General features: G+C 44.6%; 1 protein-coding gene across 2 annotated transcripts; it reads left to right on the forward strand.

Annotated features, from left to right (window-relative positions):
* Positions 1 to 5,952: 5,952 nt before the first annotated feature.
* On the forward strand, positions 5,953 to 58,361 carry mbtps2 (membrane-bound transcription factor peptidase, site 2). 2 transcript variants are annotated; one of them, XM_083657691.1, is made up of 11 exons: positions 5,953 to 6,193; positions 15,483 to 15,631; positions 20,918 to 21,056; positions 26,157 to 26,260; positions 28,619 to 28,746; positions 41,734 to 41,852; positions 42,484 to 42,664; positions 48,379 to 48,485; positions 51,505 to 51,706; positions 53,816 to 53,891; positions 57,010 to 58,361. In XM_083657691.1, the coding sequence occupies exons 1-11, from the start codon at positions 6,119 to 6,121 to the stop codon at positions 57,230 to 57,232; spliced, it is 1,503 nt and encodes a 500-aa protein (XP_083513817.1). In that variant the 5' UTR covers positions 5,953 to 6,118; the 3' UTR covers positions 57,233 to 58,361. The 2 variants fall into 2 exon arrangements, with proteins under 2 accessions (XP_083513817.1, XP_083513818.1); XM_083657692.1 differs by lacking the exon at positions 15,483 to 15,631.
* Positions 58,362 to 63,999: the final 5,638 nt, after the last annotated feature.

Below are 63,999 nucleotides of genomic sequence, written 5' to 3' on the forward strand. Positions count from 1 at the left end.
AATATGGCGGCCCATCAAACCCCATCAAACACACTACGGTGACATTTCTGGACAGCTTTTGAACAGTGGACACCCCCGTGTCCAAGATGTCGCCACAAACCATATGTGCACACGCTCAGGGAGACCTCCTCTATGACATCCCACCCTCCGCTAAGGCCATTAGGAGTAAAAACAAATATGGCGGCCCATCAAACCCCATCAAACACACTACGGTGACATTTCTGGACAGCTTTTGAACAGTGGACACCCCCGTGTCCAAGATGTCGCCACAAACCATATGTGCACGCGCTCAGGGAGACCTCCTCTATGACATCCCACCCTCCGCTAAGGCCATTAGGAGTAAAAACAAATATGGCGGCCCATCAAACCCCATCAAACACACTACGGTGACATTTCTGGACAGCTTTTGAACAGTGGACACCCCCGTGTCCAAGATGTCGCCACAAACCATATGTGCACGCGCTCAGGGAGACCTCCTCTATGACATCCCACCCTCCGCTAAGGCCATTAGGTATATCCTCAATGTGCCCACAAAGGTCTGTAATTCTTTACAGATTCTGGCAAATAAAAAGACAAATTGTACAATGACATTTTTTCCATAGTGTTTAAAATTGTTTGACAAAATATACAATCAGTTTTTCATATATTTTTAACTGTTATAATATCCTTGCATAGTAAGAACATGAATGTGACAAGGATTAACCAGGAATGAGGAAAAAAAACAATTGTTTCACTGATGTCACAATGTCTATGACATGCAAAGTTGAGCAATTGTGCGCTGAGTGATGTCACCTTGAGCAATTGCGATGTCATCAGTGAGAGATGTCATCAGTGATGTGAATGCGAATCCGCACAGCGGGCAAGCACGCTCTGCGGGCGAGCCTAACCCTAACCCCTTCTAGTACTAGAAATCTGTGCGTGGAGACTAGAGAGGATGTGTCATGGGTGCACTTTTTTGGGGTGTATTTTAGCTTTGCACGCTCAGTTTCTCTGGCTGAAGTCAGAGATGTCACTTCAGCAATTGTGATGTCATCAGTGATGTCACTCAAGCAAATGTGTGCTGTGGGCCGCCTTATTAGTGTCAATAGGATACTATTATGCTATTAGTTTTTCCAATAGACATTTACTTTGCCCTACACTGTTCAATCCTCCACACTGGATCTTGGAGGTATGCATGCATAGAGGCTTGCATATTGTGGCAGATCAATTAGCATACATTTTCTTTTGAACATTGTCACATCAAATATCTGTTTCCTGCCCCGCAAAACCCTTTTCAGACCAACTACATTTTCAACATTAATCAATGTACTGTGTGATATATCATACTCTCTTCCAAGAGCAAAGCATTTCCTGTTACCATGTTGCTCTACTACAACGTAATAGTATACAGTGATTATGTGTCCATTCAGCAACAAAACAGTGAAGCTGTTCCTTTTCACTACTCTTGTGAACTCCTGTGAGTAATACAGTTCTCCGCTGACTAGAAGTCTACTGAATATTTTCACAACTGTATCCGCGGTGACTGGAAGTTGCTCATGACCAGTGTCTCTTCACTACTAAGTTTTCGTGAATAATGCAAACCAAGGGTAATAACCTGATCGCCTACTCTTTCAAACTGCTTCAGTCTTTTTTGACCAGTTAAGTTTTTATACAGTTGGATGCATTCAGGCACAGCATTTCTCAGTGCATCATTCCTCAAAAGAGGCAATACTTGCCGATATGTGAATTCTTTCATTATCTGTAAAGGAACACATTGAGTGCCATGAAACATTTTTAGTATTTCTCCATTAAATGACTCAAATATATAAAAAAAAACTCGTAACGGGACAAGCCTTTTACAAGTCTTTTATTGTCACACGAACACCACAACACATGCATGCGGCCACAACACACTCATGCTGACGGTGGCCGGTGAAAAGTGTCCTCTGCATTTAACCCATCCAGGCATGTCCTTTCCTCCGGGGGGCAGGCCAGGAGCAGTGGTCGCTTTCTCGTACAGCGCCCGGGGACCAACTTCGGGTGTTGTCGTCACTGGTCGGATGACGATGACGATCTGATCTTCTGCATGTTTTTAGTGGGGGGGTTATATACGGAGGAACCCCCTGGGGGAGCACGGGGAGAACATGCAAACTCCACACAGAGAGAAAGGCCCTTACGACAAGATACCCCACCTGGGCAGTAGGCACTGAAGATATGGGGGGGAACACAACCACAGCGCCCACAGTGTCCCAGGCGAGAATCGAACTCAGGACCTTCTGACTGTGAGGCGACAGCTCTACCACTGAGCCACCGTGCACCCAGAATGAGCCCACAAAGGTCCCCAATTCTTTACAGATTCTGGCAAATGGAGACATAAATGTACATTAAATGACACATTTTGCTTTCCATACAGTGTTTCGAATTGTTTGACAAAATCTACTACGAGTTTTTCACATCTTTTTAAGTCCTCTGTTGTAATAACATCCTTGCACAGTAAGAACATAAATGTGACAAGGACTAACCAGTGCTGGTAAAAGGCCTGGGGCAGAATTCCTTTTAGCACAAAGATACTATAAAACAGTAACCAGTTCTGCCATTCACTAGCCTTCCAAAACCTCCTTTGCTGAAGAGATCGGGGGACTCTTGTCACATTGCAGGGAGGCTTAATTAGTAAGAGTTGTTCATCAAGCTCAGTCACTCTAGTCCCAAGTAATATGGCTTCTCATGGTTTTCACTGTCCAGCCACATGCTTGCCATTTGCCTAACCACACCAAGATGTATATTATGCATATGGTCAGGAGGCATGCCAGATACAATGTCAAAGTGTGGAAATGTGGGCCCTTTAACACCCCTCACAGATTTTGTGGTACACAGAGCCTCCCTTGCATCATTTATGGTTGAAGCATGGTCCCTTTTTGGAACGTCTTTGTATGGGTATGCCCTAACAGTACCATTACCCTTTTGAACTTGTTCACCAGGATGTAAACAGAGGCTGCACCCATATAGACCATTAAACTGGGTCATGTTTTGAAGTATGGGCCTGGCTACTGAATCACACATCATAACAGCTGCCACAACTCGACATTGTTCCAAAATGCTGTTTCTTTTTAACTTAAAGCCCACAGTCGACAACTTCTGACACTCTAGAGTGAATGGCTTTAAAAATGTATTAACATTTGGCGTTTTATTGCCAAACCACAAGCCAAAAAGTAAAACATTTTCTTTCCGCACAGGGTAAGGAAGCTCATTTACAATCCCTTGTAATGGTCAAATACCATACAGCGATGATTTGAAAACAGGCACTCCGTCACAGTTGAGTGTTAAGGAGTATCCATGAGGACAATCAAGCGGGCCTCCATTTTTGTTCAGATTATGGTACATTTTACCACTGCATACATCATCATACATTTCAGAATTACACGTGCCATCTCCTGGCTTGAGACAATGTGCAATATCTTCCCTTTGAAGAAGATGTTCTAACTGTGTTTGGATTGGCAAGTATATGAAGAAGTTTCCATTCTTCAGTGAGCTCTTTTTATCCCACGTTGTGTTGCATACAACACATTGCCCTTCACTTTCCTGGTCACCGATGTAATACTCACAGTTTGGACAGTATATGTGACATTGTAGGTGACCTTGTACTGGCTTAAGCTCTTTTAAGAACAGATGCTTTGAGGTTGACAGTGTGTTTTCTGGACAGTGAATATTAATCAAATCTAGAAGATCAGAGAGGGCCATGCCTGTGAGTCTGTGTCTCAAAACAAATGAAAGTATAAGTAAAAAATTCTGAGCTTGGGTTAGTCGTGAACCAGTGTAAAGTGGGTCTTCATTTCCCAGAGCAAACTTTTCATGACCGACTTCTCCCAAATGTGATTCCTCATTTACTGACTCATCAGGACTGTCATATACAAGGGGAAGTTGTTCTCCACTGCCAATAATGGATTCAGAGTCAGAGTCCGTAAAAGACTGCCTTGGTTCTAACACACCGATGCCAACACTGTCATCAGGAACGAAGTTACCGGTATTTTGTGACTCTGATGCGGGGCTACAATTAGGTAGATCATTGAAGTGAAGTTCACTCTCTGTGGAAAGTTCATCCTCAAATATGAGTGGGGATGTTGGATATCTGGGTATAGAATCACCACAGTCAGCATCCAGGCTCTGTAATAGGGAGAAAATAAAAAGCAAATTCTGATCAGAAATATTATCATTATTATCATTAACCATCAAGTTGTTTTGTGAGAACAATGATCAACAAATTTTCAAATTAAGCAGTTTCACTTCATCGCACACATTCACACAAGAAAAGGCTTATAGGCTACTTTGTTTTTCATCTACACAAAATAAATACCAGCACATAGTCTACAAATCTGCACGTGACCAAATTTACCAAGATGCAACATTGTTGGTTCTTAAGACAAAACCTTAATAAACATAAAATGTACACTATACTTACAGCAACATGGGTGACATCAGGTCCGTCTTCAGAGCCATTGTCAGAGCCGTGGTGAGAGGAATTATGATTTAGGTTCTTATGTGTAAGAATAAAGTCTTGATTAACTTTTAAGTAGCTTGAGTGAAATAGTCACTGGAGCTGCAACCAGCAGACACAATCTGGACATGACAGTGTTGTACACAATTGAACATATTTATTTATTTAGTTAAACAACTATGAAGACACTTAAGGGGAAATGTAAAGTAAAAACATTTGAGTTTAAGGGCTTAGGCCAGTCAAGCAAAACAGTTAAAAGTTTAAAAGATAAACAAGTTGCATGAGTAAAACAGTTCAGTCAAGGTTAGGGTAACATAAAAAAAATCACACCCAGTTGTTAAGTTTTGTGGACCGGTTCTCACCATTTATTTTGAATGATGAACATCCAATCTGAAAATGATCCATCCAATCTGAAAAACTGACAAGGAGGGAAGTCTATGTTACCCATATTGGTGAGAGAGAGGATAATTGTCTCTCTATAATTCTTCCAACCTTCTTATCCCGCCAGGCTTTAATGCCGCCATTTTTTTTTTTACTCCTAATGGCCTTAGCGGAGGGTGGGATGTCATAGAGGAGGTCTCCCTGAGCGCGTGCACATATGGTTTGTGGCGACATCTTGGACACGGGGGTGTCCACTGTTCAAAAGCTGTCCAGAAATGTCACCGTAGTGTGTTTGATGGGGTTTGATGGGCCGCCATATTTGTTTTTACTCCTAATGGCCTTAGCGGAGGGTGGGATGTCATAGAGGAGGTCTCCCTGAGCGCGTGCACATATGGTTTGTGGCGACATCTTGGACACGGGGGTGTCCACTGTTCAAAAGCTGTCCAGAAATGTCACCGTAGTGTGTTTGATGGGGTTTGATGGGCCGCCATATTTGTTTTTACTCCTAATGGCCTTAGGGGAGGGTGGAATGTCATAGAGGAGGTCTCCCTGAGCGCGTGCACATATGGTTTGTGGCGACATCTTGGACACGGGGGTGTCCACTGTTCAAAAGCTGTCCAGAAATGTCACTGTAGTGTGTTTGGGTGGGTTTGATGGGCCGCCATATTTGTTTTTACTCCTAATGGCCTTAGCTGAGAGTGGGATGTCATAGAGGAGGTCTACCCGAGTGTGTGCATATGTTTGGCAAACTCCCACTCTGAACACAAACCTGTCCAGTGTCCAATTTGTAAAGGCTATGCACTCGAACAGCTTTTATCTATTAAGATACTGAGAAGAAAGTTCTCAATGTTATTGAAACAGTTATTGTCATACAGAAAACATCGTTTGTATTGTATAGCTTTATTTAAATGCTTAGTTTATTAGTTTAATGTGGAAAATAATCATTTTTCATTCGCCCCTGTCTGCTCTATAATTGTGCAGAATCGTTCTTTTACTTTGAAATTTTTTGAAAAATCTCACCGGAACTTCTTATATTTGCTCATAGAACGCAGCTACGCTTTCTGCCCGTTTTCTCACATACAGCAGCCCAAGAAAGCCTCTCTCCTGCTCTCTCCCCATTACATTTAATATAAACATTCAATATTTGATGTAACTTTAACGCTGAATATGTGTTAGATGTGGCTAGCTATGGGCTAAACGGGGCGATGGAGATAACGTTTGCTTTGCCTCCTGTTGTGGGTTTAGATCTAACGCTAGCTAGCTAACATGATCCCCGTTCCGCTAGTGGTGTGTGTGATGGCAGCCTGGTGTGCTGTCTATCTCACAGACACACTCCTCAAGGTAAGATTATTTTCGCATGTGTGGTGACAAATGAGCCCCGTTTGGAACTAGTGTCAAATGAGCTGTCTAGTTTAGGAGATAAGCACTGTTTGTTTCTGTGGTTAAACGACTGAATGGCTCGTGCTGTTGTTAGCCACAGTGGCTAAAGCTAGCGAGCCAGTTGTGGTAACGCTATATGCACAGGGTTAGTTTGCTCGATTTGTATCTAGTGTAAGTGTAATTTGTTAAACGGTGCATAACCACTAGCGTTAGCTATGTATTCAGGAAAGCATAGATTTGTCATTGGCCTAACGCTAGCTGCGTTTAGATTTCCTCAATCGTGATTTAGCTAATACGATCTGGTGTTTACATGCGACCAGAGCATGCACCGATATGCTAAATTGAACAGCTGTGCGACGCATTGACCTTATACCCTCAAGCAGCTCTTCTAAACACAGACAAAATTCCTTAGGGAATCTGTTTCGGGCATTAAACTCACCTTATTTCTGCACTTTGAAGTCACAGGTAGGGTCGCATGGGGCAACTTATTATATTATATCGGAAGCCTAGTTGCTCCAAAAAGTGAGCGGTTATTCTTTTAAAAGACAAAGTTTGGTTGCTGCAGGAACTCTAGTGTAGCGTCTTCCGACGGGTCAGGGTCAGACACAATTTTGTGACATGTCTTTTCTTATGACTGTAAAAGATTAGTTGGGCAGTTTGTTTTAAGCTGTAGATTGCATGTTTGTAATGGCACATTTAGCGCAAAAACCATTTCATTTGTTAGCGGTTAAGATTATTAACCTTTTAGCTCCCTAATGGCAAGAGTGGCACAAGGTTAAAGATTTTTGAACATGAGAAGTGGACTGTCTCCCAGAAGAGCATGTTGACAAAACTAAATTAAAAGATAGATTAATTAGATTAGACAAAATGTGACCTGCTGTCAAGTGATTTTATTAGAAAATACCGGTATTGAGTTGGGCTGTTTTGGGGTTTCGCAAGATTTGAGTAGCCTTGGCTTTCATTCAGTGTAAAGATTATTGTGAAATCAAAGCTAAATCTAGTTTTAAAGCTCATAGGTAGGGTGATAAGCGTCTACTTTTGTCATAGCCTACTTTGAGTCCTGCCATCCACAAAGCTTCAGTTTTTGCTTAGATCGTTCTAAACTAAGCTGGATCACGTACGGTAATGTAATCAGCCGACATCACAACAAATTTACGAAGAAAATAGTTAAAAAGAGCATCAAAGCCGTGGTATACAGCGCCTGCCCTGTTTAAACACCCTGGATGCTAGCACCCACATTTATTCTGATTGGCTTCCATGTATGTGTGTCTGTAAGAATAAATTCATACTGTCTGTCTGTCATTCATACCGGTAGCCTAAAGCGTGAATTTATGCCAGACATATGGACTGTCACACGGAAATGAGAGACACAGAATCCTGACGAGAAAACGTTTGGAGCTTTTAATAAAAGTAACAGGCTATAAAAGTTTCATAGCCTACGTTACTCCGTGCAGGTTTCTCGTCGCTGGAGTGTTGGAAAATCTCCACTTTGTCCGTGCGCATACAGTAGTAATCTCCTCTCTTCTCCTGCTGCAGCAGGCAGGAGTCTCCTTTATCTAAAGACAGAGGGTAGCCGCGACGCACAACTATAAAAGACTTTCCTTTATCCAAGAAATCCTGCACACTTGGCGGTCCGGAGGCTTCATAACATGCACTTATCTCAAATGAAGAGTACACACCTTGTTGCCACGAGTGTTGTCTCTCCTACCGGGGTCTGTTCGTTCTGAAATAGTCCATAGTTTACAAGTAGGTGGTCTGTCTGGCTCCCCTGACTCAGATGACGGAGCCATTTTCACTACATAGCCAGCTTCCGCTAGCGAGACAGCAGTACGACTCCCAGTCAGATTTCCAAGATAAACACCATTATAGACTTGTAGAATCACTGATGATGTCATAGGCACTGATGATGTCATAGTGATGTCATAAGAGCAAAATCATATGACATCACTGATGATGTCATAAGCACTGATGATGTCATAAGCTAGCATTGTGATGTCACTTGAGCAATTGTGGCATTGTTGTGATGTCATCAGTGAGTGATGTCATCATGATGCAAAGTTGGCAATTGTGCGCTGCGCATGCCAATAGGGCAGGCGAGGCCACGCAGCAGGGTGCCCAGCGCACGAGATGCCTAGTAAGTGTAAAGGGTTTATGGTTGTTGAGTGGGACAGCAGGAAATCTGCAGGAATAAAATTGAGACAGCAAAAAAAGATGAGATCCGGAAAACCACACTAACACAAGTTAAGACAGACAACAGATGCAAACTAGTCACCGACTCTAACTGTTTCCAAACTTTCCATTACAGTTTTTCGCAAAATAATTGCAATATTTCTACAAATTTGAAAAAGTACAATTGCGACTTGCAGGCGTTTCTATTGAAGTTGAGTTTGAAGTCCCGTCTCGTAAAATCTCTTCTAGCGAGACTCCACTTTAAGGAAGATGGACTCCAGAGCCTACTGCGTAACCTCCTTGGTGTTGGCACTGTGATTTCGGTTGCTGCTGCCGTGACTATTTTAAACAGAAGACGAAGGCAGCTCGGACTGTTAGGATGACGTCATCATTCCTACTTTGACGTCGTCACCCCGACTATGATGTCATCGATCACTGATGATGTCATGGTTCATAAGTGTCTTTCATGCCTTTCGCTAGTGATGTCATAGCACAGGTGATGTCATGTCTCTGATGATGTCACAAACGGTATGATGTCATAGCACAGGTGGTGTCATGCTCGGATCTATAAAGGCCTGTTCCGGCAGGCTCTGGCCAGTGATTCATAATCTAAACTAGGATCATACCAATCTCTGCAACGTCTGCAATCTGCATAATCTGCAACCAGCAACTTCTGCAATCTCTCTGCAACCGTTCCCAAAACCTCGAACAGTGCAGCCCCCAGCTATCAAGCTACCAAGTTCCACAACACCCCAGCTTCTCCAGACCTACCAAGTTTCCCGTGGTCGTCAACTACCCGCGAATAGATCCACACGTCTAACTCCGATCCTGACAGTATGAATCACACCAGCAACAACCAGCTGCTCAAGGCGCTTATGTATGTAATAGATAAAGTGCTTGGGATCTCACGCAAGGGGTCCACAAGACACCAGCCGGGCTAGCCAACCATCACCCCCAACCTCAGTCACCTGTCATTCTTCACCTCGTCAAAGTGGGCCAGAAACACTTCCCAGACAGTATCAATCACTCAGAAATGGATCTAGCGGGCAAATTTCTCACCCCAATCAAGGAGGAGGCCCCCAATCACTCTAAAGCGGATCCAGCGGACACACTTCCGCCAGTCAAGGAGGAGGCTCCCGAGACCCCAGTTTCCCCGCCGGCCACGTCAGGTGGTCCACCAGGCGACACCTCCCTGACAGCGCTGATTTCTGCCGTTTCTGAAATACAACGGGGGCAGGCGCTCTACGCGCACGTCCTTCGGGACGTGCTCGACGGCCAGACGAAGGCCGAAGATCGGCACGCCCTCCTGGCTGGCCAGGTGGCCCGTCTCGACGGCCTACGCCCCCAGGGCGTCATTCCGCAGTCCCCCCTGCTAGATGCTGCTGAGTATGGAGACGATTTCCAGGGGAGGCTCGCCGGTTTTCTGCGGGCCGAAGGCATGGCGGAGGAGGACCTCCGAAGAGTTTCCAGGGCGCCCACGCGCCCTGCTGCGCCCATGCCTGAACCCCACATTCCCTCGCCCACCAAGTACTCTGGGGACCCCAATTCTTGCCGTCAGTTCCTAACCCAGTGCCAGTTGGCGCTTAGCGCTCAGCCTATACGATATGCCGCAGAGGGGGCGAAGATAGCGTTCCTGGCCAACCTGTTGGAGGGTCCTCCGCTCAGGTTGTTCAATGCCCTCTTCGAGCAAGGCTCCCCACTTGCCTCATCTTTTGCTGCTTGCTCTGGCGAACTCCGGAGAGTTTATGATCTCCCGATGCAAGGCCAGCAGGCCGGTCAGCGCCTTACGAGGCTCCGTCAGGGAGGACTTTCAGTCCGTGAGTTTGTCAGCCAGTTTCGTAGCTTGGCAGTGGAGTCAGGTTGGAATGATAGCGCCCTGACCACGGCTTTTCAAAATGGGTTGAACAGTGAGGTTGGGAGGGAGATGGCTCTCCGGGGTGGGTCACTCCCCTTGGACGGGGCGATAGATTTGGCCATCGCTATTGCGGACCAAATCTCCCTGTGGCGAGCCAGCGCTCCACCTCAGTTTCCAGGGCCAGAGAGTCCCGGGTTGGTGAGAGCTGTGGAGGGGCTAAACAACCCCTTTGGGCAGAGTGCCCACGTGGGGCTGAAGGTCGATTTGGGACAGGCTGGGGTTATGAGTTTGGGCCAAGTTTGGGCCGAGGTCGAAAGGCTCAGGTCCATGATCACGGCCGGGGGAGCTCGGCCGGGCCAAGAGACGCCCAACCGCCCCGCAGACGCCATCCCTCACCCCGCCCCCTCCGCCACCGCGGCCCTTGCCGCTGCCCCCCCCTCTCGATCGGGCAGAGACCCCCTCTCCCCTGAGGAAAGACAACGCCGTATCCGCGACAACCTCTGCCGTTATTGTGGTTTCCCGGACCATGTGGTCGAGGACTGCCCCATCCGCTTGAGAGGACGCAGGACACCAAAAGACTAGGCTCAGTAGCCGTTGGGCAGATGCTACTGAGCCAGACCGACTGCGCCCCTCTGCCCGTATCGTCGTTTGATTGCACCCTCTCGTGGCGGGGCCGGCCACTTGCCCTCCCAGCCTTCGTCGACTCGGGGGCGGAGGGGTGCTTCTTGGACCGCGGTATTGTTACTCGACTGGGCGTGGGGACCGCCCCACTTTCCCCCGCCCTTGAGGCCATAACCCTCGGGGGCCAGCGCTTCGCCCAGATTACTGAAAGAACCATGCCAGTCGACCTTCGCTTTTCTGGGAACCATCGGGAGACAATTCACTTCCACGTGACGGACTGTCCTAACACTCCCGTGGTCCTCGGCCGCCCCTGGTTAAACCTGCACAAACCCTTCCTCCAATGGTCCCCAGGCAAGGGCAAGGTGGTCTCGTGGAGCCCCTATTGCCATGCCAATTGCCTGGTCGCCGTGCTCTCTCCGGCCTCCCCTGCACCGGTGTCTGCTGCGGCTCCCCCGGATCTGTCGTCCGTTCCCATGGTTTACCATGATTTGGCCCCGGTGTTCGGGAAGGAGCATACGCTGTCCCTCCCTCCCCACCGGCCGTTTGATTGCCCTGTTGACCTTAAGGCCGGGGCAACCTTTCCCCGGAGCCGGCTATACAACCTCTCCCGCCCTGAGCAGGAGTCCATGAGGACCTACATCCGTGATTCCTTGGCGGCGGGCATCATTAGGCCCTCGTCGTCCCCGATGGCCGCTGGGTTTTTCTTTGTGGGGAAGAAGGATGGGACCCTCAGACCATGTATCGATTTCCGAGGGCTGAACGACATCACGGTGAAGAACACATATCCCCTGCCACTCATTAGCTCTGCCTTCCCACCCCTTCATGGCTCCAAGATATTCTCCAAACTTGATCTAAGGAATGCCTACCACCTTGTCCGCATTAGGGAGGGGGACGAGTGGAAGACGGCCTTCAACACTTCCCTTGGCCATTTTGAGTACCTGGTTATGCCTTTCGGGCTTACTAACGCCCCCGCCGTCTTCCAGGCTCTCATAAATGACATTCTGAGGGATATGATCGGCCTCTTCGTTTTTGTCTACTTGGATGACATCCTCATCTTCTCTCAGGATTTTGACGACCATCAACAACATGTCCGCCTAGTGCTCCAACGGCTGTTGGAGAACAGCCTCTTCGTCAAGGCTGAGAAGTGTGAATTTCATGCTTCCACTGTGTCCTTCCTCGGATATGTGATTGCCGAAGGTGAGTTACGCATGGATCCCGCCAAGGTCGCGGCTGTGGCGGATTGGCCTGAACCCTCTACCTTGAAACAGCTTCAACGGTTCCTTGGGTTTGCCAATTTTTATCGACGATTTGTCCGCAACTACGGCAGTGTGGCTTCCCCTCTTACCGCCCTCACCTCCACCTCTACTCCGTTTCGGTGGACCCCCCTGGCCAAGACTGCTTTTAGCGAGCTCAAACGCCGTTTCTCTACAGCTCCCGTGCTCTCCCAACCTGACCCAGAACTGCAGTTCATCGTTGAGGTTGATGCCTCAGAGACTGGAATTTGGGCTGTTCTCTCTCAACGCTCCCCTGGGGATCATAAGGTCCATCCTTGCGCCTTTTTCTCGTGTAAGCTTTCACCCGCTGAAGCCAATTATAACGTCGGCGATCGTGAGCTGCTGGCAGTCAAGTCAGCTCTTGAGGAGTGGCGCCATTGGCTGGAGGGTTCCAAGCTCCCGTTCGTCGTGTGGACGGACCACAAGAACCTGGCCTACATCCAGGCCGCTAAGAGATTGAATTCTCGGCAGGCCAGGTGGACCCTGTTTTTCGGGAGGTTCAACTTCACCCTAACTTACCGACCGGGTTCTAAGAACGTCAAGCCAGACGCCCTGTCCCGCCAATTCTCTGCTGACATACGGGCTGAGCCCGAACCCGTGTTGCCTGCGGCCTGTTTTGTAGCCGCGGTAACGTGGGAGATTGAATCGCGTGTCCGTCTAGCCCAACAGGGACAGCCTGACCAAAAGGGAGTCCCGCCGGGACGTCTATTCGTTCCTGACTCCGCCCGTTCTGAGGTTCTTCTGTGGGGCCACTCGACGCGGCTTACTTGTCACCCCGGGGTTAGACGGACCCTTGCCTTCATCCGCAGGCGTTTCTGGTGGCCCGCCATGGAGGGGGATACTAGGGAGTTCGTCGCGGCTTGCCCGGTCTGTGCCCGAAACAAGACTTCGACTAAACCCTCGTCAGGCCTTCTCCGCCCCCTTCCTATACCTCGTCGCCCTTGGTCTCATATGGCCATGGACTTTATAACCGGACTCCCCCCATCCGATGGGAACACCGTCATCTTGACCGTCATTGACCGATTCTCTAAGTGGGCTCATTTTATTCCACTTCCTAAGCTCCCGTCCTCCAAGGAGACGGCGGACCTCTTGGTTTTACACGTGTACCGGGCACATGGCATTCCGTCTGACATTGTGTCCGATCGGGGGCCCCAGTTCATTTCTCAGGTTTGGAAGGCCTTCTGTACGGCTCTTGGCACGACTGTCAGCCTCTCGTCGGGTTATCACCCGCAGACTAATGGCCAAGCCGAGAGGGTCAACCAGGAGTTGGAGACCATGCTGCGTTGCACCACAGCTGCTGACCCCTCCCACTGGAGTGCCCAGTTGCCGTGGGTTGAGTACGCCCACAACACGCACCCCAACGCCTCTTCCGGCATGTCTCCCTTTGAATGCTGCTTCGGTTTTCAGCCGCCCTTGTTCCCCTCCCAGGAGGAGGAGGTTGCGGTGCCTTCCATGCAGACACATTTGCGCCGTTGCCGTCGCATGTGGAAGAGGGCTCGCGCATCGCTATTACGTTCCTCTGCCAAGACGCAAGTCCAGGCTAACCGCCGCCGCACACCGGCCCCTGCCTATGCAGCGGGTCAGAGAGTGTGGCTCTCGTCTCGGAACGTTCCCTTGAAGGTTGAGTCAAGGAAGCTTGCGCCCCGTTTTATCGGGCCCTTTGTTGTTGAGCGGGTTGTGAACCCTGCGGCTGTCCGCTTGGTTCTACCCGCTTCTCTCCGTCGCATCAACCATACTTTCCACGTATCCCGGGTCAAGCCGGTCCACTCTAGTCCCTTGTGCCCTCCTGCGGCGGCCCCCCCGCCACCTCGGTTAATCAACGACCACCCTGCCTACACGGTCCGGCGGCTGTTGGACAGGCGACGCAGGGGTCGTGGGTTTGAATACCTGGTGGATTGGGAGGGGTACGGCCCCGAGGAACGCAGTTGGGTTCCCCGCCGGTTCATCCTTGACGCTGCGCTCATTCGGGATTTCCTTGCGGCTGATCGGGCGCCGGGTGACGCCCGTTGAGGGGAGGGTACTGTTAGGATGACGTCACCATTCCTACTATGATGTCATCGATCACTGATGATGTCACGATCCACCTGTGACCCACCTGTGTCTCCACCAAGTGTCTCAATCATGCCTTCCGATGGCCTCGCTGGTGATGTCATAACACATGTGATGTCATAACACAGGTGATGTCATATTCGAGTCTATAAGGGCCTGCTCCTGCAGGCCTTGGCCAGTGATTGATAAATTCTCATCAAGGGTCATACCAATCATACCAATCATACCATCGCAATCTCTGCAACCGTTCCCAAAACCTCGAACAGTGCAGCCCCAACCATCAAGTTCCACAACACCCCAGCTTCATCAACTACCCGCGAATAGGTCCACATGTCTTCCGACGACGACCCTGACACGGACAAAACATAGAAAAAAACAAATCATCGATCCATGTTCCATTTTCATCCAGTAGATGGTGGCAGTGACCAAAATATTAGGCTGCCTGACCAAAATATTTACCCACAATCCCATGCGCCCACATAACATAAATCGCCCCTCATAAACAGCATTTAAATGTGTAATAATGGATATATGAGTCAGTAAAACCGTTTTTGTAATTGTTTTATTTTATTTTATTTGGTGAATGAATGACACCATGTTACAGACACAGACCCACCAGTCTTAGTATAAATTGGTTTCCATGATTTCCGTATTAGGTTCAACTGACCCCTTGCGGCTGGATGGATAGATGCAAGTTGGTCGACAGTACAGTCCCCTCCCCTACGTCACGTATGTATGGGTCACATAACGTGCAAATGCGGAAAATGTGTTTCCATTACGCTTTTGCGATATACTGCTATATCGACACGTCTGAAAAACCACCTCATGAGAGCGCAAAAACTTTTTGCGATATTTGGGAGGTTTTTCGAAATTTACGTGTTTCCATTACCCGATTTTTATTGCGATATTTAGATTTTGTGCATTTCTGAGGGTAATGGAAACACAGCTAGTGACAGTCACCTTTTTCATCCCAAAATAGGAGGATTGCTGAGTGGTTTTATGTCTGCCCTGTATGGAGGAGATGTACCAGTTTTTCTCGACTGGAACATGTCTTGCTTACTGCTCCGTTATGCTCTCTCTACCTACACATAAAACCCACAGCTGAATATGACAAAAGTAGTAGATGAGGCAGGTTGAAGGAAAGTAGGTCCATCAAAAAAATAGATAACTCTGTAAAAAAATAACTGTTCTGGAATGCATTGAACATCACAGATTATTAATGATGTCTTAACAGTGTATCTGAGGTTGGATATTCCCTTTAACGCCCATCTCTGTCTCGCAGTCGTCTGTGAAGTACCGAAACACCTACGAGTCATGGTTGGCGTCCCGGGGGCTGATGTTGTCCCCTTTCCACCTGAGATGGCAGACCACAATGTTCAACCGGCTGTTTGCCTACTGTGCCCGCATCAACCCACACGCCCTCTACCTGTGGTGAGACGCAAACTAGGGTTACTCTCTAATCATCTGAGCTGGGTTGGGTTCAGCCCAGACAACATGTAGCAAAACGTTTATTTAAATGGAAATGGCGGTGCTTTGAACACCCTGTTGTGTGATGCAAGTGTTGCACCTATCTGAGGATCCATTGTCCACACTGCCTCTTTAAACGGCAGGGTTTATATACACGTCACTGCTGATTCGGTAACACCTCTGACGCACCCACCAAACAGAGACAACGTACCTCAAAGCCTGTTGCACACCGTTTAGAAGAAACATGATGTTCAACCCGTAAACCATAGCACAAGGGTGCACACCGTTTTGGAGATCGAACACACCCCGGGTGTTGAATGCCTTAAACTCTCTCTCTAGTAGGGCTGTCACTTTTCATTCGAAATTCGAATGCAACTTCGAATGTGGGGGAGGGGTTCGTGTTCGATATGTAAATTGACTGTTCGATTTTTTTTTTTTTTTTTTATGAACCAAAATTAACCAACTGCTGCTTGTTGGTAATGTTAATCCCATGTCAGAAAAAGTCTCCAGATTTGTCGCGTTAGTCTCTTCTGAGAAAGATTGTCTCCAGGGTCTGAAAAGTTGTCTCGAGTTGGATGCAGCCAAGTTTGTGAGGCAGTGTTGTGACTGTGAGCGTCCAAGCTAACACGTCGGGCTGATGCCCGGTGGCCTGCAGTGGGTTGCACCAGCTGTGCGTAAGTTGAAACGTAAGCTAGTTTGAACGTAAAGTCTCACTAAGTCCGAGTTTACGCACTACTAAAAATATTTGGGTTGCACCAAGTGAAATAGTTACAACGTAGGCATAAGTTAGAACTTAAAATTTACACCTACATCTTACTAGGTGTAAAGTCCTCCGTAAAATAGCAGTTGGCACGGATTGCAACTTGGCACCGTGGCGCATCGTTGTTTTGCGTCCGCAACGCGCTCTCCGTGATAAATTACACCCTTTGATATTTATGACTCACGCTTTTGTTTCCCACAAGCTGCAGCACTGCATACAAATTAAAATAACCGCAACAATTTAGTGAGGCAGGATGGTGGTATAGCCTACAATACTGATGAAGAGCTCACAGATAAACGTTAACAGTAATATGAACCTAAACGAACGTTACTCAATAACGTTCTCATTTGATTAGTGTTGATGAAATATGAAAGCACTAATTTGCGGTGGGCAACATGTCCTGTTTTCACTCCACGTACTTAAACAACCGTAAATAAACACCGTTTCCACCGTGCTTTTCACTGATTGGTCACAGATACTGTACACGTCATTGTCTGCGACACTATTTTGGTTAGTATGGACTTTAGGGTCTACTTGTTAAGATGTACCTTACGTCTCCGTGGTGCAACCAAACAAAGACACAACTTTAGTGTCAAACTAACTAGTTTGAACGTAGCAGTTAGTGTGGACTTTACACCCTAACTTAAGGCAGAACTTACGTTCAGCTGGTGCAACAGGCTGCTGGACTGGAAAAAAAAAAAAAAAAAAAAAGATTTTTTTTTTTTAATTAACCAAAAAACTTTGAATATATTCAAACGAATTTCGGGCAATTAAAGTTCGAATTTTATTTTGGGAAAAAGTGACAGCCCTACTCTCTAGTAGAAGAGGCAGTCGTGCACATCCAACAAGATAAAGCAGGTCATAGGACATAAGACTAACCTTATCTGACCTTTAGAGCTGGGTATTGGTTAAAATTTCAAGAATCGATTCGATTCCGATTCACAAGGTTGCGAATCGATTAATTTCGATTCGATTCCGATTCGATCAATTTCAATATTGATTTGGTTAGTGATACCAAAACGTGTTTTTTGAGCTGTACCCTGAATTACATGACTGTCCAGTTATGTAACACAGGGGTTCCCAACCAGCCAAGTAGATACATGGGGAAAAAAAGTTTCAGACCTGTTGTCAATTTTATTGGTTTTAGTTACACATATATTTACTCACCAGGTGGTGACAAAGGGTAAATAACAGCCTTTTCATCTGTCAATAAAGACACTTTCACAATTAGGCACAGTGATTTGATTTCAGCCTATATAATTTCTAAAAGTAGATATTAATGATCAAACATTTCCATTCATGTAGCCTACAGTATTTATGTTTTTGTTTCAACTACAAACATAAATAAACGTCAACTTGAAACTATATTTCAACTACCACACACAGCATAATATTTTAGCCTGTTTATTAAAAAATAAAAATAAAAAAACGATCTCTGGACATATGAATCGCTAATCGAGGATTAAAATAAAAATCGATTAAATTAAATCGGAGAATCGATTTTTTGAACCCAGCCCTAGTGACCTTATGACCTAATGCTCTTCCTCAGACATAAGGTCAGACTTATGTCTGAAACAGTGACGTTTCAGGCTAATGCTCTTCCTCAGACATAAGACTGACCTTATGTGACCTTATGACCTAATGCTCTTCCTCAGACATAAGGTCAGACTTATGTCTGAAACAGTGACGTTTCAGGCTAATGCTCTTCCTCAGACATAAGACTGACCTTATGTGACCTTATGACCTAATGCTCTTCCTCAGACATAAGACTAACCTTATGTGACCTTATGACCTAATGCTCTTCCTCAGACATAAGGTCAGACTTATGTCTGAAACAGTGACGTTTCAGGCTAATGCTCTTCCTCAGACATAAGACTGACCTTATGTCTGAGGAAGAGCATTAGCTTGAAATGTCACTGTCTTGTGGATGGCTAATTAAAAGGTAAACGGGAGCTCAGTGTGCGGACCTTCTTTATTTCTTACTCTTAAACTCTCTCTCTCCAATTCTTAAAGAAATACGGCAATTTTGGGCGGGACTGTTATTCAACCTATCCATTAAGTCATGAGAACATGGACGCTAAAATCAACCCTGTGTCCCCCAGTTGATCGTTTGCTTCGGTCCTCCATGCTAACCCAGATTAGCATAATAGGTGACCATCATTGTCTGACCGTTAAGTAATAAAAAAAAAAAGGTTGTAATTGGTTTTTATTATATGGGCTGTAGATTCATACATTAAATAGCTGATGTAGCCAGGTTCATTCTTGGAACTACTTCAGCTGACTAATCACATATTCATCTACTGCAAAGTGATGTTTCATTCCCCATAAAACAGTGTTATTTTTGTATCAAATTGACTATAACTTTTACTGATATCTTACACAGAACTCAGACTTGCATGCCATTTATTCCATATTATTTAGCTTTAGAGTTGCCACAAGTTCACATTTTCTCACTTTTGAGATTACCGTATATATATATATACCGGTATATATATATATATATATATATATATATATATTTCCCCCCAGCCCCCCCCCCCCCAATTTTTTATCCCATTTGTATCCCCATTAGTAATAATAATAATAATACATTCAATTTATATAGCGCTTTTCTAAGTACTCAAAGTCGCTTTACACACAGAGTAAAATCATTTATACATTTGTAATAATGTAAGAAATAATAAGAAATAAGAGATGGGGTTAGCAGGTGAAGGCGAGTGTGAAGAGGTGGGTTTTGAGGGCCTGTTTGAAAGATGGTAGGGTGTTTGCTTGACGGATGTGGATGGGGAGAGTGTTCCAGAGGGAGGGTGCAGCGACTGAGAAGGCCCTGTCGCCCCAGGTCCGGAGCTTGGTCCTGGGGATCCTCAAGCAGTTTGTGTCTCCAGACCTGAGGCTGCGAGTGGGGGCGTGGCGGGGGAGGAGATCGGAGAGGTAGGGGGAGGTAGTGCTAATTTACCGTATATTAACTGCCTACTTGAGATTATATTGCCTACTTGAGATTATATTAACTGCCTACTTGAGTTTATGCTAAAGTCTTCATGGAGTGAATAATCTACTGGGGACACATGGAGGATTTTTGGTTGGCCAATGGGTATCCAGAGGGTAGGAGGTGTCCTTTAATATTTTACTATTTTATTTGTGTGGAATCACCCAGCACCCGTTGTAGGGATATCGGTATCGGGTGCCGATATGATGTAATTCACATATCGGATATCGGACTGTCGTCGCTGATCCACATTCCGATCCAGACTCCATTCATAGCCTGCACTGGACCATAAACCCACCGTAACATAACATGAAACAGTGCTAATAGTTAGTAGAAGTGAGTAGTAACATTAGCGCTTAGCTTACTCAGCAACATATCTTTCTTAGTTTTGGATATATTTTAGTTTCATACATATTTTGGGGGTTTCCCACTTTACCAAATGTGGTAAAGTGGCAGCGGCGTTTAATTGTCACTTATTTGTTGCAATGTTATAATTTTGAGTGGATCAATTGTTTTGTAAATATCTAATGACCTTTATTAATTGTTTAATTGAATATTTCTATGAGATAATTGATTACCAAACCAAAATACTAAATGATGTCACAGTAGGAGCCAGCTACTGTGTAAACGTGGAGGCTGCAGCTCCTTGGGAGAGTTGCTAAGAGCTCTCGTATCGGATCAGTATCGGTATCGACAGATATCCAAATTCAGATATCGGAATCGGATCGGAACTGAAAAAAAGTGGATCAGTGCATCTCTAACCCGTTGCCTTGTGTGGCTTCCTCCTGTGCTCCTTGTTTTTTCATGCATTTGCATAAATGTTTTGTTGTGTTTCATTTAGAAATCTATCTAATCTGGTTTATAGGTTCATACATTCGTATGTGATCAGTCAATTTTATTTGTATAGCACATTGCATACATAGGTAAGCTCAACATGCTTCACAAGACTAAAATAGTGACAACAAACCGATAAGGAATTGCAATACACATACACTGACACACACTACAGGGGACGCAGTGGTAGTAGCGCTGTTGCCTCACAGCAAGAAGGTCCTGGGTTCGAGTCCCGCCTGGGACACTGTGGGCACTGAGGGTGTGTCCCCACCCCCATGTCCTCAGTGCCTACTGCCCAGGTGGGTTTGTCAAAAGGGGCCGTTCTGTGTGGAGTTTGCATGTTGTCTCCGTGCTCCCCTGGGGTTTCCTCCAGATAGGAAGCCCCTGCTAAAAAAACATGCAATAATAATAATAATAATAATAATAATAATGAGGGATGGGTCATGCAAATGACTAGACACGAAAATAAATAAATAAATTCATTCAGATTCATTCATTCACTACAGCAGAACCACACAAAAGCACACACAAACTACACTACCAAAGGTCTGAGAAAAGAAGGAAGGTTTTAAGACTGCTTTTAAAAGAGGTAAAATGTGATATTATCTCTGTGATATTACTCATGGCGACCTTCCCAGGTTCAGCAGTGGTCTGGTGTTTGCCTCCTCAGGTTCAGCAGTGGTCTGGTGTTTGGGGTGGTGTCCATGGTGGGCTCGGTGGTGCTGCTGGTACGGACACTGCAGCAGACGCTGGCTCAGATGACCACAGACAACCCCCGCATGGTCGGCCAGCAGGCCCTGCAGGTGGTGGTAGGTACTACACTCTGGACCACACCTCACTCTCTTTAGAAGTAATACACTCCAGTGGAAGGAGGAGTTGAATGCACAGAGTGTAAAAAAAGATGGACGTGCTGTAAGTGAGTGGGACGTCATCCATTGGTTTGTGAACTCCTGTTTTGATGAGCATCATCATGCTCTATAGAGACGCTGCGGAGCACGACATCATTCAGAAACCACGCCCAAACCCCCCCCCCCCCCTCCAATCCTGGCGGTCTCCTATGTCGCGTGCATGGTTGCGTGTTGCACAAAAAGATCGTTATATACGGAGGATGAACACTCCAACTTACTTCCTTGACAGCTACCGGTAGATCCACATTTTTCTTCTCGTCAATTCTCAATGGCTTCCTTGTTTTGCTCAGGACTACAAAAAAGCTTTAACTGCCCACCACACAACATCTTTTAGCTATGTTTAATTCAAGGAAAATTACGCTGGTCTATGGGAGCGAACGGAGCGATTTCCCCCGTGATGGGCGTGGCCTATTTCATGCAATGTCTCTATTGGAGAAGACTTGAACTAGCGATTGAGAACATAAACTCATATTACTTCTTTTTGCAGCCAGATACTGTATAAACGAGTAGTATAGTTCATTAATGGGGAAATTAGAGACCAAAACTGTTTTTTTTGTACCAGGCTGTAAACATGTTTATTTCTCCTTTTGGAGCCAGCCTCAAGTGGCTATTCGAGGAACTGCAGTTTTTGGCACTCCCACATTTGGCACTTTTTCACAACCAGAACCAGAGCCTTTGGTTGAATACGGTAAAATAGATGAAGGATGCTTTATTTTAGGTTAACCTGATAGCGATGTGCCCAGGTGAAACTAACCCCATTTATGTGAATGTGCCTCTATTATGATTATGTGTGTTTGTATTTCTTTGGATGGTAGTGACCTTTTTGTACAAATAAGTATGGTGCCAAGGGATAAAATAAATCAAACACATTCTCTTTTCTGTCCGAACCCGACCGAGCCCGACACAGTAATAGCCGAGCCCGGCAGGCATTCAGCTGATTCTGTCCGACCTCGAATGCAGTCCAATTTCTTTATTTTCTCTACGCCAATTTTACCGGTGCGGAGCAGACATTCAGTCACAGTGATTAGACAATAAATTTGGCACCAATAAGGCACACTTACAAGGCTTTAGGAAATTAATAGATGCCACATTGGATACACTAATAGGCAATGTACACCAGACCAGATGTGTTATGGCTGCATTGCGGATCTGGTAAAACTGCCGGATCGACTCGCCCATGTTCATAGATGGGCAATACATGCGGTACGGAAAAATTACGCACCTGTTTTGTCAGATCCCGCATAGGGATGTCGAAAATCATAATTTTTATTGACCGACAACCGACCCTCATTAGCCGACAAGTGTCGGTTAACCGAGAAGATTAAAATGCGCTATTTTACTGTCTGTGCCCCATTAAACCATAACACAACAAATGCTTGATTTTTTTTTCATTAGAAAGCGTTTATTTTTACATCTACAAGCAGAAGAAAACACATTAACAAAACGAAAAGACAAGTTGAATCCTCCAGCCATCTAAACAAAAACATTCCTCCGATAGGCTATACTGCTTAGAGCTGCACGCTTTGCATATTAAGGACACGTCAATTGACACGCAGCCGCCCTGAAGTACTGTTTGAGGGGACGACAGCCCAGGCTGCAGGGCGCATCACTACAGTATCTTCTCTTTTAGCAATAGTCTCACTAATTCCACTGCTTTTGAGATCTGCAAAAAATAGTTTGCTTCTGTCTCACCCGTTCTCCCTCTCTCTTCACACGCGACGAGGGCTGTGCTCTCTGTGTCTTGCAGGGCTCCACAACATTATAAAAATGAGTCCGCACTCCGCACGCAGTCTCTTGTTGTGAAACAATTTATCCGAACTGCCATGTGTTGGACAGTAAAGACTTCGACCGCTTCATGTCTGCAGTTTTGTAACACGGTAAAAACTATGGTTTCTGAGTGCGAGCGTATGCATGCGTGTGCCTGATGAACATGCACTGCAGAGAGGGAGGGAGAGAGTTAGACCGAATGAGACAGTGAAGGAAAAGTAATGACAACAGCACACACGGAGTTAACAAAACTATAGAACATGTATGAGCTGATTGTTTCGCTGGGTGTGTTAATCATTCTGAAATGGTCACCAAGCACATCTGAGCTGTGTGCTCACAGGAGCAGCAGAGGGGCGGGGCAGTCAGTGCGCTCACTTCACTTCACTAACATGGAAATTGACCGTTTAACCGACATGCTTAACCGACCAAAGACGTTCTCGGCGGTTAACGGTTAACCGTCGACATCCCTATTCCCGCATCCGTCAGACAGATTACACGAGTGTGGGTCTGTTCGCAGCCGTACCGGATCCATACCGCATCTGTTCCGGAGGCGGTGTACATTAGCCCTAAATGAGGCAGTTCAATTGGCACCGCTGACTGCAATGAATGCACTTGCAAAGTAAGGGCCTGTGTCCAACTAGCGTCTTTTCATCAGCTCCGGAGTCTATTTTCAATTGTTTCCAATGGGAGGAGAGCGTATGCGAGCGCACACGGGCGTCTAGAGAAAGTGCGCTGCGTCCAGCGTCTATTTTCACAGCGCTCTGGTGTTTTTGTGCGCCCGACTCCCAGCGCTGAAATTATTTTAACTTTTCCGAAAGACGCTGGTGTTGGGTGCTCCTTTTCTGGCAACTAATCATATGAAAAAACTATCGCAACAGAGACAGAAAGACCATGGCGGGTGCAGCTAAAAGTCCAAACAGGGATAGGCTATATGCAGCATAAAGCATCGCATCAGACGCTCAGAAACACACACTCACACAAATCCAACGCCATCCTCCTCTGCATTGACAGCTAAATGGAATTTTGTCCATACTTCTGACTTCCCTACAGTGTTTTCCATAGTTTTCCTGATGCCAAGTTTTCTTTCACGTGTTTAGTCTCCATTTCCTGCTAGCTAGAGTGAATTTCCTGCTAGCTAGATTGACACTGAGAAAGTGGCGCGTCACTGTCAGCGATGCCTTCAGGTGCTGTCAGGAACGTAGTAAATAAACTCAGGCACTGATACAGCAAGATTTGAAACCTAAAACAACACATTACAGTGACTGAACAACGTAATCGAGCCTGGCCCGAACGTCACTTCAATCTTTTTGTCCGAACCCGGCCCGACAGGCTTGGGTCAGGTAGCCCACCTCTAGTGCACATGGGTCTCTGCATGAAAAGGTTCCCACCCGGGTTAGAAACGAATGAGGGCTCTGCGTAAAAAATGGCCCAATTATTCAGGGTGACTTTTTTTGCATTTGGCCTTGTTCAGATGTTATTCATTGACATTGATTCGTTGCCAAATAGACATATTAATGTGAGCCTCTTAACACAACATTTACAACCAAGAGGCCAACCTGAAGCAGCAGAAAATGTTGGCACCACACAGCCGGCAGTAGAAAGAAATTCCAACCGCACACAAACCGCTAAGTCAACAAAAGATGAAACAAACCAATATTGAAAAACTCTGCAGCATCCTCCGTGCTTCAGTTTCCCACAGTGGGAAAGAAGTTCAAACAAATATTAGTTGTAACAAATCAGTGTTTTTTTATTTATATTATTTCGTAATTCAGTAAAATTGCCCCAGAAAAGGAATAAAATGCACCTAAAATCAGATCAAAATTCCATCTTTCCCTAAAAAGATACATAGTTTTGTGTGTGTGTGGCTGCGCATCGTAGCTTCAGGTCGAGGTGACAGTAGGGCTGGGCGATATGGCCTGTAAAGAATATCGCGATGTTTTTCGGCTATATCGCGATACACGATATATATCTCGATATTTTTGAAATCTCTCATAAATGCTCAAATTAACCCTTCAGGGTTCATACACATTTTGACCAATGGATTTCCATGACTTTTCCATAAGTTCTTAACCTGTATTTTATGCACACCTGGGGTAAAAATAAGAAAGGGCAGATAGTGAGCAAAGATGGATGATTTAATATTCCATAGCTCTGACCTAAGCAAATCTGACATCACTGTGAACACAAACAACACTTCTGATATAATATGATTGTTTTAGTAAAGTGTATCACTCAATAGTCAATACAAAAAATAATGGCTTTTATAGAACCGAAAGCCTAGCTGCTTAGTCTGCAGATAAAACATAAAAAAATTAATTTAGACTTGACTTTTATGTAGGCTATGTGCGCATTCGTTCTCCTTATAGATCATGACTGCCCCACAGCTAGCTACGTTAGCTTGCATGTAACGTTAGCGTTAGTTGCTTTTGGAGACACAAACCCTGGACGTTTCATTTTGAGTAATGCATGAGGTTCTCTATGCTCTATGGTTTACGCCAGCTCTGGGAGTATGAAGTGCTTTAAATGCGGGGATTTGGGTCACAACAAGCTTGTGGAGCGCTGCCTGCTGAACTAGGTAGCCTAACCAGCTAGCTAACGTTAGCCACCACAACAGCTAACGTTAACGCCAAACAAATCCGCAACTCCTCCCCACGTTTGGTTTAGCGTAACGCCAGCTCAGACTTTCCCCTAATCTCAGAAACCTTGCGGGACATGTATTGCACATCGCAATAGTGGTTGTTTTGTTATAATTTGAACTGTCAACATCCACACTGGAGGCGGCCATGTTTCGCCTGCTTGGGTTGGTTGGTGCGGACGCGTGATTTCGAATCGCACATAGGTTAGGACGGGTGTGTCTGACGCGGTTTGACGCGTTTGACTATCCATGTGATTCCCCCTCCCTTCCCGAGTGTGACAGAGCTCTCCCTTGAGAGGGAGAGCTGGCAAGAGGAAACGTGAAGCGAGTCATGCCGGCGGCTTAAGTTATAAACAATGCGTGACAATTATACTCGAATGTTCGCGATATAGTCATTTCTACATCTCACGTGGCACAAGCCGCGATACATCGAGTATATTCCATATATCGCCCAGCCCTAGGTGACTGTGTGTGAGAGAGAATGCTTGTCTTGGGGTGAATTAGTGTGAGGGTGTGTGTGTGTGTGTGTTTATGTTGTGGGCCTCCCGGCCTGTGTCACTCATACTTGCCTGTGGTTCCTCTGCTGGATGTGTCTGTAGGTCCCTGGTGTCAATCTGCCAACCAGCCAGCTGGCCTACTTCTTCATCGCCCTGCTGCTCAGTGGAGTCATACACGAGCTGGGCCATGCTGTGGCAGCATTGAGGTAACACGCACGCGCACACACACACACACACACACACACACATACAGACACACACACACACACACACACACACACACACACACCAGGGTTTTTCCTGGCTTAGAATGGGCCTTTGGATGGTGACTACGCACAACAGTGCAGTGCATACATGTGACTTTTAGTTTAGGGTATAGTGAGGCAGGGTATCCGTGGGTTCTTGAAAAGTATGGAAAGTTGATAAATCAATTTAGGGAAAATTAAGGCCCTTAAAAAGTATTAAGCCATTTGATGAGGGATTACATTTTGTAGCTATTGTGCTGATGGTATTAAATGGGCATATGATATCATCTCTTATCGATCGCAGACCACTGAATTTAATCTAAATCATATTGTGGCAGACTTTGTGATATTACCAAATATCGTATCATTGTCCAAAGAATCTATATAATATCGTATTGTGATTAAACTTGTGATTGACACCCCTATTGCTGATGTGACGAAAGTGGCATTGAGGTCTTAAAATATATTGAATATTGCTAGCAGAGACTGGAAAAAGTAGCTTGTTATCCTACTTCACACAAGAGTTGTCAGGAACCTACTGTGTCTGCAGAGTGAGTCTATTGTGTTACCTCCGCCCACCCTGTGTCACCACAGACACCCAGTTCATAAATGCTGCAATACTGAAAATGCAAAGGCTTCATCAATGGACCACATGCTCAATCAACATTGTGTTAACTCAGTCTGCGATCGACAGTGACAACTTAATCTCCGCCAGAGGTTTTGAGAATAAGTCACTAGCCACCGCCAGGGTTTCTGATCATTTTCATTAATGTTCCAAGACCCACAGAATATTTTCTTCTATGACTACGTAAAGACTGAATATCCCACAAGAGAGAAGAGAGCCTCGACTTTCATAGGGAAAAAAGTTTGATTCTACCTTCATCCGTTCTTTAGTTATCAACACCTGAATGTAGGTCGTTTTCAACAAAAACACCACTCTGTGACCAGAAAGTGGAGGAAAACGCATTTTTGTAAATTAAGTCATCTTCACAGCTCCTGACTCGAATAAATGCCTTTGATGGTGGATACTGGCCAGTGTTATACTCAACTATGATCCCCATAATGATTTGGTTTCCCCTTCCGGTCAAACTCGCACGTGGTGGCACAGCTTTCACTGTAACACCGGTGTGAGAAAGAAGATTCACCCCGCTTTTGAGAGAGGCGAGCCGGGTCGCGCGTTTGTCTTGCGCGGGGGGGTCTGTGTACTGTATGTCAGGAGCAATCTACCGGCTGAAATTTACACGGTGTCAAGAGTTTAGGAACTTGATTACTAATTCCTGAGGACAAGTGGACGCCTGCAGCGTGGTGAAAAGAAAATCCTTCACGTTTGAGTGAGGAGCTGCCCCCCCCCCCCCCCCCCCCCCACTGTAATGGAGTGCGAACCCGTATCCATAAAAGCTGCTGGATCACGCTTTGAACAGTGCCATGGAGCTGTGTTATGGACCTTTTATGGATGGGAGATTGTTGCTTTTCTCTGCTTCCTGGTTTTGTTAGACAATCGTGGTCGATCCTGTACACCTTTAGACGTGCTGTACTATTTCACAAGGTGAGTAAGAGAGCCATCCATCACATGACGGTGAAAACACTTATTGCCGTCCAGAGACGTCAATGGCGGGAAAGCGTTGCCTGTTAAAAGACGTCGGTTGGCGGGGAATGAGTTAAAGCAGCTACGAGCAAGATTTTCTATTGTTATTAAACAGTCTAAATGTAATATTGATGCATCACATCTTACCTATAATAGCTGAGACCAAAGCCGTGTGAATCGGAGATTGCTCTCTTGATGATTATAGAGTCTGTGTCTGTCTTCCGGCGGGCCGGATAGACCAGGAAGTGAAACGAAACGGTTTACGGCAGCTGCCTGCCTTCAACCGTTTCGCTCTGCCTAGCAACAGACCATAAACAAGGAGAACGCCATGTTCGCTACATCCAGGGGCTTGCTACTCTCGCGAACATCTCTCGTTATATTCTAACAGTTTGTTTGGAAGTAATTTTGTTATTTTGTGGTTATGGCCGAAGTGGCTGCCGCAAACCATTTCATTTCACTTCCTGATCTGCCCCGGCCGCAGACAGACTAATCATCAAGACAACACTGGCCGATTCACTTGGGGTTCAAGCGAGACTACTCGGCGTTGGTCTCATCTACTATTAGAGGTAAGATGTGAGGCATCGATATTAAATTTAGACTGTTTAATAACAATCGAAAATCTTGCTCGAAGCTGCTTTAACAGACATGTATTTAGATGAAAATCTTATAACTTTAAGACTCTCAAGCCCTTACCAGATTCTGTTAGCATGCCCTGTGTGTTTCTGTTCCCCCAGGGAGCAAGTGCGAGTGAACGGCTTTGGGATGTTTGTGTTTGTGGTGTATCCCGGGGCGTTTGTTGACCTCTTCACCACACACCTCAACCTTATATCACCCGCTCAGCAGCTACGCATCTTCTGTGCTGGTAAGACTTTTGTCTGTGTCCATCTCTTGACCCGTGCTTGCTAGTGGTCAGGGGGAAAAATCGATATAGCATAGTATCGCGATATTTTGTGGGCAGTATGTCGTGTCGTATTGAATGCCAAGTATTGTGATATTTTATTATACAAAATGTCAAGTGCATGCAACATTTATGACAGGTTTTTATCACAGTGTTGGTCAGTCTGCCTGCTTGGCAATCCCATTTTGCTGCAATACAAATGATTGAAGTGAGATGAACAGACTAGAAACTTTATCTCATAGATGAAACAGATGTTGACAAAGTTTTTTTCTTTGGGGACATAATTTGCAGTTGGAAAAAGGTAATAAATCACAATATATCGCAATACTCAATATATCGCAATACATACTACCATATCGCAATACTATCGTATCGTGACTTAAGTATCGTGGGGCATCTGGTGATTCCCACCCCTAGTGCTTGCTGGAGGGCTGCACAGTTATGGTGTTGGTAATCACGATTATTCTACCAGATATTGTGGTCGCAGTTATTGTGATTATTACACGGCCTTGTTACTCAATTCTGATTGGCCAATGAACACATTCTGACATTTCTCTTTATGAATAAGAGACCACCGTTTCACCCCTCCACAGTCAAGTAAATTGTTTTCTTATTACGGTAATTGAATATTTGATTTGCCAAATGCCTCATTCATTCAGCCAAGGAATGGGCAGTTCTTTCCGGTGCATTCTTGGTAGGGGTGGGCGATATGGCAAAACTATCATATCATGATTTTTTCAGGCAGGATCACGATCCACGATCTTATCACAATTCTTTTTCATATTGGTTTTCAAGACTATTTTGCAAGTTACTGAACAGTACAAGTACATCCAAACTAATTTCAGGGTTCGTACGGTCATGAAAAACCTGGAAAAGTCCAAATTTAAATACAATTCCCAGGCCCTGGAAAAGTTATAGAAAAAGTTTGGGAAAAGTCATGGAAATTTGTTTCATGAATATTTTCTTTTTTTCTTTTTACAATAATTCGTGTTTGGGTTTCCCAAACTTTTTCATTTTGGGACCCAAAAGATAAATGTGGTCTCCCTGGGACCCGACCCATAGTTTGGGAAACACTAAGAAATAATAACGTTGACACAAGCAGCCACGCGCTCAATAACTGTTACCTGAAAACTAGTTTGGTGGTGGCCTGACACACTTTCCATAAACTCGGTGAGGGAGGCAGGCAGACTAGCCGCTTGGTTAATGGAGAAATAGGCTGCCTGCCTACATCATGTCATGGGCAACTGCAACAGACCAAGCCCTGGCCAAACAAAATGCAGGTTGTGTGTTGTGGCAAAACATTCAATATTTTGAACATGAGAGAGGCGGCGGCATTAACGAGCCCACGCACAAGGCAAACATAAAAGCGCTGCTGCTCGTCAAGGTAACGTTACTGCAACTCCCATCACTACTGGACTGGGTTTCTTACCACAGCGAGGGAACTGCTATCACCAATTAGCACGTCTCTCTCTCTTGTCAGCTACAGTACCAAGCAGGCAGTTATAACAATGCTGTAACGAAAAATGAAGTCTGAACTGCGGAGGCAAGGTTCACCGCTGACAGCGGGTAATTATTATTATTAAGTAACTCGTTCAAAGATGCCAGCCTGCTACGTTAAGTCAAACCAACTCCCCCTCTGTGTTGTGAAAGGGGGGGGGGACTTTGGAGTCGTCTTTCAGACATAGAAATGCAACTGATAGAATGTGCACTGCATGTAGCGCGATACTAATGATCTGTCTGGAAAGGCAGATCGTGGAGCCATTCTAATCGTTAACGATCTAAGATCGTCATATCGCCCACCCCTAATTCTTGGGATTCTTTTGGCCAGAAAAGCGTTGAGTAAGCAGCCTGAAGCTGGAGAAAGTGTTGGCACTGTGCAGTCAGCAGTAGAAGAAACTGCTGACCCAATACAAACCACTGCGTCAACACAAAATGAAACAGCCAATATACTAAAAACCCCAACTGACAGGGTGAAGGGGTGAAGAGGGGGTGAAGAAGGGGTAAAATGACACCATCCTCTTCTATAAGGTCTTTTTTATGCATTGCTTACGCCAACAAAATCCTATGTGCTATTTGCTCTACTCTCATTACTTTCCCACTTCGCACATACCGTTTTTAGCCGTCATCCCGGAAGTCATTGGCTCCAATTGTAAGCTAAAAACCTTGAAGCACAGCTCACAAAGACATAGTTTCAATTTTAGCAAGGGCATAGGCCGCACAGCTCCAGGTCTTAAGCAGCTCAATCGGTGCAGGTTGCAGGGAGATCACAGAAACAGAGGTAGGCAACAGCACTCGAATTAGAGTAAATCTTTAGTTTTTTTTACTAAGGGCAAAACAGACGCGTTTCAGCCTTAGGCCATCATCAGTGTACATCAGAACAGATGACAATGGGTTATATATATAGGTGTGGTCAAACAAATCACCTTGAAAAAAACATCAGCAGATGGAGTGCATCTGTGGAAGCTGCAATGCAGCCAATCACAGAGAAGGAGGTGAGGCCACAGCTCAAACAGGCAATCAACATCATTTACAAGAACTATCATAGTAGTGACAGCCCTTGTTAAATACATAGAAATACGAATTATAAACAATACAAAATAGAAAGTTAAATAGAAAGTTAAAAAGAGGTATTTTCGCCGATCAATGGGACAAATTTCTCAGAAGCAACCTAATAGCAATTCTTCATTAAGGCCTCTCTTCTAAAGCCACCTATTTCTGAAGAAAATGGTGAAAACGACATACCCAAACTAAAATGCTTACTGTGGCTGAACCGCTAGGCACTAGGGTTACAGACAACTACCTGCCCTTTTCTGAAAGGTAAGACTTTGAAGTTTCTGTTGCAAGTGTCAGAATGACTCTATGTGTTACTGACCCTGAGTAACACCAGCTCAAACACAGTGGTTGATTCTCGCCTAGAATAAAAAACACTTTTAGATTGTAAACAGTTACCTGTGGTTGTTGTATTTATGGCTAGAAACCCAATGGAGACATAGCCACAGGCCATACCACATCCCAACTCAAAGAAGATGAAAAAATACCAAAACATGAGTATTTGGCAGTGGTTTTTGTAGGGAGATACCTAGGCGGATTTCCAAAAAGCCATTATAAAAAGCCAAATAATCTGAAATGTTGTCTTTGTCTTTGTACAAAGACAGCTATAACTTCTGCTGTGTTGATCTGATCTGAAAAAGGAAGACATGGTTCGATGCGCAAGATTCAGCCGGTTAATTTGCTATGTAGCATCAACAGCATTGTTCAGAATTAACTACCTAATTAATCACATAAATGACAGATGAACAGCAAAAAATTAGAAACGTAACGCCGGGGTTACGGTGCCATGCAAGAGGTTTTAAGGCCTCTAGGGCTCTCAGTTTGTAATGTGTGGATGTAATAAGCTTCCCTTTGGAGTAACAGTTTATCTCTGTCACCACCTCTTCTGAGAGGCTGAATCATTTCAATACCTTGAAATTTAAGAGAGCTGACATCGTGTCCAACAGAGTTAAAGTGACGAGCGACTGGGGATTTTCCCTGTTCCTTATGCTGGACCTGTGTTCAGATATCCTGATTTTTAACTCTCTTTTAGTTTTCCCAATGTAAATGAGCCCACAGACACATCTTAAAAGGTAGACAACAAATTTAGTTCTACATGAAATTCTATTCTTGATGTAGAATTGTTTTCCAGTATGAGGATGTGAAAAAGTGTCTCTGATCATTGAATTACATTGGGCACAGTTTAAACATGGAAAATTACCTGCTGGAAGGTTACAATTAGAAAGAAAATGCTGTGGAGGAACATAACAATCAGCTCTGACCAAAGTATCTCTCAAGTTTTTGGCACGTTTATGTGCAAAGATTGGTGTGGCTTGGAAAGAATGAGCTATAAGGGGATCGCTGGATAAGATATGCCAGTGTTTCAAGACTACTTACTTAATGTCAAATGTTGTAGCCAGAATTGTTTTGGGGTCCCTTTTAGGGGGAGGCTTAAGAGTCAACAGGCTATTCCTTTCAACCTTTTTAACTTTATTTAAACAGGTCTCAACCACAAAATCACTATAGCCTCTTTTTTTTTAAGCGTTCACACGTTTCTGAGGCTTGCTCTTTAAAAGCCATATCTGAACTGCAGGTTCGTTTAGCTCTCAGTAGTTGGCTATATGGGAGACCCTTCTTTAGACTTGGAGGATGGTAGCTGCTATAATGTAAAAGAGTGTTCCTGTCGGTCGGTTTTCTATAAACTCTGGTGTTAAGGTGGTCTGTTTTTTCCACTAAGACATCTAGAAAAGAGACAGAATCATTGCTCTGCTCCAATGTGAATCTGATAGTTGGCATGCATGAGTTCAGGTATGTATTGAAGGCTTGCAAAGAAGACACACTGCCTGAGAATACACAAAAAATATCATCAATGTAACGAAACCAGCATTTTAGAAGAGAGGAATAAGGATAAACAAAGTCCTCCTCAAATTTTCCCATGAATAGATTGGCATAATTAGGGGAACAGGAACTGCCCATGCTCACTCCTTGGCACTGCAAGTAAAATGAGTCTTCAAATTTGAAGTAATTCTTACTAAGGACAAGTTGAGTCAATTCTACAAGGAACCCAGTAGGGGGTGTTTGCTCATCTCTTGACTCTAAACAATGGGTAAGTGCCACTAGGCCTTCAGCATGGTGGACATTAGTGTAGAGGCTCACAATGTCCATTGTACATAAGATGTCTGTCTCTTGTAGTTCCAACAATGAAGAGATTTTATTTAGAAAGTCAGTAGTGTCTTTCAAAAAAGAAGGGAGTTGAAAGACCAACTGTTTAATGTTGAGGTCTATATATTGGGAAATGGGTTCAGTTAAAGACTGATTACCAGCAACAATAGGACGGCCAGGTACAGGTTCAATACGTGATTTATGGATTTTAGAGAGAGTGTAGAACACTGGCCGTACTGGGTGTTGCTGAGACATGAAATCAAATTCATTTTGAGATATTAAATCATCATCCAAAGATTTAGAAACAAAACTATTAATCTCTTTGGCAAATTGAATAGTAGGGTCACAGCTTAAGGGTTTGTACTTTGTAGAAGTCACTATTGGAGAGTTGTCTCAGAATTTCAGTCCTGTAAGCTTCCTTACTTTGAACAACAACTGCCCCTCCTTTATCAGCTCTCCTAATAACAATAGAATCATCTTGGGACAGATCATACAGGGCCTGACGCTCATTTGAGGATAGATTGGAGAACCCTTTATTTTTATCAGCTTTAAAGAGGAATGACACTTCTTGGTAAACAAGCCTACAAAAAGTAGCAACAGATTAATTCGTGACAGGAGGTATAAAGGTACTCTTAGTTCTCAAATTAGTATTGGTAACAGGAGGAGGGGCTGACTGTGGCAGCCCCCACGTGACCTGCTCTCAGACAGACCCTGCTCACTAGTCGAGCAGGGTGAGCAGGTCACGTGGGGGCTGGGTTTACCCAGGCTAGCACAGGGGGACTTTTATCAAAAAATGCTTATAAAAGATATAGTAAAATAGTTTCAATTTTAAACATCGCTAACTGTTACCACAAAAAGTCAGGCTGTGTTGTAGTTTTTTCCAAATCAATTTCAAATTTCAAAGTTCTTCATTCCGCCGGGGACTATTGCCGGTGCTACAAAACTACTTTCCTGAGATCGCAGTGTTTTACAGCCGGCTTACTAAGTTGTTTGAGGAAAAAGTCGGCCGGCCCGGTGCATGGTGATGATGAAATATGCTGCCAGAGCAGCAGCATGGCTCTTTGACCTGTTCTTATTTATTTATTATTATTATCATTATCATTATCATTATCATTATTATTAGTATTATTATTATTATCATTATCAAATACCCTGGAGTTCTATAGCTGCTAGGACATTGCTTCATTGGGCATAGACTACATGGGGGGGGGGATCATTGCAGGTTTTGTCATTTTCATAGGATTTGTTGATGGTAAGCAATGCATTAAAAAACACCAGTGTTTGCCAGTGTGCAATACAGAAGTATTATTTCACAGTTCTGTAAAAAAAAATCCCCCTGAAAAGAACCAAAATACTGACAGAAATCAGATCAAGCGGGTAAAAAATGTCAGCTGAAAGCACTTCATTTCTTACATTGCCCTTCTGGAACATTATGCTCCTCGTCAACATATTTGCATCACCCAGGGTAATGCATTGGTGTTCAGGAGAACACGAGGGAATGTGTGTCAGGACGGCTTTGTGTTGACAGTCTTGCATCAGCCAGGGAAACGCTGCAGGATTCTACAGCAAACAAGTGGAGGTGAGGGCGACCGAGTGGTGGGAGAGACCGTCCCAAACCACAGGTCACAGACGGTCTCTCCAACCCCTCAAACAGCCAGTGTGTCAGTCACCTGTCAAGCAGCTTTTCCAAGTGACACTGAACGTCCTCCAGCTAACCCCACTGTCTGGCCAAACTGCAAAGACACTGAACATCCTCCAGCTAACCCCACTGTCTGGCCAAACTGCAAAGTGACTCTGAACGTCCTCCAGCTAACCCCACTGTCTGGCCAAACTGCAAAGTGACTCTGAACGTCCTCCAGCTAACCCCACTGTCTGGCCAAACTGCAAAAACACTGAACGTCCTCCAGCTAACCCCACTGTCTGGCCAAACTGCAAAGACACTGAACGTCCTCCAGCTAACCCCACTGTCTGGCCAAACTGCAAAGTGACTCTGAACGTCCTCCAGCTAACCCCACTGTCTGGCCAAACTGCAAAGACACTGAACGTCCTCCAGCTAACCCCACTGTCTGGCCAAACTGCAAAGATACTGAACGTCCTCCAGCTAACCCCACTGTCTGGCCAAACTGCAAAGTGACTCTGAACGTCCTCCAGCTAACCCCACTGTCTGGCCAAACTGCAAAGTGACTCTGAACGTCCTCCAGCTAACCCCACTGTCTGGCCAAACTGCAAAGACACTGAACGTCCTCCAGCTAACCCCACTGTCTGGCCAAACTGCAAAGTGACTCTGAACGTCCTCCAGCTAACCCCACTGTCTGGCCAAACTGCAAAGTGACTCTGAACGTCCTCCAGCTAACCCCACTGTCTGGCCAAACTGCAAAGTGACTCTGAACGTCCTCCAGCTAACCCCACTGTCTGGCCAAACTGCAAAGTGACTCTGAACGTCCTCCAGCTAACCCCACTGTCTGGCCAAACTGCAAAGACACTGAACGTCCTCCAGCTAACCCCACTGTCTGGCCAAACTGCAAAGTGACTCTGAACGTCCTCCAGCTAACCCCACTGTCTGGCCAAACTGCAAAGTGACTCTGAACGTCCTCCAGCTAACCCCACTGTCTGGCCAAACTGCAAAGTGACTCTGAACGTCCTCCAGCTAACCCCACTGTCTGGCCAAACTGCAAAGACACTGAACGTCCTCCAGCTAACCCCACTGTCTGGCCAAACTGCAAAGACACTGAACGTCCTCCAGCTAACCCCACTGTCTGGCCAAACTGCAAAGTGACTCTGAACGTCCTCCAGCTAACCCCACTGTCTGGCCAAACTGCAAAGTGACTCTGAACGTCCTCCAGCTAACCCCACTGTCTGGCCAAACTGCAAAGACACTGAACGTCCTCCAGCTAACCCCACTGTCTGGCCAAACTGCAAAGACACTGAACGTCCTCCAGCTAACCCCACTGTCTGGCCAAACTGCAAAGTGACTCTGAACGTCCTCCAGCTAACCCCACTGTCTGGCCAAACTGCAAAGACACTGAACGTCCTCCAGCTAACCCCACTGTCTGGCCAAACTGCAAAGTGACTCAAACCGTGAAATGAAATCATCTTTTTAGGAGCATCTAGAGGGCAGCAGAGAGTTATACTGCACACCCTTCTGTATTGTTGGTCAAGGAAGAATTCTTCTAGGCCTTTCCCCCTGTTTGATATGACAGAAAATGACACTGCTGGTATTAAACCGAGGAATCCAATCAGGCCATATGACAGAAGAGAGAGACAGAAGAGAGAGAGAGAAGAGAGAAGGAAGGAGGGAGAGAGAGAGAGATAGGGAAGTTATTCCCACTAGGGGAGTGGTGACATAATAGCATGCTGTGTTTATTTCTCTGTCTGGGTCTGTCCTCGTCTCACCACAGTGGAGCTGTCCTCCTTTGCAGGGGGTTCTGTCACATAACATGTTTATTATTTATTCCTGTAGAGTCTGGGTGATGTAACTGTAATGGTTTGTTTACTGTGTACAGTGGATGTCAGAAGTATACACACCCGTTCTCTTATTCATCGCCTTGAGCCCTGAAAGCAAACCCAATTAAATCTCTTTTTTTTCCCCTTTCAGTTTTTCACCCCATTTTGATAAAGTAACCAGCAAAGTTAAGCTATAAAGCATGCAGACCTAGCACTAAATTTCTTTGCTTTGCCTCTGAAAAGAGTGAGTGGGGACAATCAACAGATGTTCTTCTAATCATCATCATATAATAATAATAATATATAAAATTTAGTAAGTGTTTCTGTCTTTCTGTCTGTCAGTGATTTTGGTCTCACATTGTGAGATTTGTGATGATTTTGGTCAGTAATGATGTCACTGATGATGTCACAATGTCTATGACATCAATGATGTCACTTGAGCACTCAATGTTGTCATTGATGGTCACTCGAGCAATTGTGATGTCACTGATGATGTCATAGGTGAAGTCTATGCAATGTACTGCTTTTCTCTCACTACTGCTCACTCACTGACGTCATCAGTGATGCAAAGTTGAGCAATTGTGCGCTGAGTGATGTCACATCAGATGTGATCATTGATGGTCACTCGAGCAATTGTGATGTCATCAGTGATGCGAAGTTGAGCAATTGTGCATGCCAATAGGGCAGGCGAGGCCACACACCACCAGGCGAGCTGGGGGCAGCGACCGAGCTGCGTATGCGAACCCGTGCAGAGGGCGAGCTGCAGGGCGGCCTAGGAATCGTTTCTAGTCATTGTAAAATTGCAAATTCAGTTTAATACCTTGTTAAATTCCTTGTGTTCAACACCTTGTACTGCCATAAAGTGGATATTGGTGTACAAATGTATGCCAATGTATTCCAACCACTGATTCCAACTACGCATCTCGCGCGCTATGCGATCTTGGATTTGAACATAAAAAAAGGTCAAACATCAAAACGACATCAATTATGAATTATTTGACCCAAACAGTCACAAAAACTAGTACTTTGCAGGCAGCATTGTAGGCCAAACTATTGAAAAAGTAGTTTCCAACATAACCTACATAACATAGCCATTTTGGATTTAGGGCTCTCAAAAAAGTTGCCCGCATTTTTGCAAAAGGTCTTAATTTGTTTTTTAGCCTTTATAGATGACAAATCGCAAGGCGGCCGGCCCGGACGGCATCCCCGGGCGGGTCCTCAAGGCCTGCGCCCACCAGCTGGCAGGCGTATACACAGACATTTTCAACCAGTCTCTCTCCCTCCGACGAGTTCCCTCCTGCTTCAAAGCAGCGACAATCATCCCCATTCCCAAGCAGCAGAAAGTGACCAGCCTCAACGACTGGTGCCCAATAGCCCTCACGCCAATAGCCAGCAAGTGCTTTGAAAAGCTGGTCATATCAAAGATCCGCCCCACACTCCCCCCGGACCACGACCCGCTACAATTCGCATACCGCCCCAACAGGAGCACAGCGGATGCAGTAGCACACGTGCTCCACACTGCCCTGTCCCACCTGGAGGGGAAGGACACCTACGTAAGAATGCTGTTCGTGGACTACAGCTCAGCATTCAACACCATAGTACCCTCCAGGCTGGTATGCAAGCTCAAGGACCTGGGACTTAACACAGCAATGTTCGACTGGATCCTGGATTTCCTGACAGACCGCCGCCAGGTGGTGAGGGTGGGCAACCTCACCTCCTCCCCACTGACCATCAGCATAGGAGCGCCCCAGGGGTGCGTCTCCAGCCCCTTCTGGTACGACCTCTACACCCACGACTGCGTGGCGACTCAAACCTCTAACACCATCGTGAAGTTTGCAGACGACACAGCAGTCGTGGGGCTGATCTCGGGGAGCGACGAGACGGCCTACAGAGAGGAGGTGGGGGCCCTGGAACAATGGTGCCAGGACAACCACCTCTCTCTGAAGCGTGATTTCTAACCCCACATAGGATAAGCAATAACCACGCCCTGTGGCGCCGGGATTGGCCAGGAGCAACACTGGAGGGCACGCAGCTGAGCCCAGCGATTTCATGAACCAACTGAATAGCTCTTGAGAACGGACAGCGATTTTGAGAGCGGACATTGAAATGAATTATGGTCACCTACCTTCCTTAGCATAGTAATAATAATAATAAGCATAATAATTGTAATCTACACAATGTACACAATCTACAAAAACATGCAATAATATAAACCGTGTTGTGTTCATAGCTCATATAATATAATGTATCATATCGTTAATTTCAAGCTCAATTCTTACCCAGAGAAAAGGTACAGCACTGAAAATGTAACAAGCAATAGTTTTTTAAACATGTTTATTTTAAAAGATGAAAAACCCCAGGTGCTTTAGTCCCAAGCTTCAATGCTCCTGGCCAATCCCGGCGCCACAGGGCGTGGTTATTGCTTATCCTATGTGGGGTTAGAAATCACGCCTCTCTGAACGTCTCCAAGACCAAGGAGATCATTGTAGACTACAGGAGGGGAGGGAGGGGGGGGGGGGGGGGGGCGCACACCCCCCAATCACCATCAATGGCATAGTGGTGGAAAGAGTGGACAGCTTCAAGTACCTGGGAGTCAATATCCACCAGGACCTGACTTGGGCCGGCCACACCGCCACTGTCGTCAAAAAGGCCCAACAGCGAATACACGGACTCAAGCGCCTGAAGAAATTTGGGCTAAGGAAAGAAATCCTCAGGGACTTCTACAGAGGCACCATTGAAAGCCTGCTGACTGGCGGCTTCACCACCTGGTACGGGAACTGTACCACCATGGACCGCAGGGCGCTATGGAGAGTGAGACGCGCGGCCCAGCACGTAACAGAATGTGAGTTGCCAGATCTGCATGAACTGTATAAACAGCGGTGCCTCAGGAGGTCCCTGAAGATCATCAAAGACACAAACCATCCCCACAACAGCCTGTTCTCCCTGCTACCCTCAGGGAGAAGATACAGGGTTCCGAAAGCACGCACAAATCGCTTGAGGAACAGTTTCTTCCCGCAGGCCACGAGACTCCTTAACATACACAAATAGTGTAGTAGCCGCACTGTACCGTACTGTAGCTGCTACCATTACGTATGTCTAACGTTTAATTGTATGTTTAATAAGGAATATGCTATTTGCACCTGTATGTCAAATACGCCAAATTTAAAATGCCGAGTTTAATTGTATGTTTAATAAGGAATATGTTATTTGCACCTGTATGTCAAATACGCAGAATTTAAAATGTTTAAGCACGTCTAAAGTATGCACACGACATGTGCACCTATGTGCAGTGAATATGCCACTGTCTCTGACTTGTCTTATCACTATACTGCCTTATTGCTTGTTGTGTCTCTTGTTGTTTTTGCACTCATATGCCCTGTTATATTTGTACTATGTTGTAAACGGAGTCCACAGCACAAGAATTTCACACGTGATACTTGTACCATGGAGTGACAATAAAAATCTTGAATCTTGAATCTTGAATCTTGAATCCACTGAGGAACGAACCTACGCTCTCTGCTGTCACCGAATCCCCCAAAATGACCCAATTAATAATGTTTAGGAAGGAAGCGTTCCTGGACTCAAAAAGTTGTTTGTTTGAGGTGCTCTTTGGATAGGGATACCTATAGGCTGAAGAAATACAAAAAAACTCCAAGGCACTCTCATTTGAAAAGGTTTGTTTGTTTTTAAAGTCTAATATGACATTGCCATGAAAATTAAGTCATCTTAACCTTTTAAAATGAGAGTGCCTTGGAGCTTTTTGTGTTTCTTCATGACCCAATTAATGCACCTTTTGCATTGATATAACAGCAGAACGTTTATTTGGATACCAACTTAACAAATCTAGATTTAGGATTTAGTAAGAGTTCAAGCTTTATTTATGTCAGTCCACAGGTTTTCAATAGGGTTGAGGCCTTGGATCTGGAGGATACTGCCCTTTCTTTGGTTGATTTGTCTGTGTCCATCAGATCCTTTTTCACACAACACTTATATTAACTTGGGCCTTTTTTTTTGCAGATGGCAGCAAATGAGTTCCACAAAACATCTCAAAGCTATTGCTTCCCCCCTGAACTCTTGTCTAACCTCATAGCAAAGCTCATAGCTCATCAGCAGCTATGTGCTTTGGGTGACGGGGCTGTGTTGGATCTCTGCCAAAAATATCCTTTTGAAATTAATAGTGAAAAGTCCTGCCTTCATCAGACCGTGAGACGTTTCCCCCAGATGCTTTTGGCAGGTTGGCTATGTCTTCTTGCATAATTAAGACGGTACCGGATGCTATTTTTAGTGAGGAATGGCTTCCGCCGTGCCACCGTGCCCCACAGTCCAGAATTGTTCTATGCATGGAGTAGCTAGACTTCATGCGTATAACAAGACCATACATTTGCTGCTGCCAGGGTCATCCATCTTGGAGGGGCGACCTGATCTGACATACTTCCTCCTTGATTATGGTCTTTATGGTCTCGCAGGCTATATTTAAGATCGTTGAGTTTTTTTTATATCCCCCTCCAAATGTGAACCTTTTAACAATAATAAACCATCCTGCTTTGAATCAACCTAATATGAGTAACCCCCAATTATAACGGGTGTGCACACGACCACAACCAACTTTTCCACTTTTAACACATTGTCAGAAATAATATCCTTTTGGTTTTGTTTTGACTTGGATTTTGCTGGTTACATAATACCTACTATATCTGAATGAAAGTAAAAGATGTCTGATTTAATGTTTTTTTTTTTTCCCCAGACCTCAACTGGAACATTTGAAAGGGTGTCGTTTGAAGACGTTTGAATCCAGTTTCTATTTTCTCTCTCTAGGCGTGTGGCACAACTTTGTTCTGTGCGTGGCAGCGTTGACCTTACTCTTCCTGCTGCCTCTCTTCCTGTTTCCCATGTACTACACCGGTGTCGGGGCGCTCGTCACCGAGGTGGTGCAGGTAAGCAGTTTATGTGTGTGAGTCAACTCTCCAGGTGTGTATCTCACACTTTTTAGAAATCCATACTTTAAATGACATGTATGTCACCTGGTTAGGCACATAGAAAGTTATGTTCATACTTTAAATGACATGTATGTCACCTGGTTAGGCACATAGAAAATGATGTTCATACTTTAAATGACATGTATTTCACCTGGTTAGGCACATAGAAAGTTATGTTCCACACATAACGTCATTCTGACCAAGTAGTAGGGACACATTCATTCAATTCCGGACACAGATTTGACCTGTTGCAGACAGCCTGGGTGTCAAGCACCCTTGGTGTCAAGTACTTTTCAAGGCCGTCCGCTTATTTTCAGACCTGTTCCAGACACAGAGGTTGTCTCACTGTCTGGAACAAATATGACAGAAATCCAGAACAAATCCGACAGACACACTCTTATTAACAATTTATTTGTAGCTTCTTGATTCTGTATGGTTTCTTGTCACTTGCCTTTCAGCAGAAAACTTTGTAAAAAAAAACTGGAGACGACCTGAGCACAAGACTGCTTCTCTAATATAAGCTCTCTAGCCACATTCATCCTGTGTGTGTGTATGTGTGTGCGTGTGTGTGTGTGCGCGCACGGAGCAGGGCTCTCCGGCTGAGGGTCCTAGGGGTCTGTCAGTAGGGGACATAGTGACGGGCCTGGAGAACTGTCCTGTCAAAGGGGTGGAGGACTGGGCCAACTGCCTGTCTCACCTCTCCCACACCCCACAAACGGGATACTGCGTCCCTGTCGCCAGCCTGCAGCCCAGCTGGGCCCACGGACGAGGTGAGTGGGACGGCACCAGAGGCTCTCTGTCCGAGTGTTTTTAAAGAGTAACTAAACCCCAAACCTAAGTCTGTGTGAAGTCTGACAACATTGTTCCTGTGAAAAGCCAGATACTGAACTGGTCTTTGGTAGCAGGTGATGTCACCACCTGTTTTACTTCATAGAAGGTGACATCACCTGGCGGCTGGCACCAAAGACCAGCCAATAGCATATGGCCAGTTCAGTACCCTACTTAGATGTCAGTCTTCACCCAATCTGGGAATCCATCGGTTAGATTTTCTTTTTATATTTTTTCCAACGTCTGGGGGCAAGCAGGTTTCAATACCTGAATAACTGGAACCGGACCTTCAACTCGCCTGGCCACACCCCTTTTCGCTAATTTTACAGAGCGCTCGTGCTAGTATTAGGAGCACTATTATCCTCCTTGGGGATTGTTCTTTTGACTAAACCTATTCACCACGCAAACGATTTTTACAATATGGCTGCCATTTCCACACTGGAAATACTATTGTGGGGGCAACTTTGTCCAATATGAATGATGTTGCTATCAAACCATACATTTATTTGACCATAGATTTATTCCATGTACATTTACAAATGGCTGTCATTTTAAAAGATGGCTGCCATTTCAGCCATTTTTACCGTAAAATGTTCTGTAAATAAATCTCGCTTCTCTGTGGTCATAAATGTTGGTTTGATAGCAAGATCATTCATGTTGGACAATCTTACACAAAGTTGCCCCCAAAATAGTATTTCCGGGGGTGGAAATGGTGGCCATCGTGGAAAAATCTAGATTTTTGAGTGGTGAATAGGTTTTATCAAAACAGCAATCCCCATGGAGCATGTGAGCCAATTTTGGCGCTTCTTTCCAGATGTGAACGATTAATCTGCTCCACTATTACAATGAGTGAGCAGGCAGAGGTTCAGTGTCTCACTAAGAGATTCTTCAACGAGACAAATAGCTGTTACAGCCAGGACAGTCTGTGTAACCACTTGTCCACCCTGCCCTCATGGTGTTGTAAGGGCTAGTCAATTAAATTATTCACCTTCCACAATTTTTTCCTGACCAAAATTTGATTTTCCCCCCCCCCATAGAGACACTGCATGAAATAGGCCACGCCCGTCACGGGTGAAAAGCTCCATTCATTTCCACACACCAGCGTCATTTTTCTTGAATGAAACATAGCTAAAAGCTGTTGTGTGGTGAGCTGCGCAGACAACAAATGTAAAAAATCGCCAGATAAAGTTGTTTTGTACTCCTGAGCAAAACAAGGAAGCCATTGAGAATTGGCGAGAAGAAAAATGTGGATCTAGCTGTCAAGGAAGTAAGTTGGAGTGTTCATCTTCCGTATATACGATCTTTTTGTGCAACACGCAACCATGCACGCAACCATGCATAGGAGAACGCCAGGATTGGAGGGGGGGGTTTCTGTTTTCCCCCTGTCTTGGGCGTGGCTTCTGAATGATGACGCGTTACGCAGTGTCTCTATAGAAATACATCAGCCTACCCGATTCCAATGCTATTAAGTATGTAGAATCAGATACTGCGATGTGAGTGTGTTCATTTAAAACTTGCTCACAAACTTATACAGTGGGTCAAGCTTATAATTCCAAGAGCGTTTTGAACCGGTTTCAAAGTTTGAGAACAGACAGTTAGCTTGGGGGGGGGGGGGGTGACTATTATTGATTTATCCCCTAAAGACAAATTGCACCGCCATTTGGTGCTTGGCACGGATTTGATTTTGGGCACTGTGTGGAATAACCCCCTACTGAGTGAGAGTGACACCAGCTGCAGCTGTGTTCATCCAGGATTCTGTCATAAATCTTCCGCTTTGAGCAGATTACATTTGGGGAGATTGATGGCTCAGAGCACTCCTTGCTAGATCTAGAGTCTAGTCTACATTTAGGCCTATGTTTACATTTGAAGCATTTAGCTGACGTTCTTACTCAAGTAAGCGATTAAAGGTGAGTGAGCAGATGAGGGTTCAGGACGGCTCACCAGGATGTGGCTGTTGCAAGGATGGATCATACTCAATTTCATTTCAATTACACAGGGTTCCCACAGCTCTTTCAAATCCTTGAAAGTTTTTGAAAATATACACATTTAGACATGGGTCATTGAAAGTTCTTGAATTTATATATTTTGCGCAAGAATAGAAATTAAAGTTCTCTTTTTTTTAACTCAACGTTAGTGAATAGGCTACATTCCGCTGTCTGCATGTGGCTCCCGCCGTCTGTGCGTCCCTGTTTCACCCAAACTCTTTTTAATTGTTGTCTGTGAGCTTCTGTAAAGCCTGCTAGTTCTCATCTTCTTAATATAATTAGAGAAGTTTTTTTTAATTGGGTGATTGCCCTAATTACGTAATGGTGTGATGTCGTCAGTGATGATGTCATCAGTGATGTCAGTGATGATGTCATCAGTGATGTCATCCTTCCTGGTCCTGAGGTCCTGACGTTAGAGAAATCAACAGGATAATCTCAGTTGTATCATTAAGATTAGAGGTCTTGACGTAAGAAACATATCAGGAGTCAACAGGATAATCTCAGTTGTATCATTAAGATTAAAGGTCCTGACGTTAGAAACATATCAGGATTCAACAGGATAATCTCAGTTGTATCATTAAGATTAGAGGTCCTGACGTTAGAAATATATCAGGAGTCAACAGGATCATCTCTATAGGTCCTGATGTTAGAAATATATCAGGAGTCAACAGGATCATCTCTATAGGTCCTGACGTTAGAAATATATCAGGATTCAACAGGATCATCTCTATAGGTCCTGATGTTAGAAATATATCAGGAGTCAACAGGATCATCTCTATAGGTCCTGACGTTAGAAATATATCAGGAGTCAACAGGATCATCTCTATAGGTCCTGATGTTAGAAACATATCAGGAGTCAACAGGATCATCTCTATAGGTCCTGATGTTAGAAATATATCAGGAGTCAACAGGATCATCTCTATAGGTCCTGATGTTAGAAACATATCAGGAGTCAACAGGATCATCTCTATAGGTCCTGATGTTAGAAACATATCAGGAGTCAACAGGATCATCTCTATAGGTCCTGATGTTAGAAATATATCAGGAGTCAACAGGATCATCTCTATAGGTCCTGATGTTAGAAACATATCAGGAGTCAACAGGATCATCTCTATAGGTCCTGATGTTAGAAACATATCAGGAGTCAACAGGATCATCTCTATAGGTCCTGATGTTAGAAACATATCAGGAGTCAACAGGATCATCTCTATAGGTCCTGATGTTAGAAACATATCAGGAGTCAACAGGATCATCTCTATAGGTCCTGACATTAGAAATATATCAGGATTCAACAGGATCATCTCTATAGGTCCTGACGTTAGAAATATATGAGGAGTCAACAGGATCATCTCTATAGGTCCTGATGTTAGAAATATATCAGGAGTCAACAGGATCATCTCTATAGGTCCTGATGTTAGAAACATATCAGGATTCAACAGGATCATCTCTATAGGTCCTGACGTTAGAAATATATGAGGAGTCAACAGGATCATCTCTATAGGTCCTGACGTTAGAAATATATCAGGAGTCAACAGGATCATCTCTATAGGTCCTGATGTTAGAAACATATCAGGAGTCAACAGGATCATCTCTATAGGTCCTGATGTTAGAAACATATCAGGAGTCAACAGGATCATCTCTATAGGTCCTGATGTTAGAAACATATCAGGAGTCAACAGGATCATCTCTATAGGTCCTGACGTTAGAAATATATCAGGATTCAACAGGATCATCTCTATAGGTCCTGACGTTAGAAATATATGAGGAGTCAACAGGATCATCTCTATAGGTCCTGACGTTAGAAATATATCAGGAGTCAACAGGATCATCTCTATAGGTCCTGATGTTAGAAACATATCAGGATTCAACAGGATCATCTCTATAGGTCCTGACGTTAGAAATATATGAGGAGTCAACAGGATCATCTCTATAGGTCCTGACGTTAGAAATATATCAGGAGTCAACAGGATCATCTCTATAGGTCCTGACGTTAGAAATATATCAGGAGTCAACAGGATCATCTCTATAGGTCCTGATGTTAGAAACATATCAGGAGTCAACAGGATCATCTCTATAGGTTCTGATGTTAGAAATATATCAGGAGTCAACAGGATCATCTCTATAGGTCCTGATGTTAGAAATATATCAGGAGTCAACAGGATCATCTCTATAGGTCCTGACGTTAGAAATATATCAGGAGTCAACAGGATCATCTCTATAGGTCCTGATGTTAGAAATATATCAGGAGTCAACAGGATCATCTCTATAGGTCCTGACGTTAGAAATATATCAGGATTCAACAGGATCATCTCTATAGGTCCTGACGTTAGAAATATATCAGGAGTCAACAGGATCATCTCTATAGGTCCTGATGTTAGAAACATATCAGGAGTCAACAGGATCATCTCTATAGGTCCTGATGTTAGAAATATATCAGGAGTCAACAGGATCATCTCTATAGGTCCTGATGTTAGAAATATATCAGGAGTCAACAGGATCATCTCTATAGGTCCTGATGTTAGAAACATATCAGGAGTCAACAGGATCATCTCTATAGGTCCTGATGTTAGAAACATATCAGGAGTCAACAGGATCATCTCTATAGGTCCTGATGTTAGAAATATATCAGGATTCAACAGGATCATCTCTATAGGTCCTGATGTTAGAAATATATCAGGAGTCAACAGGATCATCTCTATAGGTCCTGATGTTAGAAACATATCAGGAGTCAACAGGATCATCTCTATAGGTCCTGATGTTAGAAACATATCAGGAGTCAACAGGATCATCTCTATAGGTCCTGATGTTAGAAACATATCAGGAGTCAACAGGATCATCTCTATAGGTCCTGATGTTAGAAACATATCAGGAGTCAACAGGATCATCTCTATAGGTCCTGACGTTAGAAATATATCAGGATTCAACAGGATCATCTCTATAGGTCCTGACGTTAGAAATATATCAGGAGTCAACAGGATCATCTCTATAGGTCCTGACGTTAGAAATATATCAGGAGTCAACAGGATCATCTCTATAGGTCCTGATGTTAGAAATATATCAGGAGTCAACAGGATCATCTCTATAGGTCCTGATGTTAGAAACATATCAGGAGTCAACAGGATCATCTCTATAGGTCCTGATGTTAGAAATATATCAGGAGTCAACAGGATCATCTCTATAGGTCCTGATGTTAGAAACATATCAGGAGTCAACAGGATCATCTCTATAGGTCCTGATGTTAGAAACATATCAGGAGTCAACAGGATCATCTCTATAGGTCCTGATGTTAGAAATATATCAGGATTCAACAGGATCATCTCTATAGGTCCTGATGTTAGAAATATATCAGGAGTCAACAGGATCATCTCTATAGGTCCTGATGTTAGAAACATATCAGGAGTCAACAGGATCATCTCTATAGGTCCTGATGTTAGAAACATATCAGGAGTCAACAGGATCATCTCAGTTGTATTGTTAAGTGTGTGACACCTCGTCCTTGCATATCATCTAGTGTGAGCATATTTATGAATGAGACAAAATAAATACGTAAATAAAAATGGTGACATCGGTCATTCTGTGTGTGGTGAGTTTTAGATTTTAAAAGACTTCCAGTGTCCCTAGCCTAACACAAATCTGATCAGTTCCTTCTCCCTCATGCCTTCTCTCTGTAGCTTTTAAGCGATTGGATGGAACCATGGACTGCTGCAGTAACAACAGCCTGACAGACCTCTGCTTCTCCTATATTAAACCACAAGACAGGAACAGCAAGGAGAGAGAGGTAACGCACACAGCACATACACACGCACGCACACGCAGACAGACACACACACACACACACACACACACACACACACAGACAGACAGACACACACACGCACACACACAGATTGGGGCTTTTTGTGACCGCCTTATCATGTGAGCATGGTTCCAAACCCATTTATAAAATCAAACTTCTTTATATTACTTCCTTTTATGTTTGCTTGTGTTTCTGTTTTTTCTGCTTTGCTTGTGGTAGTTCTATTCCCATTTTGCTTGTTATCATTCCTTGACTGCAGAATCACGTGGCATTTTATTTCCAGTCCTCCTTCCAGTTTGCTGCTCCCAGCAGTTGGAATGAGTTGCAAATGTTGTTGAAACTGGACAAATGTATCCCCCTCATCACTTTTAAGGACTCTATTGCTGAGTTGCTTAAGCCCCTTCTAAACATGCAGTGAAATCCAGATTATAACCAGCTGCTAGCCGGTCGGCCTGCATGTTTAGAAACAATTAGCCGGCTTATGCGCACTCCCGCGAGTGCGCATCATGACCATCTGAGCCCCTAGTATAGGATCTGCATTATTGGAAAACTGGCTGCTGTTTAACACCGGCAGCTCATGATCCAGATCATGAGCTGTTATGTCTGAGTGGGCGGGTGGTGACACTTTACAAACCATTAATGTCCCAGTGATCATTATTTTCATGAATGGACATAGTTACGTGGCTGGATTATTTGGAAGAGAGCCAAATTAGGTGAGTAAACAAGTAAAAATTGAATCTTTGTCCCCCATCTGCCAGTTTAAAAACAAGGAGATGATAGCCTACTACTATAGACTACTGCCACTCAAGTTACAGTTTACGCACCCAGGACTACATCACCTTCACCATCCCACCTGTCCGTACTGAGAGGGGGAAAAAACGTTCTCTTACTCTGCCCCTTTCACCTGGAACACGCTTCAACAGACACTGAAGCTGTCCAGCCTCATCCCACTGCCTAGCTTTAAGTTACTGCTGCGCAACCTTGAAATCACTGCCTCGCTGTGCTCCTGTTTTAACAATTGACCATCTCCTTTTTAACATCCCTTTTTTTTGTCTAATGTGTCTCTGTTAGCCATTTGGTTATTTTATTTATTGTCTGTACTGGTACTGTATACTGTTGTCATACTGTCTGTCAACTTTTATTACTGTAACTTTCTGTCTGGATGCTGCTTGAACAGGTCGCACTTGAAAATGAGATCCAGGTCTCAAGGTGATTCACCTGTATAAATAAAGTTTAAAAAATAAAAACATAAAATACTGCATAGGCTAAAGTACCCGCTAACGTTCACGTAGCCTATTAATTTATCGTTCGGGCAATCGCTTATATCAATGAATTAAACAAGCAAACTCACGGTTTCCTCAAGTGCTGCAAACGGCTTGAATGGTTTCTTTTCCTCCCGACCTGTCTGTCTTGTAGGCTATGTAAAAATGCAAGAGTTGCATCAGCCTATATCGAGACATAGGCCTATAGACTGTTTTCAGTGCGCAACCCCACAGCACTTCCTTTTTCTCAGCATTCGGCAAACTGCAGAAATATTCACTCGACATCGTTACTTTTGTTTTCGCTGCTCAGATGTATAGACGGTTTTCACGGAATGGTCAGTCCTGCACTTGAATGTTTTTTTTTCTTTTATGTCCATAGCAAACACTGCAACAGGAAGTGAGCGGGGGTTCAATTTAGAATGTTTTTGTTGTCAAGTTAAAACCGTCTATCGCCTAACTTTTGTGGGGAGAAATAAATTGAAAACTAGTCAGATATGACTTGAATGCCACTTGTAAATCAAATCACCCACATTGATTGACGACGGTGCGACCACTATTTTGACTGGGCGGCTTTTGGGCGATGTAACAAAGGCAAGCGCTCATTTTTGGCACATTGCCACCCCTCGTTATTGCTGGAATGGTCGGAATGGATCCTCCGTTAAAACGGCATGTTTTTGAATGGAGTTTGGTTACAGATTCGCTAAAGCTGTTTCCATATCACACTTCTTTTTATCGATACACGCTACCGCACCCCCTCCCCCCACCCACTCTATTCGCTATCGGCAGAGAGAGTACGGACCATTTCCAGCTGTTTCTAAACACAAACTCCTCATGTCTAGAAAGGTAAAACAGGAAAATATCCTGCTCTGGCTAGCCGGACATGATCCAGACTTCATGTTTAGAAGAGGCTTTACACACACCTGCAACTGTCACCCAGTCTTTAACCGATTTAACTTTGTCCTGCCGCATTGTCTTGCATGACTTGTCATTTTATTTGGTTATTTGTTTGGTGTAATGTGTGTTTTTAATTCTTTCCCTGCCTCTGCGATGTATGTATCATGTGACTTATCTGGATTATTTGTTTAGTGTTGTGTTTTTTTCTCCCCCTCTTTCCGCTTAGCCTTCGAGGGGTCCTTTTGTCCTGACGCCAGGCCGTCATTGTAAATAAGAGTTTGTTCTTAATTGACCTGCCTGGTTAAATAAAGGTTAATATATATATATATATTGCACATTTCATACAACTGTGTAATGTAAAGTCTTTTACAAACCTGATTAAATACAGGTCACGGCCATGGAAAAGACAAGATAAGCACTGACATGGAAGAATGGGAAGTAGCATTTAAAAAAATTAACAATTATAAATATAGATGTGCAAAGAAAATAACATAACTAACACCATGGAATGAGACAATAGCAAAAGTAACATTTATGAATTGTAAAATGTATAAATACAAAAAAGAAAACAAGATAACCAACATCATAAACAGACGTGAGAATAGGAAAAACAACATTTATAAAGTGTAGGAAGTATAAATACAAACAAATGCAAATATCTTGAAGCCCCACGGCACACTGGTGTGACAATTCAGCCTAATGGTACTTTAGGCAATGTTTTGGGGTACCTCAACAACAGGGCTAATTGCTTTCCACATGGAAAATGGCCCCACCCCTAACCCTATACCCATTATTGAACTGTATTGTATTCATTCCCATTCTGCACGGTGTCATTTTGGCTGCAGTTTGCCTGTATGCCAGTACGTAAGATGGTGACGGGGACCCGAGTGTGCCGCGGCGATGAGGACTGCGTCACACACCCGCATGGTGCTGTCAGTGTGTGTGTCACGCCCTCTCTGGAGAACCAGACTCGCTTCATCCGCGTCACACACCCCCCCAACACACACATGCTGTTTGTGGGATACCCGCCGCACCTTCAGTACGCCGGTATGTACATTATTTGTTCACGTTTTGTAATGTGTAAATATTGAAGCATGTGAAAGTTGATGTGAAAGTTCAAAAGAGATGTTCCCAACAGGATGCCCTACTCTTGAAGAAGGCACAAATATCCATAGATGACATTTCAGGCATTTAGCTATAGCTCTCAGGACACATACAGTACAGTAGACAGTTCAGATAGATGTTGGCAGACACCCAGTAGCTATAGCTTTTAGGACACACAAAGGGCTTTTCACACTACACTTAGCCGGGGTTAAGTGAGTCTGTGTGTCTGTCAACATCTGTCTGAACTGTCTACTGTACTGTATAGGGCTTTTCACACTGCATGCTCTTAGCTCGGGGCTATCTTAGCCCTGGGCTAAGAATAGGGCTAAGTTAGCAGTGGGCTAACTTATCCCCTTTTCACACACACATTTGTTAACCAGGGTTAACCTAAAGCCAGGGCTATGTGATTCACACTGCAGTTCTACTAACCCAGGGCTAATAGAGCCCAGTGCTATTCCCAGTGCTGCCAGGTACTACAGTCTCTGGCCCCATTTCATAGAGAGCCGCAGTAACGAGTCCGGAAATCATCGATGCTAACAGCCCTGGTTCTTCACAGTTTTCGCCTATGGGAGTTTTGAATGGGTTTTTGGCGCGATGCTTCTAATAATCTCTCTGGGCAACGCTGGCTTAATCAAACGCGAACCAGTGTTTAGTAACATCATCTTCACACATGAAGACCACTTTTATGAGTTTTGAAGCTTTTACATGCCGTTAAACGGGCGGCTAGCTAGCAAACGGCTAAATGAGACTACACTGCTGAGTCGATGTGGATATATACGTCAATAACGTCACCACTTCAAACGACGAACACGGAAATTCTCTTTCCCTCACCTGGTTTAGCCCCGTTCAGCCCGGGGTAATCAGTGCACAGCAGTGCACACATCCAACAACAGTCCAGGTTGACTGCTGACGTGAAGCCTATGCGACACTGTGTGTAGTTCTGGATTAGCTTAGCTCGAGCATTTTACTTCTAGGGCTCGCATTTACGCTACAAAACTCATGAAAGTGGTCCTCATGTGTGAAGATTATCCCGCTGAACCTTGGTTCGCGTTTGATTAAACTTGCGTTGCCCACAGACATTATTTGAAGCATCGCGGCAAAAACCCATTCAAAAATCCCATAGACAGAAACAGTGAAGAACCAGGAAGTTCGGGACTTCCGCATTCAGCCTACAAAAATACGTCATCCCTGCGGCTCTCTATTTCACACTGGCAACTTTGGGCCCCGTGTTTAGACCAAAAGTCGGGGTTAACCCTGAAAAGTCAGGGCTAACCCTGCTCCTGCCTGGGCTGAAGTCAGGGTTAGCCCACTTTAGAATGTTCCAGGATTGTGCAAGTGTGAAAGCTTTCTTAGCCTGGGGCTAACAGCTGCCTTAGCCCCAGGCTAAGGGCTAATGTACACCGCCTCCGGAACAGATTTCGGTACGGCTGCGAACAGACCCACACTCATGTAATCTGTCAGACATATGCGGGATCAAAAATAGAACCGCTGCGTAATTTTTCCATACCGCATGTATTGCCCATCAATTAACATGAGCGAGAGTCAATTTGTCAGTTTTGCCGGATCAGCAACGCAGCTGTAACGTATCTGGTGTACATTGCCTGTAACAGTTCAGATATAGTAGATATTGGCAGACACACAGTAGCTTTGGCAGAGATTAAATACGTGCCTTTTCACTAATGGGATAGTTTATCTAGCTATTGGGACAAGCTGCAGGTGTGGTGGAATTTTGCTAGACGCACAGGCATGGAACAGTCAAATCATTTCTCTGAAGGAAGTTGTGAACAGGTCTTATCTCGGGAAGCAGAGGGCCTCCTCAGAGCAACAGGGGGTCCCTGTGACGTCCTGACTGAGACTTGCGTGCCAGGAGGCCTATATAAGAGTTGTGAACTTACAATAAAGCAGACCAACTATCTATTCCAGGACTGTGTGACTGTCTCTTTCTTAGAGGGTTTCTGAGGGTTTTTCTTATATTAGGTTTTTAGCTTCTACACAGGCTGCAGCCACACAACGCATGAACACAAAAATTCTGCTGTTTCCTCTTCTTCCCAGTGAGCCTGACCAACTTTGTGCCGCGGTTTGGTTTCCTCCACCTGGATCTGCCTGTCTTCCTGGAGACCTTCTGCAAGTATCCTTTAAAGTTGAAGGACTTGCTCCATCTCGGCATGCTCATTATCAAATGATCATTTCTGAGGAATTGCCTTTAGAAAAACAACACCTATACTCTCCCGTTATGGTCGATAGCTCAAAATTAAAACAAATGATGTTACTTTTAACACGTTCACTGCCAATGACGTGTTAACACGTTTTCAGAATCCAGCTGTTGACTGCCAACGACGTGTTAACACGTTTTCAGAATCGATTTTTTTTTTTTGACGGTGGGACGTTGATCTAACCCTTTTACGTCTCCTACACCAGAATTGGAGGTATTGAATGTGTATAATCTATTTTACCGACCCACTGAGTGTCGACATGTCTCTCCACAGTAGAAAGAGGCGACCCAAAACTGGAGGGAAAAGCGCGAGGAAGCCGTTCTCATACTGTAAAATTGATGGCGAAAACGCTTTCACTTTCGCGCTGATGCACAGCGGTGGCAACGGTGGGGGGTTCCAAGAATAGATTGGATGCACACTTTGAAACACGCAGCATAAATATGACCAGAATCGCATCAAAGCTCTCAACCAAAACTCCACGAAACGAGCGAGTCCACCCAGACTTCCTCAAACAGCGGCCGCGCAAACAGGCAGCAGCCAGGCAGCAGCAACTTCGTTGTGACACGCCCGCTGGAGAGCCAGGGAGGCAGGAGGAGAACACACACGGAGGGAGGAGTTGGAAGCAGAGGGGGGTTTCCTGCTGTTATGGAGGAAATTACTGTTCAAAACTATTCTTTAGATGTCTGACTCTTACTGATGCCAAAAATGAATGGTTAAAGTGACTGTTCTATCGAATTTCACAAAAAGCCGTTTATCTCTGAATCATTTTTCTGACGCTGAAACCATGCTGTATTCAACTGCTAATGCTTACATAACTACTAACTCTACAAACTAACTCTTTTAGACAGAGAAAGCACACATTCTATTAGTTCTTTTGAGATATTGTGTGTTCACAAAATCTTAGCAGAAAAGAATCCTCGGGTCTTGAAAGATGAGCCAGAATCCTCAAAAAAACCCTCTGGCAGAAGCTAACTACAGTAAAAAAAAAAACGTCTGGCAGTGAATGTGTTAAAATGATAGTAGAGTAACATAAGTCGAAATGCTTTATGGCATAGTTAAGTATTCCTGTACATAACGATGAGAGACAGAAGATTCAGTATGAGATGACTTTCGAATGTGAATGTATTCCGCTTTTACGGTATTCACCAAGTTTTTGGGAGATGGTCTTGTTGGTCAACTTTAAGTTGAGAAATTAGAACATACAGTAGGCTAAATGTCAAAAGCATCCATGTGTCCCTGCTAGATTAGCCATTTCAGTGCCCCATGCTAATAAAGTGATCTAAAAAAAGGTTATATTATTATTATTATTACATTACAGTATATATTTATTAATACATTTCAAAACTTAAAATATCCTCAACTAAATATAGCAAACTTCACTACACAGTGGATGAATATGAGATTGCTCACCTGAAATAGTTCCCAAATTAAACCTGGCTACATATGTTTAATTTAAATAGTTCCCAAACTATTTAAAGGGACAGCTCACCCTAAAATCCAAAATACATATTTTTCCTCTCACCTGCAGTGCTATTTATCCATCTATATCGTTTTAAGATAGTTACCTGAGTTTTGGAGATATCGGGCACAGAGATGTCTGCCTTCTCTCCAATACTATGGAACTGGATGGCACTCGGCTTGCGGTGCTTGAAGCACCAAGAAAATACATTTGAAAAACTCAACAGCATTGTCTCTTTCCAGAAATCATGACCCGGTTACTCAAGATAATGCACACTTTGTTGTGAGCAGTTTCATGTAGGAACTATTTTCTTTTGCAGTCTCATGTAGGAACTAGCTAGCAGCTAGCGGGAGTAGATCGGTCAAAAGGAAATAGTTCCTACATGAAACAGCTCATAACAAGGTCTGTGGATTATCTTGAGTAAAATGATAATTTTTTGGAAAGAGACATTGCTGTTGAGTTTATCAAATGTATTTCTTTGGCATTTTGAGCACCACAAGCCGAGTGCCATCCAGTTCAATTGTATTGGAGAGAAGGCAAAAACTATGCAGCTAATATCTCCAAAACTCAGGCAACTAACACAAAACGACACAGATGGATAATAAATAGCACTGCAGGTGAGAGGAAAAATATGTATTTTGGATTTTAGGGTGAGCTGTCCCTTTAAACTATTTTACGTAAGCAACCTGATATTCATCCACTGTGCAGTGATTCCAGCTGCATGCTGTCGCCCATGCCTTCCAACTTCTCTTCCTAAACAGGGGAAGTAGTCCCTGGTAGTTTGAAACAATTATATAAATATCATTTCTAGCTTCATGCTCAGCTCATTTGTAGCACCTTCGTGCTCAATGTATGCACAGTTGAGCAATTGTGCGCTGCGATGTGCGGAACTCCTCTACCTTCTTATAGTAGTGAGATGCTATTTTATATACTATTTTATATAGGTCGTATTTTTACTATTCTACACAAAACTGGCACACATAACTGCATATAATTTAAGATGGGCAGTGGTGGCCCAACGGTTAGAGAAGCGAGCTTGTGACCGGAAGGTCGTCGGTTCAATCCCCGGGACCGGCAGGATAAATCTGGGTGGGGAAAGTGAAAAGGCAGCGGTTGCCCCTCCCTCATTACCACCACTGAGGTGCCCTTGAGCAAGGCCCTTAACCCCAACTGCTCCAGTGGAGCTGATCAGTGGCCAGCAGATCAGACTGTGGTTGTACTGGTCAGCTTCCAGGTGTGAATGTGTGTGAATGTGAACAGGGCGCTCCTGAAAAAGAGAGCATTGCTCTCAGTGAGACTCCCCCTGTATAAATAAAAAGGTAAGAGTGCTTAACATTTAGCATTAAAGCACAACTTCTCGTTTTCTCACTTTTAAGTCGCCTACTGTCACTTAACATAGTTTATGCTGAAGAGTTAGCATGGAGCATCAGCGCAAATGATGTCCCGGGCAGGGACACACGGGTGATTTTGCTTTCATCACTTAACGGGTAAGTTGACCAACAGGCCAATCTCTCAAAAATGCTTAATATTCTGTTCATCATGTCTTTTAGCTCCTTAACCTCCTTGCCTCTCAGATACGTGGTGTCCCTCTCCGGTGCGTTGGCGGTGGTCAACTCCGTGCCGTGCTTCGCTCTCGACGGCCAGTGGATGCTCAACGCCCTGCTGGAGGCCACGCTGGTTACCGTGGTAACAGACCGGCAACGGCGCGAGCTGATTGGCTTCTTCCTGCTGCTGGCGGGCAGCGCCCTGCTGGCGGCCAACGTAGCGCTGGGGCTGTGGATGGTCACGGCACGGTAGCCACAGCGGCTAGCTGACCTGGCACGTACCGCCGAGGATCATAGGTCTTAACAGATAAACGCTATGAGGAATGAGACTGGCTCTCCCAGGATGTGTTTGGGCTTTGTGGACCAGTGAACTGTGGACGTGCAGGGAAAAAATACTGCATGACCCAGCAGCACTGCCCAATTCAATAAGGCACGATGGGAACTGTTGAGTGGAACGGACTGTCTGCCTCTAGGCTTTAACTGGACCACAAAGGGGAAAGAGATGCACAAGTCATTTATCTCGCTGTGCCCCCACCAGACAAACACATGGACAAATAAAGAACGCACCTGCTCATTACTAGCACTGTCATATGTGACCGTTTACAACAACTGCACAATCTGTTGAAAGTGTGTGTGTGTGTGTTTAGGTTGAGAGAGAACGGTCTGTCTCCATTTCAAGGGTTTGATTCCATCATGCTTTACATGCCTATTAGGAGGAAAGAAGGAAAATCCAATGCACTCTCACCTGTGTAATGTTAAGAAGCCTTTGGTATTCTGGGCTATTTCATGCTAAAATGTTAGAAAACTATGAATAATACTTTGCGGCCCCTCCTGTCCTTCTTCAGCATGCAGATAACAATGAAACATTTGTCATTTGACATGACATAGCCAAGAATATTAAAGGCTTTTTTGCTTTATACAGAGGAGAGTTTTCCTTTACATATGGCCCATATTCTTACTAAGCTCCTTCAGTGAACATGTTTGATGTCCATGCAGCATTCCTCGTCTGATCAACACTACAGTACATGTATATAAAGTAGGCTACATGTGAGGAGCGCTGCCTTGGCTTCAATGTGTTGAAGTTGGGATGAAGAAAAACCACTACAAGGCACTCTCCTCTTAGAAAAAATGTTTAAAAAGCCTTAAGAAAAATACTGTGTATCCCTGTTGGAAAAATGTTGCTACCTGAAATTGTCTTTATCTTACCGGGGCATTGCAGTGGAAGAATGGATTTCTCTGTCAACTCCTTCCCACTTTTTTGTCGATTTCTTAAGTTTAAGAAGTTTAATTTGTACTTTCTTGACCTGTTCACTCTGCATCTCCCCTCTCTTTGTAAAAGTCGATTATTTTGTCAACCATCTGGAATAAAAGAATGTTCTGACTCTTAAGCTGCTTAAGTAAGTCATCAATACCAGTTCATTCTTTGTTGGAATTGTTCTTTTTGGGCAGTTTGGCTCTCTGCTTTACTAAACACCATTAGGCTTCATGTCACTTAACAATGAATTCCCTGTTGTCCCTTTTCTTTTTCTGCCCGTTTGTAGTTTCACAACTTACTTTTCTGTCAGAATAGTCTGCTTCGGCCAGCACCGTTTCTTAATTATCACGTCCCATTCGTGACATCACAAATCTTTGAGCCAATCCCCGATAAAACTGGGAGCGAAGGGTTTCACGGTTGAGTGACATCACAGCCGATTTGTCGACGTTCCATTTAAACAGTCTAAACATTACCTGCCAGAGGTGTGAAGAACTTCAACAACGTTGTGTGTGAATTTTGCTCAATCTTGCTTGTAGTACATTCGAATAAGCATTATCTTTTTCAATTATTTTCAGATTTCAATGTATGGCATTCATTTAAAAGCTTGCAATCTGCACTTTCATAATGTTTTTAAAAAAGTTACCCAAAATATCAGTCCCTATCACATAATTGTCTTCCCTCAAACACAGTAGCAAACTGTCCCAAACCACAGTGTTTTGTATTTGTACAGTGATTACCTTTCCTGAGTGTGAGACACCATCATCATTCTTCCATCATTTGGAAGGGTGTTTCCCACAGACACAGATACTGAATCTCCAGTCTAACCGAGGTGTGTGTGTGTGTGTGTGTGTGTGTGTGTGTGTGTGTGTGCACGATCAGGGGTGTGTACGTGTGTGTTAACCATAGATAAGCAAAGACACCTCAGTCAGCAGGTTTGTGTGCTCATTATGTGTAATGGTTGACTGCAGACTGTCATGTAGTCATGTGACTGAGTAGTGGAATGTGTGTCGAGAGTCCAGTACAGTTCTTCGTACGCGTTGGCTTCTGTGGAGCGCTTAAAGGGCCACTTTGCCTATTTTCACCCAGCTTTGTATCATTACAAAATCACTAGTATATATGCAAATGAACAATGTTTAACTTCCTCCATCCTCTCCAGGCATCTTATTTCTAGTTTTGTGTGTCTGTTTGATGACTGCATCAAGGCCCCCACTGAGAGGATCAGAGAGGCGTGGCAGGAGGAACTTGGTGTTGATTTGTCTGAAATTATATGGGACAGGAGTCTGTCTGTGGTCCAACTCTGCTCAATCAACAGCAGACACCAGCTGATCCAATTTAAAGTCACTCCCGTCTTCATTATTCCCAAATCTAGGTTGCACAAGATCTCCCTTCTGTCTCACCGCTATGTGATAGGTGTCAGGTGTTCGAGGGTACATTGTCCCATTCTTTTTGGTTTTGCCCTTCACTATCTGGATTCTGGGCCAAAATATTTGATTGGTACTCTAAGGCTTATGAAATAGCCCTTCAGCTGGAGGCGGAACTCTCCATCTTCGGCTGCTCGGAATATGCTCCTCCCTACGTTTGTGCAACAATCTGTGACGCAGGGGATTGTTGCAATTTCCCAAATTCCCACACAAATACGACATTTGAATTCAATTCAATTGAAACTTAAACTTAACTTAACTATTGCTATCATGTTGCTCTCTCTCTCCCTCTCTCTCTACCACTCTCCATCCAGGTAAGATGGAGGGAAGTTAAACATTGTTGATTTGAATACTGATTTTGTAATGATATAAAGCTGGATGAAAATCGGCAAAGTGCATTTTGAAGGCTGATTTTCTTTCACTAATCTGCCTCCAAAGATTGATTGTGCGTGTGTGTGTGTGTGTGTGTGTGTGTGTGTGTGTGTGCGTGCGCGTGTGCATGTGTACACATTTCCTTGTGCGTCTCAGTGCTTATCTTGCGGTAATGACAGGCTGGAGAGATGTTTCTGTAAACGGACATGGGAATAGGCAGAGGGGAGGAGAGGAGAGAGAGGAAGCATGTCTGGCTCATCTCGAGGCTCTTGACTCAGCTCCACCATGACCTTCTCCTGTGTAAGATTAGAGGCTAAAACAGGAGCGGAGACAATGGAGGCTGGAGCGCAGAGTAGTGTCTGAACAAGAGGGAACAAGTGATATGAGTCACAACGGTGAACAATGGCATCGTGGTCTCAGCGTCTGCGTGATGAATGGGTGTTTTTGGCTGTGCCGGAAGTCCCGTCTATATAAGGACATTTGCGGCCGCCGCCCCGTAACCCTAATGAGCATGTGCAGAAAGGGTTCTCACCACAGTGAGGAGGGGGGGCTAAGAGCAATCAAGAGCTGTGGTGTCACTGTCATCGCCACCTTTCTCTCTCTCTCTCTCTCGTTCTATTTAGAGAAAGTATTGATGTATGCAGTGAAAAACACGCATGTTTTCACAGTGTCTTCACAACTGGATTGCAGTTGTTCCACAATTGTTTACTCACTAAAACTGGGACTTGGGCCACAACCACTAAGTCTGCAAACCTACAAGCCCATATTCTGCTTTCCGCTCAGTTTGCAATTCTTTATTCTTTAACACTGCACACAGCAATGTGTCCTTTTCTGTGCTTCTCAACGTGGGGTCTGAGGACCACCAGGGGTCCTGGAGGGGCTTCCAGGGGGTCCCCAGAAAATGGATGAATGTTAAACGTTGCCAGTATATCATTTACATTAAATTACAGAATGCAGAAGAATGACTATCATAGTTTCACTGTTATCTTTGCCTACAACACAGATTGTCAATTCTGGATCAAATCTATAAACATATTGTCAGATGTGGGTCCATGGCCCCAATGTGTACTAACTTAGGGGTCCTTGATATGAAAGTCTTTGAGAAACACTGAGTTAGGCACAGCATCAAATCATGTGTTCATGTGTTCAGCACACCCATCCCAAATGCTTGAATTCATTTACCAGTTGGCAACATCCAGTCATTCACACATAAACACATAAACACATAAACACATAAACACATAAACACTCATATCTGAATTGTTCCCTCAGAAATCAAAGCACTGTGTAAAAACAAGGGCAACTTGGGCCCAGAACCACGTGCGTTATGAAGCAACCAGGTGACCTCATGCAACTCAAGCGCATTTTGAGGAAAAAACATCTTTCAAAAGCCCAAGTTTGGCATGTTGTTTTCGATATCTTCAATCTCTGGCAGATGTTGAGCTGTGTAACACTAGTGCGTTTACATGCAGACAATAAACAGTTTATTAGCGGATTTCTGGAGTTACCTGATTATTCAAATGGTCATGTAAACAGCATAAACTGATAAGCTTTATCCGTTTATGGCCGTTATCGGGTTATGTATAAACCGATAAACATACCTAGGTTTTTGGCCAATAACCTGTCTTTTGAGTGCATGTATACAGCGTATCAGGTTTCTTGTGGGTTTATACATCTGCGCATGCACTGCCCATGTACACGTTGCATGTAAAAAGTTGAATTACCGCCGCATTCTGGAGAGAAATCCGACTAATTGACTGAATCATGCAAACCCGGGTTTTTCCTATTGTTGGATTATTAAAGTGCATGTAAACGCAGAAATCTGATTATTGCCATAAACTGAGTACTCACAGTTATCAGTTTATTGGTGTGCATGTAAATGCACTCACTGGAACAGAATCATCGCCAAGGCAACGACAGAAATATACGCAGAACTTCTCAACAGAATCGTTTCAGAGCAAAACACAAGGACCTCCTTAATGAAGACTTGGCCCTCTTACAGTCAAGAGTCAGAATACCTGACGAGGATGAAACCACCAAAATATTTGGCATGACATCATCACTGATGACATCATCACCGTTATCCATTCCTGACTGACTGACTGAATGAATGAATCACCCCAAAAAGCCTTCTCTTGACCATGCGCTGCTGCGCACGTGTTAAAAATGGCAGGCCACAAGTGAACTCTCTTGCTTTTGAGAACAATGGAAAGCAATGTTGCAGTGAGAGCCAGAGGAAGAGGAGGATGAGAAGAGCGAGGATGAGATCCGGGTCACTGTGCAGTGAGAACCAGAGGAAGAGGAGGATGAGGACAAAGAAGAGCGAGGATGAGATCCGGGTCACTGTGCAGTGAGAACCAGAGGAAGAGGAGGATGAGGACAAAGAATAGCGAGGATGAGATCCGGGTCAGTGTGCAGTGAGAACCAGAGGAAGAGGAGGATGAGAAGAGCGAGGATGAGATCAGGGTCACTGTGCAGTGAGAACCAGAGGAAGAGGAGGATGAGGACAGAGAAGAGCGAGGATGAGATCCGGGTCACTGTGCAGTGAGAACCAAAGGAAGAGGAGGATGAGGACAGAGAAGAGCGAGGATGAGATCCGGGTCACTGTGCAGTGAGAACCAAAGGAAGAGGAGGATGAGGACAGAGAAGAGCGAGGATGAGATCCGGGTCACTGTGCAGTGAGAACCAGAGGAAGAGGAGGATGAGGACAGAGAAGAGCGAGGATGAGATCCGGGTCACTGTGCAGTGAGAACCAAAGGAAGAGGAGGATGAGGACAGAGAAGAGCGAGGATGAGATCCGGGTCACTGTGCAGTGAGAACCAAAGGAAGAGGAGGATGAGGAGGACAGAGAAGAGCGAGGATGAGATCCGGGTCACTGTGCAGTGAGAGCCAGAGGAAGAGGAGGATGAGGACAGAGAAGAGCGAGGATGAGATCCGGGTCACTGTGCAGTGAGAACCAGAGGAAGAGGAGGATGAGAAGAATGAGGATGAGATCCGGGTCACTGTGCAGTGAGAGCCAGAGGAAGAGGAGGATGAGAAGAATGAGGATGAGATCCGGGTCACTGTGCAGTGAGAGCCAGAGGAAGAGGAGGATGAGATTCTGGTCACTGTGGCTCACATGTGGTCCACATGGGTCAAGAGAGGCTGGACAGAGTCCAGACCAACCTGAGCTTCACTGCTGCGTCCATCATCAAGTTAATTGATGGAAATCCGTGTGTGTGTGTGTGTGTGTGTGTGTGTGTGTGTGTGTGTCCCTCTTAATTTTGTTCTGGTCTAGTGACTGTCTGATCTGATAAATGTTTCTAGCAGAGCACCCTGGTGTTCTGAACATGAGATTAGGCGCACACTCTCTCTCTCTCTCTCTCTCTCACACACGCACACAGACACAATCTCTCTCTCTCTCTCTCTCTCTCTCACACACACACACACGCACACAGATACTGTACGCCACTAACAAGGTCTGCTGGAGATACATTTACGCCTCTAACGCGACACAGATGCGACTGGTCTCTGGCTTCAGTCTCTGTTCCCAGCTTAATAAACGGCAGTGATGTGCAGCGCCCGCCCCGGGTCATCTCTAAGCCTGCGTTCCCTTCTTCTGTTGAAGGGAGGAGAGAGGAGGAGGGAGGAGTGATGAGGGAGGGAGGGAGGGAGGGAGGGAGGTACAGTTTGAAAGCAGGAGAGCTGGGGTGAAGTTACAGTACAGCCACAGATAGATAGACAGTGGCTGACAGAGAGAGAGATTGGTAAATAAACTCTCTTGTTAACTTGAGAGAGAGACTGGAAGATAGAAGGAAAGAAAGAGAAGATAGTTTGGTTGACAGCTTTTTTTTAGGGGGGAGTGATACTGTAGTTTGGATTAGGTTTTTAGGCGGTAATATTCCATTTTTGGGTCTGTTTGTGTGTTTTCCTCCTATTTCTGTCGCAAGTGCTTCCCTTATCTCTGAGACATAGGTATTAGTGAGTGAGTGT

Source organism: Poromitra crassiceps, assembly GCF_964638095.1.
Source record: "Poromitra crassiceps genome assembly, chromosome: 2".
In the NCBI taxonomy this organism is placed as follows: Eukaryota; Metazoa; Chordata; class Actinopteri; order Beryciformes; family Melamphaidae; genus Poromitra; species Poromitra crassiceps.

What these genes read in the sequence shown, in the direction of transcription:
- mbtps2 (XM_083657691.1), top strand. Translation starts at nt 6,119, where the DNA reads ATGATCCCCGTTCCGCTAGTGGTGTGTGTGATGGCAGCCTGGTGTGCT. An exon ending in CCACACGCCCTCTACCTGTG is followed by an intron (nt 15,632 to 20,917) that starts GTGAGACGCAAA and finishes TTGCCTCCTCAG; the next exon opens with GTTCAGCAGTGGTCTGGTGT. An exon ending in TTCCTGGAGACCTTCTGCAA is followed by an intron (nt 53,892 to 57,009) that starts GTATCCTTTAAA and finishes CTTGCCTCTCAG; the next exon opens with ATACGTGGTGTCCCTCTCCG.